This window comes from Zea mays, chromosome 10, assembly GCF_902167145.1.
Source record: "Zea mays cultivar B73 chromosome 10, Zm-B73-REFERENCE-NAM-5.0, whole genome shotgun sequence".
Classification (NCBI taxonomy): domain Eukaryota; kingdom Viridiplantae; phylum Streptophyta; class Magnoliopsida; order Poales; family Poaceae; genus Zea; species Zea mays.
In genome coordinates this window covers 123,527,919-123,599,478 of record NC_050105.1, presented here as the reverse complement: position 1 = coordinate 123,599,478, position 71,560 = coordinate 123,527,919, and the positions used below count along the sequence as shown (strand labels likewise).

At 50.8% G+C, this 71,560-nt stretch overlaps 2 protein-coding genes across 2 annotated transcripts; one reads left to right on the top strand and one right to left on the bottom strand.

The window, feature by feature from the left end:
• Positions 1–22,045: 22,045 nt before the first annotated feature.
• LOC100284282 (nucleic acid binding protein) lies at positions 22,046–28,663 on the bottom strand. The gene is given in 6 exon segments (NM_001157177.1): positions 22,046–22,484; positions 23,494–23,590; positions 23,681–23,808; positions 23,887–23,942; positions 26,762–27,215; positions 28,218–28,663. Coding segments are annotated over 6 exon segments (1,263 nt in total). The 5' UTR covers positions 28,590–28,663; the 3' UTR covers positions 22,046–22,328.
• Positions 28,664–29,024: 361 nt separating this feature from the next.
• LOC103641705 (homeobox-DDT domain protein RLT2) lies at positions 29,025–45,461 on the top strand. Its single transcript, XM_020545477.1, has 8 exons — positions 29,025–29,049; positions 30,267–30,641; positions 30,745–31,242; positions 41,081–41,151; positions 41,828–42,232; positions 42,357–42,431; positions 42,825–42,998; positions 45,336–45,461. Exons 1-8 carry the CDS (start codon positions 29,025–29,027, stop codon positions 45,459–45,461), a joined length of 1,749 nt encoding a protein of 582 aa, XP_020401066.1.
• Positions 45,462–71,560: the final 26,099 nt, after the last annotated feature.

Genomic DNA, 71,560 nt, shown 5'->3' with positions numbered 1-71,560 from the left:
TCGAAGCTGAATCTAAAAGGCACAGGATGGGAAACGAACGGTACCTCTTGATCGACGGATGGTGACGAAGTCGCGTCGGGGACGGACTGCACCGTTATCTCAGGTACGAGGCTGACGCCCAGCAAGTCCTTTGCGAGCGTGCTGGCGTCGTTCGTCTGCTTGGGGTTGGCGTGTTGCGAGGAGATGACGCTCGTCTTCGTCTCAGACGCGAGGTCAACGTCCGCCGTGTCCCCCGTTGGGGCGCCGACGTCGTCGACTCGCTCGACAGTCGACGAGGTGTCGCCTCCTGCTTGGCCATGGCTGCCCCGCCTCCTCCTCCGTCGGCGGGGAAGGTGACGAGATAGACCCGGATGTTGCTCTTCCGCCATGTGGGGAAGACGTCGTCGATTCCGCCGCCGGTGGGCGGGCTGACGGCCGCCATTGTCATTGTCGCGCGGCGGAGGAAGGAGTACCATGTCGTAGCTGCCGTCGAGGGACATGAACTCAAGACTCCCGAAACGGAGCATCGTCCCGGGTTGGAGAGGTTGCTGGAGACTACCCATCTGGAGCTTGACGGGAAGCTCTTCGTCAACACGCAGCAGGCCCCTACCTGGCGCGCCAACTGTCGGCGTTTCGACCCTGGGGGGTCCCTGGACCGACGAGTAAATTGTCGCTGCGTGTCTCAGCCCAGATGGGTCGGCGCGAGACGAAACACAAGGGGGGACGATAAGGGGAACCGTGGCCTCGTGTTTATCCTGCGCCCAGGGCGGATGCGCTTGCAGTAAGGGGTTACAAGCGTTCGCGAGGGAGAGAGAGAGAGAGAGAGAGCCTTGTTCGTCGGCCCGTCCTCTCGCGCGGCCACCTCCTTGTACGAGGGCCCTGGACCTTCCTTTTATAGACATAAGAAGAAGGCCCAGGTGTACAATGGGGAGCGTAGCAATGTGCTAACGTGTCTAGTAGAGAGGAGCCAGAGTCCTATGTACATGCCGACGTGGCTGTTGGAGAGGTGTTGGTGCCCTGTTCATGTGATGTCGTGGCCGTCGGAGGAGCGCTTGAGCCCTGTAGGAGCACAGCTGTCGGAGCTGTCGGGTCCTTGCTGACGTCTCTTTGCTTCCGTAGGGGGCTGAGAACCGCCATCATCATGGAGCACGCGGGGTGCCATCATTACTTGTTTACCGGGGCGAGCCAGATGGGACGCCGGTCTTGTTCCCCGTAGCTTGAGCTAGCTAGGGGTAGGGTAATGATGTACCCCCTTGCGGCGTGGTCGGTTCGAGCCCGAGGTCGGGCGAGGCGGTGACTCCTCCGAGGTCGAGGCTGAGTCCGAGCCCTGGGGTCGGGCGAGGTGGAGACCATCTTCCGAGGTCGAGGCTGAGTCCAAGCCCTAGGGTCGGGCGAGGCGGAGACCGTCTTCCGAGGTCGAGGTCGAGTCCAAGCCCTGGGGTCGAGCGAGGCGGAGACCGTCTTCCGAGGTCGAGGTCGAGTCCGAGCCCTGGGGTCGGGCAAGGCGGAGACCGTCTTCCGAGGTTGAGGTCGAGTCCGAGCCCTGGGGCCGGGCGAGGCGGAGACCGTCTTCTGAGGTCGAGGTTGAATCCGAGCCCTAAGGTCGGGCGAGGCGGAGTCCGTCTTCCGAGGTCGAGGCGGAGGCCGAGCCTTGGGGTCGGGCGAGGTGGAGCTTCCTATGGCGCCTGAGGCTGGACTTGGCTGCTGTCAGCCTCACCCTGGTGGGTGGCACAGCAGTCGGAGCAGGGCAGGCGGCGTTGTTTTCCTGTCAGGTCAGTCAGTGGAGGGGCGAAGTGACTGCGGTCACTTCGGCCCTGTCGACTGAGGAACGTGCGTTAGGATAAGGTGTCAGATGATCCTTGCATTGAATGCTCCTGCGATACGGTCGGTTGGCAAGGTGATCTGGCCAAGGTTGCTTCTCCGCGAAGCCTACCCGAGCTGGGCCTCGGGCGAGTCGAAGGTGCGCCCGTTGCTTGAGGAGACCCTCGGGCGAGACATGAATCCACTTGGGTCTGTTGTTCCTGCCCGAGGCTGGGCTCGGGCGAGGCGAGATCGTGTCCCTTGAGTGGGCGGAGCTTAGACCTGTATTGCGCCCATTAGGCCTTTCCAGCTTTGTGCTGATGGTGGTTACCAGCTGAGATTAGGAGTCTTGGGGGTACCCCTAATTATGGTCCCCGACACTAGTGTGGAGTGAGGTTAGATGATGCCTCATTTTATCACTCCACATATTATAATCTTCACCATCAAACATAGGTGGTTTGCCTAATGGGACGGAAAGTAATGGAGTACGTTTGGAAATGCGAGGGTAGCGTAGGGGATCTTACTAAACTTCTTGCGCTCACGGCGCTTAGAAGTTACGGACGGCGTGTCGGAGCCAGAGGTGGATGGCGACGAAGAGTCGATCTCGTAGTAGACCACCTTCTTCATCTTCTTCTTCTTGTCACCGCTCCGACGCGACTTGTTGTGTGAAGGGGATCCCTTCACCTTGTTGGCGGACTCCCCGTATGGAGCCTTCCCATGGCTTGTTGCGGGCTTCTCGCCGGTCTCGATCTCCCTCTTGGCGGATGCTCCCGACATCACTTCAAGCGGTTAGGCTCTAATGAAGCACCGAGCTCTGATACCAATTGAAAGTCGCCTAGAGGGGGGGTGAATAGGGTGATGGCGACGAAGAGGAAACGGTACCTGCCGACAGCCCTAGGGAATGGTCCCAGGATATCCACCCCCCATACGGCGAATGGCCAGGAGGGTGGAATCATTTGCAGAGCCTGAGCTGGTGTGTGTATCTGCTTTGCATGGAACTGACACGCCTTGCAGGACTTTACCATCTCAACTACATCCAGGAGAGTTGTTGGCCAGTAAAAGCCATGCCGGAAGCCCTTACCAACCAGTGTGCGGGATGCTGAATGACTTCCGCACTCTCCTCCATGGATCTCCGCGAGTAACTCACGGCCCTCCTCCTGGGTGATGCACCGCATGAGAATTTCGTTGGCGCCATGGTGGTAGAGATCCCCTTCCACCATCGTGTAGCGTTTAGCCAACCGCATTATACGCTCTGCGGACACATGATCTTTAGGAAGGATGTTTTCCTTCAGGTAGTCCCGGATCTCGGAGATCCATGCATCGGGACCACTCTGAGGTACTGGCTGTGGCACTAAGGGGCTGGCAGGACCCCCTGTAGCACATACAGTCTTCGGTGGGTTCTGTAGATGGTACGCCACTGGGACCGCTAGCTTCAAGGTGCTAGTCTCGCCCCCTTCGTCCAGTTCGGCAGGCTGGGCGGTGGGTTTCAGCAGCGGTCTTTCGAAGACGCCCTCGGGCATGGGTGCCCAAGTTGATGCCCTCACAGAGAGTTCATCTGTCGCCGAGTTGTCAGCCTGAGAAACATGTTGCGGTTCTAGGGCCGTGAAGTCTTTTTCCAGCTTCCTTATGTGGAGGAGGTAAGCTGCGAGCCTGGGCTTGTTGCAGCTACATTCCCCGCGGACTTGCTTGATGATCAGCTGGGAGTCCCCCTTTATGAGGAGCTGGCGGATCCCCAGGGATAGGGCGGCTGACAAGCCAAAGATCAATTTTTCGTACTCTGCCATATTGTTGGTGGCCTTGAACTCAAGGTGCACCATGTACTTCACTTGACCTCCGTTGGGGTCGATGAGGACCACCCCAGCTCCACCAACTTGTTGATGGGCGGATCCGTCGAAGAAGAGCGGCCAGTGGGGCTCGGTGAAGACCGGACCCCTGGGCTCCACAGGTGTGGGGTCCGAATCGGGATCCGGACCCCCAGGAGCACTCGGGGGAGGTGTCCACTCCACGATGAAGTCAGCCAGGACCTGGCTCTTGACAACGTGGCGAGGCTGGAAGTCCAGCTGAAACTCAGCGAGCTCTGCGGCCCACTTGGTGATGTTGCCTATGGCATTAGAGTTGTGGAGGATGGCCTTTAACGGAAAGGAGGTCACCACCACGACCCTGTGTGCCTGGAAATAGTGGCACAGTTTCCTGGACGCAACAAGCACAACATAGAGAAGTTTGTGCGTCTCAAGATACCTGGCCTTTGTCTCATGGAGGACCTCGCTGACGTAGTAGACCGGCTTCTGGATGGTTTGGACCCCTGTAGTCGGTCCCGAGCCCTCAGGTTCCTCGCCTTCTTGCGCCATCCTTTCGACGACCAGCATCATGCTCACCGCTTCCGCAGCCGCCACGATGTATAAATACAACGGCTCCCAGGTTCTGGAGCTACCAGTATTGGTAGGGACACTAAGTGCTGCTTCAACTCTTGAAAGGCTTGTTCCACCTCTTCGGTCCAAGAGAATGGGGCGGACTTCCGTAACAGCTTGAAGAAGGGCAGCGCCCTGTCACCCAGCCTTGAAATGAAGCGGCTAAGGGCGGCTAATGACCCCGCAAGCTTCTGGACGTCCTTGATATGGGTCGGAGGCCTCATCGCCTCAATCACTTTGATCTTCTCCGAGTTTGCCTCAATGCCCCGGTGCGAGACCAGGAACCCCAGCAACTTTCCTGCGGAGACACCAAAGACGCCCTTGTCCGGGTTCAGCTTCGTGCGTGTTGCCCGCAGCTTGTCGAAGACCAGGGCTAAGTCTTCCACTAGGGTCGACCATCTCTTAGTCTTGACCACGATGTCATCGACGTATACCTCTACTCTGTCCCTAATCAGATCCCCGAAAGTCTTATTCATCGCTCACACAAATGTCGGCAAGGCATTTTTCAGAATGTAAGGCATTACGACATAGCAGTAAAGCCCATCCACTGTTACAAAAGCGGTATGCTTCCTATCTTCCCTAGACATCAAGATTTGATGGAAACCAGAGTAAGCATCTAAGAAGGACAAGAGGTCGCACCCGGAGGTAGAATCCACGATTTGATCTATACGTGGAAGTGGATACGGGTCCTTGGGACAAGCTTTATTAAGGCTGGTGTAGTCGATGCACATCCAAAGCTTCCCATTCGCCTTGGGGATGATGACTGGGTTGGCCAGCCACACTGGGTGATGAACCTCTTCGATGAAGCTGACGTCCAGCAGCTTCCAGACCTCCTTTCAGATGAAGTCTTGCCGCTCAACAGACTGTCTCCGAGGCTTCTGACTCACCGGTTTGGCGTCAGGGTGGATCTTCAGATGGTGCTCGATCACCTCCTTGGGGATCCTAGGCATCTGCGATGGCTCCCATGCGAACACGTCGGCATTTGCCTGGAGGAAGGCGACGAGCGCGAGTTCCTATTTTTCCTCCAGATCACCCGCAATGCGAGTGGTCTGGGGGGAATCTGCGCAGAGCCGGACGGCCTTGACGGGGACGTCGCCCGCTCCGGATGGCCGCACCTTTGGCACCTTGGTAGGTGCCTTGGTACCGGAGGTCGAGGGATCCCTCCCTCAGTCGTCCGGGCGAGTAGCTTCTGCCGCCAGGGCGTGCAGCTTCTCCACAGCCGCAAGCGCAGCGGCGCGGTCGCCCCGCACGGTAAGGACCCCAGCTGGAGACGGCATCTTGAGGACCAAATACTCGTAATGGGCAATGGCCATGAATTGGTACAGGGTCGGCCTACCAATGATGGCATTGAACGGGAGGTTAATCTCCGCAACGTCAAACTGGACGTTCTCCGTGCGGAAGTTTTCCTCTGTCCCAGATGTAACCGGGAGCGTGATGCTCCCGAGGGGATAAACCGGTTGAGTGCCCACTCCGGAGAATGGACGGGAGGGTCCCAGTCGGGACCCTGGGATCTGCAGCTGCTTGAACGCAGCGTGGCTGATGACGTTGAGCCCAGCCCCACCGTCGATCAGAACATGATGTAGCTTGATGTTGGCAATGACAGGGGCGGTGATGAGCGACAGTATGCCGGCCTCTGCCATGTTCTTGGGGCAATCGGATGCCCCGAAGGAGATAGTGGTGCTTCGCCACCGCTGGTGTGGGGCTGCTTTCGAGATCCCTGGGGTCACCGACAGGACCTCACGGCATAGGGACTTCACGTTCCTACGGGAGGTGAGCTCCCAGCTTCCGCCGTACATCACGTACAGCTTCTTGCGGCGGTCGGTATCATCACCGGAGTCGGAGTCTCCAGTGAGGATGTCCTTGAGGACCTGCTCGGCGGACTGGTACCCGAGGTCCCATTCTCCCGCGGCCACCTCTCCGTCGTCGACCCTCTCCTTGCAAGGCCGGCGACGAGGTGGGGAGCCATCCTTGGAAGTCTGCTCGTGTCGCTCGCTGACACGCTTTGTGAGCATGATGATCTCGCGGCACTCCACGGCGCTATGGAGACTATTGGGGTGCACAGGGCATGAGCCGCTGTTGCCTCCCTGTGGCCGTGGGCGCTTGTTGCGCTCGTTCCAGCCCCCAGTCGCGGTTGCGACGACTGGAACAGCAGACGGCGGCCTCTCGTGGTTGTGGTTCTTCTTCTTCTTGCTGTCCTGGGCGACGGCACCCGAGCCACCCGTCTGGGCAATTCCGGTCTGTGGTGCCGAGTGCCATGCACGGCCCTCGGTAGCTCTGGCACACTTGTCGGCTAGAGTGAAGAGTGTGGTGATAGTTTCCACGTCATGCGTGGCCAACTTCTCCAGCATCTTCTCATCACGTACCCCCTGGCGGAAAGCGGTGATGATGGAAGCATCGGAGATATGGGGTATAGTCCCTCGTACCTTAGTGAAGCGGGAGATGAAAGCCCGAAGAGTTTCCCCGGATTCCTGCCTCACTGCATAGAGGTGAGCCTCCACGCCATGCTGCTGATAAGCGCTGGCGAAGTTTGCTGTGAACCACGCATAGAGCTCTTCCCAGGAGTAGATCGACCCTAGGGTGAGGTTCATGATCCAGGTTCGGGCCGGCCCAGACAAGGCTACATGGAAGTATGTTACCATTACAGCAGTGTCTCCACCTGCTGCCGTAATAGCGGTGATGTATACCTCCAAGAATTCCGACGGATTTGACGTACCGTCGTACTTCTCCGGCAGGTGTGGCCGGAACTTGGATGGCCAAGTCGCCGCGCGGAGATGATCCCCCAGTGCGGCGCAGCCCACGCCGGCCAACGGGACACCCGCCTGAATTCGGGCACCCCTTGGAGTTTGTGGCGCAACCGCGGAGAAGTCTAGGTCGAGGTTGCGACCCTCAACGTTCTACTAACGCTCACGCGCCCTCTCTAGAGAGACGCGGGCATCCTCGCCCGCACACCTGCGTTTGAGTTCTGCCCGCAGGTCATCAGGCCTCTCCAGAGAGACTGGAGCGTCTCCCGCACGCTTGCGGTTGAGCTCCGCCCGCAGGTCCTCAATCGGTGCGGCCCTCACCGAGGGTGAGCGCACTGACGCCGACGCCTGATGTTGACGCCGGGACGACTGAGGCCTAGGCCTGGCTGAGCCAGAATGCGCCATGCCAAGTAGACGGTCGACATTGTCACGTCACTGCTTCATGGCCCCCAGCGAGGCCGTGGAGCTAGGAGGGTGGCGCAGCAATTCCCTGGCTGCGGACACTCTGGATGTCTGTGTAGGAGTGTGCTGCCGCGTAGAGTGCAAGGAGCAGCACCAGGCGCAGGGCGGTTGAAGGCCCGTGGCGTGGAAGACGCAGCTTCTTCCTCCATAGGGAAGTCTTCGGGAATGAAGTCATGGTGCTCGACGATCTGGACCATGGTGTCGAGCAAGAAAACAAGCAAAAACCTAATGCCAAGCCCCTACCTGGCGTGCCAAATGTCAGAGATGAAATTCTCCGGCCGGGTGGCGGAACGCACCCACCCTAAATCCTAAGATGAGGAGGGGGCTTAAGCGTTTTGCCTGTCTATTGGAAGGTGGAAGAACACACGAGGACACGAGAGTTTAGAGTGGTTCAGGCCGCCGGAACGTAATACCCTACTCCACTGTGTGTTGTATTGAGTCTGTGAGCTTGAAAGCTTGTATGAACTTGTGAGTCTGAGAGTCTGTGTGAATCTGCCTTGTAACGTCGTGTGCCTTCCCTTTTATAGCTTAAGGGAGGCACATACAAGGATGCTGAGCCCCGACATATGGGCCCAGGAACATAACGAAAGGAATATATTATAGAAGTAACTAACGCCTGTGCAATCTCCTGTGCGCCTCGATGTCCGCAGTCCACGCAGTATTGGTATGCGGCAGCTGCTTCCTTGGTAACGCGCGAGTGATGATGAGCATAGTGCACGCAGCAGCATGGATGTACTGTCTGCCAATGGAATGGATAGGCACGCCGCCTGCGGAATGGACTGGTCGCCGACTGCCAGCGGAATGGATAGGGCTCAATAAATGCCGAGGCGGCACATCGCCTGCCAGTGAAATAGATAGAGCTCATTTGTCGGCGTTTCGAGACCGGGGGGTCCCTAAGCCGACGAGTGAGTGTGCCGCGTGCCCCAGCCCAGATGGGTCGAGCGCGTGGGCGAGCGCGAAGGGGGGAAAAGGCGAGGTGGCCGGAGACGGGCGTGAGAGAGGTGGAAATCCCGCGGCCTTCGTGTTCGTCCCGCGCCCAGGTCGGGTGCGCTTGCAGTAGGGGGGTTACAAGCGTCCACGCGGGTGAGGGAAGCGAGCGGCCCCAAGAGAGCGCCTGTCCCGTCCTCGGTCCCGCGCGGCCAACCTTCTCTAAGAAGGCCCTGGTCCTTCCTCTTATAGGCGTAAGGAGAGGATCCAGGTGTACAATGGGGGCGTAGCAGAGTGCTACGTGTCTAGCGGAGGGAGAGCTAGCGCCCTAAGTACATGCCAATGTGGCAGCCGGAGAGATCTTGGCGCCCTGCTGGTATGATGTCGTGGCTGTCGGAGGAGCAACGGAGCCTGGCGGAGGGACAGCTGTTGGTGCGGTCGAGTCCTTGCTGACGTCCCCCTGCTTCCGTAAGGGGGCTGAGAGCCGCCGTCGTCACAGGGCACGCGGGGCACCATCATTGCCTATCTGGCGGAGCTAGCCAGATGGGACGTCGGTCTTGTTCTCTGTGACCCGAGTCGGCTCGGGGTAGGGTGATGATGGCGCTCCCTGTTGATGTGGCAGGCCCGCGTCCGAGGCCGGGCGACGTGGGGGCTCCTCCGAAGCTGAGGTCGAGTCTGTCTTCTGTTGCCGAGGCCGAGCCCGAGCCCCCGGGGTCGGGCGAGGCGGAGGTCGTTCGGCAGAGGCCAGAGCGGAGTCCGAGCCCTGGGGTCGGGCGAGGCGGAGTTCGTCGTCTTCCGGGTCTTAGCCCGAGTCCGAGCCCTGGGGTCGGGCGGAGCGGAGTTCGTCGTCTTCCGGGTCTTAGCCCGAGTCCGAGCCCTGGGTCGGGCGGAGCGGAGTTCGCCGTCTTCCGGGTCTTAGCCCGAGTCCGAGCCCTGGGTCGGGCGGAGCGGAGTTCGCCGTCTTCCGGGGCTTAGCCCGAGTCCGAGCCCTAGGTCGGGCGGAGCGGAGCTTCCTATGGCGCCTTTGGCAAGGCCTGACTGCCTGTCAGACTCACTCTATCGAGTGGCACTGCAGTCGGAGTGGCGCAGGCGGCGCTGTCCTTCTGTCAGACCGGTCAGTGGAGGGGCGAAGTGATGGCGGTCACTTCGGCTCTGCCGGGGGGCGCGCGTCAGGATAGAGGTGTCAGGCCACCTTTGCGTTAAATGCTCCTGCAACTCGGTCAGTCGGTGCGGTGATTTAGTCAGGGTTGCTTCTTAGCGAAGCCAAGGCCTCGGGCAAGCCGGAGATGTGTCCGCCGTTAAAAAGGGGGCCTCTGGCGAGACGGAAGTCCCTCGAGGTCGGCTGCCCTTGTCCGAGGCTAGGCTCGGGCGAAGCGTGATCGAGTCACTCGTATGGACTGATCCCTGACTTAATCGCACCCATCAGGCCTCTGCAGCTTTATGCTGATGGGGGTTACCAGCTGAGAATTAGGCGTCTTGAGGGTACCCCTAATTATGGTCCCCGACAGTAGCCCCCGAGCCTCGAAGGGAGTGTTAGCACTCGCTTGGAGGCTTTCGTCGCACTTTTTTGCAAGGAGACCAGCCTTTCTCGGTTGTGTTTTGTTCCGGTGGGTGCGCGCGAGCGCACCCGCCGGGTGTAGCCCCCGAGGCCTCGGGGGAGTGGTTTTCACTCCTTCGAGGTCTTAATGCCTCACGTAATGCTTCGGCCAGTCTGGTTGTTCCCTCATGCGAACTGGCCGTAGCCCGGGTGCACGGTCGGGGCCCAAGCTCTCGGGCTGGTATGTTGACATTGTCAACGGTTTGGCCGGAGCCGGGTTTGCGAGAGCAGCCCCCGAGCCTCTGCACAGGGCGAGAGGGCGATCAGGGACAGACTCGGCTTTTTACATACGCCCCTACGTTGCCTTTCCGCAAGGAGGAGGGGGGGAGAGCGCCATGTTACCCTCGATGGGCACCGAACATGGTGTCTCCGGTGAGCTGCAAGCGGGTAATCCGAGTGGACGTCCGTGCCCCGTTCGTTGGGGGTCGGCTAGGGGCCCAGAGGCACGCCCAAAAGTACCTGCGGGTGATCTGCCGGACCCGGTCCCCTGGCGACGGGGTCCGAGGGCTCGATGCCTCCCTCCGATGGGATTCCGTTACAAGATCGCTGCCGCTGGTCTCGGAAATGTCCTAGGGTACCTCGGGAGCGCAGCCCGAGCCTCGGTTATGTATCGAACGTACCCCTGGTCATCCCTCGCTCGGCGTCTGAGGCGACTGTGAACCCTTCGGGGGCCAGCCTTCGAACCCCTGATCAGTAATGGGCGCGGAGCCCGAGTAGCCTGAGGCGGCCATGGAGCCCTTCGGGGGGTTGGCCTTCGAACCCCTGACCAGTAGTGGGTGTCGGGCCCACGCGATCTGAGGCGACTATTGAACCCTTCGGTGGGCCAGCCTTCGAACCTCTGATCAGTAGGGGGGCTCGAAGCCCGGTTCCTTCACAGAGAAGGATCCTTTTTGGGGTATCCCCCTTTCCCGGTCCCTGTTGCAAGAGATAGAGAAAGAGGAAAAAAGGAAAAGGATACGAAATCGAACGACGTGGCGTACCTTTTTTTTGACGCGGTTATTACGGCGAAGGCGAAGCGTCGCCCGCTTCTCCTGCCAGGAGCGCCGCCTGTCCCGCCGTGGAGTTAATGCGATGGGGTGAGTGGTTGGCGGGGCGGCCGCTGCGCGTGCGCGAGCCGTTCGAGGGACGGCTATTTCGCTTCGCACTTTTTGAATCACGCGTCCGGTCCGGGCGGAGCGCTGGAAACGGTCTCGCCCTGGTCTTTATATACCCGGGAGAGAGCCTGGTGACGGCTCTTCGCTCCGCTTTCTGCCTCTTTCTTTAGGTTTTCGCAACCCGAGAGGCTTTGACCAGAGAAGAGGAAACCGCCCTTCCTGCCCCTTGTGTCGCCATCCCTTCCGTCTTGGTGATGGCTGATCGGGTGACCATCATCTCCCCGCGCGATCCGTGGCCCTTTTCCACGGTGACGGCGAGCGATCTGGAGGAGCTGGTCGGCGAAGGTTTGCTTCGCCCCCTCACCGACGGGCAGCGACCTGAGTGGATTCCTCCCACGGGCGGAGTCGCTCCATCCCCGCCGCCGGGGTACGTCGTGAGCTTCGTCTCCTTCCACGAGCGGGGATTCGGCGTGCCGACGGGCCGCTTTATGCGGGCAATCCTGTTCCACTATGGGGTGGAGTTGCACAACCTCACCCCCAACTCCATCTCGCAAGCCGCTATCTTCGTGGCGGTGTGCGAAGGGTATTTAGGGATCGCCCCCCATTGGGATTTGTGGACCCATCTTTTCCTCGCCGAGCCTTTCGCCTTGCCGACGGGGGAGAGGAGGGTCCGTACAGCGGTGCAGGCCGGCGGCTGTACTCTCTTGCTGAGGCAGTCGCGGGCGTCGCAGTACATTCCTGCCATCCTCGCGTCCTCGAACAAGGGGTGGCAGCGCCGGTGGTTCTACCTCCGGAATGACGGCGAGTTGCTCCCACCGTTCTCCCAGCGAGTAGTCACCGCCGCCACCGACGCCTGGCGTCACGGGACCCCGCACGAGAGACAGAAGAATCTCGAACCCCTTCTCGAGGCCCTGAAGGCGTTGCGGGAGGGGGGACTCACCGCTGCGGGAGTGGTTGCCGCCATCCACCGTCGGAGGGTGCTTCCTCTGGCGGAGCGGCGGCTGCCGCTTTGGGAGATGACCCCGGAGGCCGACTGGGAGGGCTCGCGAATGTCCCCTGATCCTCTTCCCTTCGACGCCCTTCAATGGCGGGTGTCGGCTGTGATGGGGAAGCCGGACCCCCACGCCTACTCCCAGCTTCGGATGCGCCCCGACCAGGGGTGCGTAACTCTGGTGAGCGTTCACTCCTTCCTTCTTCATACATCGGATTGCTCCGGGTTCTTGTGATCGGATTTCTTTCTTCCCTTCTTTAGGAGGTGGGGTGGCACAAGCCCTCCCAGCCACGGGTCCCGGAGGACGCGGTAGACCGAGCAGCGCGGCGAGTCGCCGCGGAGGAGAAGAAGAAGAAGAAAGACGCGGAGAAGGCTCGGGCCCGCGAGCGGAGGCGGGCACGGGACGCCTTGGAGAAGCGTCGTCGCCAGCAGGAGAGGGAAGGACTCCCGAGGGAGCCGTCGCCGGAGACGCCCGACGACGACGATGACGACGATGATGAAGAGGAGGATGACATGGCCGCCCGTCTCGGCCTCGGCCCCGGCGTGGGGTGTGGCCAGGAGCCGTCGAGCCAGCCCCCGAGCGGCCCGACATCGTCAGCCCCCGGAGTTGGGGCGTCAGGGTCCCGGCCCGAGGCACGGGGGCGATCCGAGAGGTCACCTGACCCCCCAGCCGGAGGAGCTGAGGTGGCTCCGGAGGGCCAGGTCAGGGCGTCTGCTCCCCAGGGGCCGCCGCTCGTGCCGGCGGTGCATGGGGGCGACCCTCAAGTCATCGCGGCCGTGCCCGGGCAATCTGCTCCCTGGGCGTCCAAAGCAAGGGTGGCGCCTAAGGTGTCGGCGAAGTGGACCTCGGCGGCTGTTTCGGGAGCCGAGACCCAAGAAGGCTCCCCCCAAGCGCGGTGGATCATGGCCCGAAGTGGGTGAGTATCTCGGAATGTCTTCGTCTTGGCTTCCCATCCCTATGTCTCGGCTGTGATTTTCCCTTTCTCCTCTTTTTTTTTATCCAGCAAGCGAAGCCATGGCCAGACCGACCTGGCACCCCGGAAGGCCCTTAAGACGGCGCCGGACTGCGCGGCCAGCGTCGCCCCGGGTCTTGTTGTTCAGCCGACCCTTTCGCAGGGCGTTCCACCGCAGGGGGCTCGGGCGTCGCCTGTCTCTGGGGAGCGGGCTCCCGAGGCTGGCTCTTCTGCCGAGGCGGCCATCGTGATTGGGGAGGCGGCTGACGCCGACGTGGCCCCGAGCCCGCCTGTCGTGTTAGCCACGCCGGCGCCCGCCGCTACCGAAGTCGCCGCCGTCCCAGTCGGAGAGCGATCGGTTGTTGCAAGCGTCGGGATGGCTGATGTGTCGGCGCCCAGAGTCCCGGAAGAGGCGAGCGTGGACGCGGGATCCGTCCAGTCGGGGGGCAGCCTCATCGCTGTGCGGCGGAGCCCCGAGGCCCGGCGCCAGTTACTCCGATTCTGGACCCGCGGGGCCTCGGATCCCGTCTTCGTTCTCGACGATGAACAGGATGACCAGTCCTGGGATGAGCTCCGCGAGCGTGCTGAAGCAACGGTGGGGTCGCTCCGGTCGTCGCTGGAGGTTTTCTGCAGGGATGTCCCCAAAATCCTCCAGGTAGCGGTTTCAGGCATACCTTTTTTCTTTCCGTGAGCGAGACGTTCGTCGTGACGCCATGTTTCCTTCCTCCAGGATCTGACGGACCGGAGCGCCGCCAAGTCGTCGTTCATCCGCCGCGAGGTCGATGTCTGGGGCTCGCTGCGATCCCTGAGGACCTCGCTTGCCGGGGCTACTGTGCGCCTCTCTCAGCAGGATGCCAAGGTAGCGGACCTCCAGTTGCTTTGCGCTGACCTAAAAGCCGAGGCGGCAGCAGCGCGTGCGGAGGCGCAACGGCAGTGGTCGGAGTTCGTCCAGATCGTCGAGGAGCGGGACCAATCTCGGGGTCGGGCTGCCGAGGCCGAAAGCCAGGCTGAGACCCTCGCGGCCGACCTAGCCGCAGCCCGGGTCGCGGCCTCGGAGCAGCGTGCCCGAGCCGGAGGTACGCCTTGGCCGTCCCTGGTTCTTGTTCTTGTTCGCTTCCTCTGCTTGTACTTGAGGTCTTTCTTCTGGTTGTTCGCAGAGCTCGAGTCCGCCCTTGGCGAGTCCGCCAAGGCGCTCGCCGAGGCGCTTGCCGGAGCTGCCGAGCAGAGGGAAGCTGACCTTGCGGCCATGTCCGAGGCCGTCTCGGACGTTTATCGTATCCTCGGCTTCGGCGACGTCCCCTCAGGAAGCTCCCCTCAAAGCCGCCTTCAAGCCTTGGGTGATCACGCGCGCGGCAGAGTCCGCGCGGCGCTACACCACGGCGTCCGGCGGGCCTTCGCCGTGCTTGCTTCCCACTACGTTGTGGACCTGGAATGGGTTAGTGAGGGGTAATGTCTTCCTGACGAAGACGAAGCTGCCCTGGCAGAAGTCCAGCGGCTCGACGCGGTCGCCGCGGGTCCGAGCGCGGCGCTGGCGACCACCTTTGAGGCGGAGATCCTTCCCCCCGCGCCGTCACCGGAGACCGAGATGGACCCTACCGACGGCGGGGACAGAACTGAGGGCGCGGCTCCTTCCCAAGGCGGCGCCTGACTCTTGTTAGAACAATTTCTGTTGGATGTGCGTCCCACCGCGGCCGCTGAGGCCTGAACACTTTGTATTTTTTGCATGAAGTCGTACTTTCCTTTCTTTCAATTTGCGTATCCGGCCTAGCTTGCCAATGGTAGGGTGGCTTCCCGAGTCGGGTCATTTTTCGTGGCAGGTGATGAGTGAGGTGTCCCTAACCCGGAGGCATAGGAGTTCCTCGGCTCAGTCGGCCTCGCCACTTACACGCACCCACGTTCGCGCCTCGGGACCCTGCTTCTGGCATAGCCAGGAGAACGCAGAAAACCCCTTTTTGCTTTTTGATGTTGAGAAGTACACCCAATCTCGACGCAGAGGGGTTCCCCCTTTTTAGCCCCCGAGGGAGGGTCGGGCTCTGCCGAGGCGAGGCCGACCCTTCCTAGACGACTGAGGCGCAGAGTCTGCCTGACGGGTCGGGCTCCGGCCCGAATATCCAGCGAGTGCTCGGCGACATCCCTCGGTGTGCCGGGCATGTCCGAGGGACTCCACGCAAAGACGTCGGCGTTTGCGCGGAGAAAGTCGACGAGCACTGCTTCTTATTTGGGGTCGAGCCCGGAACCGATCCGGATCTGCTTGGAGGTGTCGCCACTGGGGTCGAGACGGACGGCCTTAACCGTCTCCGCTGGCTCGAAGTTGCCGGCATGACGCTTCACATCTGGCACCTCTTTGGAGAGGTTCTCCAGGTCGGCGATGAGGGCCTCGGCGTACTCCACGCACTCCACGTCGCATTCGAACGCGTGTTTGTACGTGGGGCCGACGGTGATGACCCCGTTGGGGCCCGGCATTTTGAGCTTCAGGTAGGTGTAGTTGGGGACGGCCATGAACTTCGCGTAGCATGGCCTCCCCAGTACCGCGTGGTAGGTTCCTCGGAACCCGACCACCTCGAACGTCAAGGTCTCCCTTCGGAAGTTGGAGGGCGTTCCGAAGCAGACGGGGAGGTCGAGCCGTCCGAGGGGCTGGACGCGCTTTCCAGGGATGATCCCGTGGAAGGGCGCAGCGCCTGCTCGAACGGAGGACAGATCGACACGCAGGAGCCTGAGGGTCTCGGCGTAGATGATGTTGAGGCAGCTGCCCCCATCCATCAGGACCTTGGTGAGCCTGACGTCGCCGATGATGGGGTCGACGACGAGCGGGTATTTCCCCGGGCTCGGCACGTGGTCGGGGTGGTCGGCCTGGTCGAAGGTGATGGGCTTGTCGGACCAGTCTAGGTAGACTGGCGCCGCCACCTTCACCGAGCAGACCTCCCGGCGCTCTTGCTTGCGATGCCGAGCCGAGGCATTCGCCGTATGCCCACCGTAGATCATGAAGCAGTCGCGGACCTCGGGGAACTCTCCTACTTGGCGATCTTCGTTCTTGTCGTCGTCGCGGGCCCTGCCACCCTCTGCGGGCACGGCTCCTTGAGCATCTTGTCGAAGAGGTTAGCACCTCCGGGGGGCTTCCGAGGGTTCTTGTACTCGGCGGCGGCGACAAGGTCCGCGTCGGCGGCGTCGCGTTTTGATTGCGACTTCTTCTTGCCTTTCTTCTTGGCGCCGCGCGGAGTAGACGCCTCAGGAGCCTCTTCCGATGGGCGGCCCTGGGGCTGCTTGTCCTTTCGGAAGATAGCTTCAACCGCCTCCTGGCCAGAGGCGAACTTGGTGGCGATGTCCATCAGCTCGCTCGCCCTGGTGGGGGTCTTGCGACCCAACTTGCTCACCAGGTCACGGCAGGTGGTGCCGGCAAGGAACGCGCCGATGACATCCGAGTCGGTGATGTTGGGCAGCTCGGTGCGCTGCTTCGAGAATCGCCGGATGTAGTCCCGGAGCGACTCTCCCGGCTGTTGCCGGCAGCTCCGAAGGTCCCAGGAATTCCCGGGGCGCACGTACGTGTCCTGGAAATTGCCGGCGAAGGCTTGGACCAAGTCGTCCCAGCTGGAGATCTGCCCCGGAGGCAGGTGCTCCAACCAGGCGCGAGCGGTGTCGGAGAGGAACAGGGGGAGGTTACGGATGATGAGGTTATCGTCGTCCGTTCCACCCAGTTGGCAGGCCAGGCGGTAGTCCGCGAGCCACAGTTCCGGCCTCGTTTCCCCCGAGTACTTTGCGATAGTAGTCGGGGGTCGGAACCGTGTCGAGAACGGCGCCCGTCGGATGGCCCAACTGAAGGCCTGCGGACCGGGTGGTTCGGGCGAGGGACTCCGATCCTCCCCGCTGTCGTAGCGCCCCCCACGCCTGGGGTGGTAGCCTCGGCGCACCCTATCATCAAGGTGGGCCCGACGGTCACGACGATGGTGCTCGTTGCCGAGGTGGCCCGAGTCCGCAGGCGCGGTGTTGCGCGTGCGCCCGGTGTAGACCGAGGCTTCCTGCATGAATCGGGAAGTCGCGGCATGAGGTTCCGAGGGGTATCCCTGCCTTCGGGAGGCAGTGCTCTCGGCCGGTCGGGCCGCAGCGCCTTCCAGGAGATTCTTGAGCTCTCCCTGGATTCGCCGACCCTCGGTGGTTGATGGCTCCGGCATCGCGCGGAGGAGCATCGCTGCGGCTACCAGGTTCTGACCAACCCCGCTGGATGCGGGCGGCGGCCTGACCCTGACATCGTTGGCGACGCGGTGCTGGAGACCCTGGGGCAGGTGACGTATTTCTCCGGCCGGGGGTTGGCCCGCCCATACCTGCCCGACGTCCCGACGGATCGGCTCAAGCGCTCCTGCTCCCTCGTCGAGCCTGGCCTGCCCCCCGCGGACTTGCTCGAGCTGTGGGTCGTGACCCCCCGCCGGAACGGGGACCACAGCTAGCTCCCGCGGGATGTCGGTGCGGGGCGCCGGCCTAGGAAGATCACCGTCCTCCGGCATGCCAAGATGGTTGCCTTCGGAGGGATCCCCTAGCTCGACGTGGAAACATTCGCGGCTTGGGCCGCAGTCCTCGTCGTCAAGCCTGCGGCTTCCGTCGGAACAGTCGGAGAGGCAGTAGTAACATGCGGTCATGAAGTCCCGCATGGTACTGGGGTTGCCAAATCTAGAGAAATCCCAACAGATGCTGGGATCGTCATCTTCCTCGGACCCAGAGGGCCCGTAGGTCGAGACGTCCGTCAATCGATCCCAGGGCGACCGCATACGAAACCCCAGTGGGGTTGCACTCACCTCAATGAGAGCGCCCGCCAAAGCGTGGTCGCTTGGCGGGTTGAGGCCGAGTCGAAAAGACGTAGGATGGGAATTAGTCAGTACCTTTTGGTCGACGCGGAGCGACGTAGTCACATCGGGGACTGGTTGCACCGTCATCTCAGGTACGAGGGCGACGTCCTGCAAGCTCTCCGCGAGTGCGCCGGCGTCGTCCACTTGCTCGGGATTGGCGTGTCGTGGGGGGACGGCGCTCGCCTTCGTCTCGAACGCGAGGTCGACGCCCGGCGTGCCTTCCGTCAGGGCGCTGGGGATGTCGATTCGCTCGACAGCCGACGAAGCGCGGCCTCCCGCTTGGCCTTGATTGCCCCGCCTCCTCCTCCGTTGGCGGGGGAGAGGACGGGGCGAGCTCGAATGTTGTTCTTCCACCGCGCGGGGAAGATGTCGTCAGTTCCGCCGCCGGCGGGCGGGATGTCGGCCGCCATTGTCGTTGTCGCGTGGCGGTGGAAGGAGTATCATGTCGTAGCTGTCGTCGAAGGACATGAACTCAAGACTCCCGAAACGGAGCACCGTCCCGGGCCGGAGAGGTTGCTGGAGACTGCCCATCTGGAGCTTGACGGGAAGCTGTTCGTCAGCACGCAGCAGGCCCCTACCTGGCGCGCCAACTGTCGGCGTTTCGAGACTGGGGGGTCCCTAAGCCGACGAGTGAGTGTGCCGCGTGCCCCAGCCCAGATGGGTCGAGCGCGTGGGCGAGCGCGAAGGGGGGAAAAGGCGAGGTGGCCGGAGACGGGCGTGAGAGAGGTGGAAATCCCGCGGCCTTCGTGTTCGTCCCGCGCCCAGGTCGGGTGCGCTTGCAGTAGGGGGGTTACAAGCGTCCACGCGGGTGAGGGAAGCGAGCGGCCCCAAGAGAGCGCCTGTCCCGTCCTCGGTCCCGCGCGGCCAACCTTCTCTAAGAAGGCCCTGGTCCTTCCTCTTATAGGCGTAAGGAGAGGATCCAGGTGTACAATGGGGGCGTAGCAGAGTGCTACGTGTCTAGCGGAGGGAGAGCTAGCGCCCTAAGTACATGTCAATGTGGCAGCCGGAGAGATCTTGGCGCCCTGCTGGTATGATGTCGTGGCTGTCGGAGGAGCAACGGAGCCTGGCGGAGGGACAGCTGTTGGTGCGGTCGAGTCCTTGCTGACGTCCCCCTGCTTCCGTAAGGGGGCTGAGAGCCGCCGTCGTCACAGGGCACGCGGGGCACCATCATTGCCTATCTGGCGGAGCTAGCCAGATGGGACGTCGGTCTTGTTCTCTGTGACCCGAGTCGGCTCGGGGTAGGGTGATGATGGCGCTCCCTGTTGACGTGGCAGGCCCGCGTCCGAGGCCGGGCGACGTGGGGGCTCCTCCGAAGCTGAGGTCGAGTCTGTCTTCTGTTGCCGAGGCCGAGCCCGAGCCCCCGGGGTCGGGCGAGGCGGAGGTCGTTCGGCAGAGGCCAGAGCGGAGTCCGAGCCCTGGGGTCGGGCGAGGCGGAGTTCGTCGTCTTCCGGGTCTTAGCCCGAGTCCGAGCCCTGGGGTCGGGCGGAGCGGAGTTCGTCGTCTTCCGGGTCTTAGCCCGAGTCCGAGCCCTGGGTCGGGCGGAGCGGAGTTCGCCGTCTTCCGGGTCTTAGCCCGAGTCCGAGCCCTGGGTCGGGCGGAGCGGAGTTCGCCGTCTTCCGGGGCTTAGCCCGAGTCCGAGCCCTAGGTCGGGCGGAGCGGAGCTTCCTATGGCGCCTTTGGCAAGGCCTGACTGCCTGTCAGACTCACTCTGTCGAGTGGCACTGCAGTCGGAGTGGCACAGGCGGCGCTGTCCTTCTGTCAGACCGGTCAGTGGAGGGGCGAAGTGATGGCGGTCACTTCGGCTCTGCCGGGGGGCGCGCGTCAGGATAGAGGTGTCAGGCCACCTTTGCGTTAAATGCTCCTGCAACTCGGTCAGTCGGTGCGGCGATTTAGTCAGGGTTGCTTCTTAGCGAAGCCAAGGCCTCGGGCAAGCCGGAGATGTGTCCGCCGTTAAAAAGGGGGCCTCTGGCGAGACGGAAGTCCCTCGAGGTCGGCTGCCCTTGTCCGAGGCTAGGCTCGGGCGAAGCGTGATCGAGTCACTCGTATGGACTGATCCCTGACTTAATCGCACCCATCAGGCCTCTGCAGCTTTATGCTGATGGGGGTTACCAGCTGAGAATTAGGCGTCTTGAGGGTACCCCTAATTATGGTCCCCAACATCATTAAATGCGGAGGCGGCACATCCCCTGTCAATGGAATGGACAGGACTCATTAAATGCGGAGGCGGCACATCGCCTGTTAGTGGAATGGATAGGCGGCGCGCCTTATCCGCAATAAATGCAGAGGCCGCCCAGTCCTGAGGCCTTACGTCAGGCTCCGCCCGTTGGCTTACGTCACGTGTAGTAGGCCACGCGGCAGCATCGGGTCTCCGCCTGGGCGGGGAGCAGAAGCGTATACGATAAGGTCCGGACACGTGTCGGCTCCGGACCCCCGCCTGGCCTTTGATTAAGGCCTGGGTATTCTCTGTCCCAGAACCTCGGGACCCTGCTGTTAGTGGCCCGGACCCCACACAGAGGGGTCCAGAACCCATCCTAGGGGTCCGGTTTGTGCCCGTGGAGGTCCTGGACCTTACCCGGAGGCCTGGTCTGTATATACAGGGGTCCGGCACTTTCCCATGGGGGTCCGAACTTACTGTTGATACCTTGGAGTATATCATCTTCTCTGGCCACATGGCGGCCCCGGAATCCGTCCACGTGGTGGGGTCGGGCGCTGTCACTGGCCTAGAGTAGTCGCCCGAGGCTGGGGCGAGCCATGGTCTGGTCCCACGTACAGCTCCTTTACCACGCGACTACAGATAGCCGTGTGGGTACTGCGTATTCATACGGTAATAAGGGGTACCCCTGTTTTAGTGTACTGACAGCATCTAAGGGATATTTGAATACACTAGATATAATAGTTAGTTATAGTTAGTTGGCTAAAAATTGCTAGTGAAATTAGCTAGCTAACTATTAGCTAATTTGCTAAAAATATTTAATAGTTTAGCTATTAGCTAGACTTTTTGGATGTCATCAGCTAATTTTAGCAGCTAACTATTATCTCTATTGTATTCAAACACCCTTTAAATTGATTATTTATTGCATAGATTTTGACTAGACAAAAATTAGAGGAAAGCATTTTTTACAGTTACCTAATTCACAGCTATAGACGTCATGGTCCCTCCAGCCTTGAAAAATATACTGCCTTCATTCTACATCGTTACCGATAGTTTAGTTTATATGGTAATATAATTTGTATCCAAGGTCTTCTATCATGCATTAAGATATATGTATTACAAAAATACAAATTACCGGAGCGGTTCGATAGAGGCTATCTCGGAGACCCACTTGTGTGATTCGGAAGCTATTCACAGAGTTACCGAAAGCTTAGTCCTCCTAAGGGCATCTTTGCAAGGGGCTTCAACAAGAGCTAGAAAAAAGTGAGATTTTCGATATCTCGGTAAGATTATCGGAGTTATCGATGAGAGTTTGCAATCTCTCTTTAATGTCCACACTTGTTTTATATACCTTGGTTGTGTACTTATTTTCCTAGCTTAGTTTGATATGGTAGTTATAGGATTAGAACCTAAGCCTATCTCCAACAGATCCCATATCTCGTTCCCTATCACATTCTATATTTCAAACTTCTCTCTATAAACATTGTTAAACAGTATCATCACAGTGTCATCTACAGTTCCGTATCGCCTATTTTCCACACTCTATTGGAGATAGTCTAAGTTGCATAGCTTATAACTTTTTTACAGTATAAATAACAACACACATAGCAAAATCTTAGTTGGCATCTAAGGGATATTTGAATGCACTAGATATGATAGTTAGTTATAGTTAGTTGGCTAAAAATTGCTAGTGAAATTAGCTAGCTACTATTAGCTAATTTGCTAAAAAATATTTAATAGTTTAGCTATTAGCTAGACTTTTTGGATGTCATCAGCTAATTTTAGCAGCTAACTATTATCTCTATTGTATTCAAACACCCTCTAAATTGATTATTTATTGTATAGATTTTGACTAGACAAAAATTAGAGGAAAGCATTTTTTACAGTTACCTAATTCACACCTATAGACGTCACGGTCCCTCGAGCCTTGAAAAATATACTGCCTTCATTCTACATCGTTACCGATAGTTTAGTTTATATGGTAATATAATTTGTACCCAAGGTCTTCTATCATGCATTAAGATATATGTATTACAAAAATACAAATTACATGTAACCAATAGCATGAAAATGATTGGCAACCACAATCAAAAGGGGAAAATGGACGCACAAACAATAGTTTAATTTATTACCAAGTCAAAATTTCTTGAAAGAATAACATGACTCTCTGATGTACTACAACAAGCCACGAGTTCCATTCCATCCAATTCTTCCGGACGCACACGGCACACACAACAGTTACAGGCACCATAACGATAACGATGCAACAACATATCTCGCCCACTTCTTAGGACAGCCTTATAAAGGCACCTTCTCACCTGACGCTACTATGCTCACCGGACCAAAACCTTTGTTTCCCGTCAGAGGGGACACGTCGGAGGGGAGCTCTCTAGCTCACTAGCTGCTGGTTGCCATATAGCGGGTACGTGCCATACGCTGCAGCGTACATGTTTGGGTGTGGCACCGGGGAGGCATAGCCATATCCGCCGTAGAATGGTGTGCCATAGTACATGTTGTTCCTCCTGTTGACGGAGTCACCCCTAGACTGGAAACAGAAAAGGAAATTGGTGTAAGGGGAGGAAGGAAGCAAATGATTTCACAAAAACATATACTACCTTTCACCGTTGAGGAATTATAAATGTGCCAAAAATATGCAATGCTAAACAGAAAAAAAAACACCAACTCATGCTTTGGTAGATATATGATGGATGGTATTAAATATAAATACACCTGTTGCTTAAAATGCACTAAAATGCACTGCAAGATGCAGCCATATTTTACCTTTTCTTTCCATTAGGATTGTAGGAACAAATTGTCAGTACTCGGTAGTTCCTTACAACTGCGGTAAGCTAGTTGCAATCAAGGTTACAATTTTCAGGTAACTGGTTTTTAGTCTAAAGGTAAAAAGAGAATTATGCAGCAGATTGATCAAGTTAGTGTATTCGGGAAGATAATAAGTGGAGAGTTGAACAACAACCAACAAACTCGGTTTGGGGATTCCTCCCCTATGGATCCCCTCCATTTCCCTAGTCACCAAATCAGCCTGAGCGTTAGCTTATTCCTCCACCAACCCAATGAATGAAACTGACGATGGTGAGTGCAGTAGCAAGGCTAACGAACACAATCTTATATGTGAAAAGGTTAGTTTTGACGCACATCCAAAGTTAGGGTGCTCAATAATTTACTGAATTGCTGTTAAGTTAGCAATCCGAGCTATTGCAACGCTACAATTTAACAAAATCTGCTTGGATCAGTGGAAACTGATGCTATAACAAGCAACTAGAGGACGGGTGGATAACCCGGGTTGGTAGCAACGATAGAGTTGGAGCTAGCGCCATGGGTTCTGATCTCGTTGGCCACAAACTCGTTAGAGTTGTGGGCAGGACAGATGTGCAGTTTAGACCTTGGTTCCCATATTTCACGATAGGGGCGGGAGTGGGGGCAATCTAGCTTATAGCCCCTATAACAAATGATTATTGAAGAAAAAATAACGCTCACCGAATGTAACATATTAAAACAGAGGAAGGTGAAGTCAATTGTCAAACACGACAAACCTGCTTATGCGATGGGCTGCGGACCCATGAAAGGCGAACTGCCTGCTTTCCAATGAGTGATCCATTTAATCCTTGTAGTGCTTCTTCAGCATCAGTTCTACAAGAACAGTCGCACGACTTAAACATACTTCAGCAAAGTTATGGACAAAAATAAATAGGAAATCATGTAAATGCTTGAGGTACATACCTGCTAACAAATTGAACAAAGCCACATTGCTTTCCTAGAGGAATTTTCACAGAGGCAAGATCATATTTGGCAAAGGCTTTTCTCAGTTCATCTTCACTGACATTGGGGTCAAGCCCACCAACATATACCTAAGAAGGGTGACAACTACATATTAAAAACTATCAACTTAAAGGTCACAAACATGACAGGTAAAGAGTACCACAAACCGTTCTGTTAGAAGAATCACCATCTGAATGACCAGGAGTCGAGGAGCCAGAATCACCTGAGTACAGTAGTCATCAAGTTCAGTGAACAGATCATAGAAACTAGAGAGGTTACACAAAACATGAGCAACATCATGGTACATAACACATAACATGCTCTGGAAACATTAAATTGGTTTAGATTGACTATCCGTGGAATAACATATAGCAAGTTTGAATCAAGGAACCTAGCTATAAAGTTACTCAAGGAGTAAATGTAGAGAGGTTTATGCCAGTTCAGTACATGCAGTGCTAGCTATACACTGATTTTTTTTCAAGCACTAGGTTGTTTTCCTGATACTATTCAGGAATTTCAACAGGCTACACATATTTGGTCCTGAAAAACAGAGTACACATAGATAGATCGCAGAGCGGTAAATCGGAGAAAACATGGCTCTGTGGTCAGAGGTGAACAGAATCCAGGATATCTAGCCTTGCGGGCTTGTGACAACCACAGGATTCATGGTCCAAATGTATCTAGATGCATCAACTACATGAAATCCCTGAGCTAAAAAGAGCATCAGACAAGTAGCAACCGTATCAGCAGGTCAAGGGAATGAGTCCTTAGTAGACTGGTGCTAGAGTTGAGAATCAGATTTTTTTTTCCAGAACACTGTAGCCATATAAATCAGGCTTACATTCCACTAGTCAATTACAAGAAGTGTTTTATAGTTACAACCATAAAACATGTGTTTCAGTAATTCAGTTTTAAATATCATCAGAACTTGAGAAGTACTAAAAAAACTAGTTAGGACCCAGGAGGATGAAACAGATGATTTGGCAACTTAGTCCCCTAGGAAGTGAAAAGGAAAAAAACAAAGTGAATTTCGAATGTGTCAGCAGTGGTTTTTGCCAAAATGCAGTCATGAATTCAGTCATCAATAAAATAAAAACCAGACCATCAGCCTACCCAGAATTTAAGATGGATAGACACCTCCTCTGGTCAGGTACATGCTGTTGAGTCGCTTGGGCAATCTGTTTGGCCCAGACGCTTGCAGACATTAATTAACAAAAAAATACATGACTGCTAGCGTTCAGCTTGCCTATGCAGCCTTGCATAAAGGGACCGAGCATTCTAGACAGCTGGACGGATGAGGGTAAAGAGGTGTCTATACTTAAAAAAGAAACACTTAATAATGGTTAGAACCTACTAATCAGAAAAGGTTGGTATATAATATAAATAGAATTATTCAAATGGTTTTCTATAAAATACTGTTCAAAAGATAACACGAGAACTTGACTGAATTGGTGACCATGAAAATCTGAATCGTTGCATTCCAAAAAATAAAGTCATATTGAATAATACTCCTGCAGGTCCAGCTTCTAAGGTGCGAGTGCGACGGATAAAAAACAAATACCAAGATGGGACCATCAATCTTTGCACTTGTGGATATGAGTAACTCCCTGACGGGTGCCGTGTTCAGGTGCCACATTGTGATCCACAGCGGTTAGCATCCAGCAATTTCGCATGGATACATGCAGGCTAAATGCTTTAGTTTGCTTTTAATAGCAACTCCACAGTAATCACCAAGTAAACAATCATTTAATCACAACTCCATCTCAATTGCCATGCAACCGCATGTTCGGTTTCGTTCCCACAAATTAACCACGCCTCGGTATCCAAGTAACCCTTAATATTACATACTTTAGCAAAAACTAAAGGACACCTTAGAAACAGGACAACAATCACAAAGTTCCTAGATCAAGGGGCCAAGGGGGTCAAAAAACGGGTTGAGGAATATCTCTATCTCTACTCCTTTAAAACATGAGTTTCGTGTGTCACGCATCACACGCGAAGCGAAGCCCGTAGAGTACATTTGTTTTTCTCCACACGTCTCACCTAACAACCAGGCAGTTACTTTCCAGATGGACCCTTTAGTTCCCACAAATTAACCACACTAGTTCAAGCATAAATGGAAACAGTAGCAATGTACGAGCATTTTGCCAGGGTACTTGTGAGCATTAAATTTTAGTCCTATACGAATTGTATGTTTGCGAGTATCCACACATGCTCTTTAAGAGCATTGTATGTTTGTGGAGGCCCGTTTGGATCCACCTGACTAAATTTTAGTCTTGTCACATCAGATATTTGAATACTAGTTAGAAGTATTAAATAGTCTAATTATAAAACTAATTACACATATAAGGACTAAACGGTAAGACCAGTCTATTAAGCCTAATTGATCTATAATTCGCTCATGTGGTGCTACAGTAAACATTTGCTAATCATGGATTAATTGGACTTAATAATTTTGGCATGTTGTTTAGTCTACGTTCATGTAATTATTTTTTTTGTAATTAGACTATATTTATTAATCGTAATTGACATTCAAATATCCGATATGACAAGGACTATACTTAAGTCAAGGGAACCAAAGACCCCCTAAAATCGCTAAGGCGGACAGCCATATGCGGCTAGGTGGTCCAAACGGCCAGAAACTTTTTTCTCTTGCGTGACTAGGAGACACCTTTAAAACCATGGTTGTTGGAGGTTTTTACATGCTACATTGCTAGGGTCGAATATGGAACCCCCCCTCCCAATTCCCAGGTTGAGGGTTGAATAAACCATTCATAGCATAAAATATTTGGTAATCTACAGCATGGTTTTTAAAGCGGTAAGGCGCTCCAAGGCGTTGGACCACCGCCTAGACGCCTAGGCGGCGCCTAGGCGACGCCTAGGCGAGGTAGGCGGGCAAGGCGCCTAGGCGTCAGACCACCGCCCGGACGCCTAGGCGTCGCCTAGGCGACGCCTTAAAAACAGTGATCTACAGTTCAACGAAAAAAACGAAAAAGTGATATACCTTATCAGATTGTGGAACAACAACAGAAATAGGGATACCTGAAGATCTTCTGGGAGTCGCAGGTCCTATACGAATTGGCCTCGTAGAGCAATATACACCATTCATTTCAGACATGGCATGAGATTTGTCGTTGTCGTCTCCAAACCTGACAAATCCATAGCCCCTGGAACGGCCTGTGTTTGCATCAATAATAACTTTAGCTCCTTTCACCGAGCGGTACTTGCTGGAGAAAAGCTCCAGCAGCATTTCATCAGTGACATCAGCAGCTAGATCGCCAACAAATATCGAGTGATCAGAAGCCACTTCAGATCGCTTTTCACCCATGCTATACGATGCCCAGTTCAATTTAAATGGCCGGTCAGTGTTTGGCATCACATGACCAGTAAAATTCTGAAGAGCTTTCTCTGCTGATGCATGAGAAAAGAACTCAACAAATCCATACCCCTCTGACTGTCCTGTTTGCCTATTGCGGATAACTTTTATTGTAACCACCTGCAAAAAATGTAAGGCAGCAAAAGACAGTAAGATTACTATAATTAAAAGGTTCCGGAAGCATAAACACACATAAACAGAAAGAAGAAACAGTAAGTGATGGCTGATTGGCAGTTAACCTCATCTGTATTTCAAGTATGTTTGAAGACAGGTTCCGATTAGCTACTACTCCTAGCTAGTCCAAAAAAAAAGAATACATACAAGTCACTTTGTCCATTTATCTCTGCTCTTAAAGAGGCATTGTATCAGTACCCACATAAGGATCCTATAATCAGGCATCTTTTCTCTTCCTGTCAACATCAGTGAGCATACCCCGAAAAGGATAATTGGCCCAGGGCTGAACTTATTGCTTCCTTTTGCTCCTCAAAAAGTTATTCTACTCATACAGGATCGATCAAAGTGAAGCAGCTAACTTGGCCTGTTCAAAATGTTTATTACTTATCAAGAATCAAGACCATTTCCGCAAAGTTATACGCATATATCCTACCAGAGGTCGGCCCGTTTGTCACCTCGCATACCTCAATCACAGAGAATAAGATGAACCCTTCTTCTATAGGAAAAAACAATACAAAAAAACAATTTGAAGCTAGTACACGGCTCTAAACCAAACAGGAGATACTAAGGCCCTGTTTGAAACTAATAGTTAGCCAGCTAAATCGTTAGCTGGATTGTGCTTGTTAGCTGTGAGTTAACTAACAACTAGCTGGGGACGTTTAGAAACTCTACAGCTAATTTTAGCAGCTAACCTCTAGGTTCTAAGAGCCAAACAGCAACAGTATTTCTTCCGTACGGCATTGAATGGCCTTGAACTTGGCGACTTAAGCAACTTTGCAACGGCTAATTCTAGAAATGTTATTCCGACCAAGCAAAAAATAAGCGTAGTTTGAGCTTACATATCAACTTGCGGAGAAAACACGCAGTTCAACGCGCGGAAACGATACAAATCTAGCTGTATTCATGAGATCCAGTACAGAGGAGTCCGAATCCGGGGAGAAAGCAAACCTCGCCGCTGGGCCCGAAGCAGTTATGTAGGTAGTTTTCATCCATCCAGTACTGGAGGTCACCGACCCAAATGGTTTTATTTTCTTCGCACCCGTTCCCGCCGGATCCAGACGAGGGCGGGGTCGGCGTGCGGCGCCCAGCACCAGCTTGGGGCGGCGGGGGCGGCCCAGCAGCGAAGTGCTTGGCAAACTGCGGCGGCGGTGGTGGCGCGGCCACCATGGGCGGCGGCGGCGGGTACGGGATGACGACCCACCGTGGCTGCGGCATGTGGTGGTGCGGGTGAGCATGCTGCGGGGGCGCGTGGGGGTGGGCGTGAGGGTGTTGAGGCGGCACGGCCGCCTGGGACTCGGTGGTGGTCGCCGCCATCTGCATCGCCGCCGCCGCCGCCGAGGAGGGTCGTGTGGAGGGGTGGAGAGCTCGCGAGGGGTGGAGGGCGGAAAAGAGAGGGAGCTCGTGGCTGGGGTGTGGCTGAATATATACGGGTTTAGAAACGGATCTGCGCCGTCAGATCTTGGAGCTCGTTATGGCCATGGCCGTCTGATCGCGAGGGTGGGTGGCTGACGCGTCGGCCGGCGACATCTGGTTTCTAGTTTCGGGTTGCGTGCGTGAGGGAGGGATAGGTATGCTTTTTTGCGTGTCTGCCTATTTAGTACCATCACTAGTCTTAAATATAGTAGGAAAATATAATCTTAGAATTATGTTAAGCCATTTTTTTATAAATTTAAATAAATTTACAAAATATGTTAATGTTTAAGTGACCAACTGAAGGATAGCTATAGACATGATTGTTCATGCTCGTGAGGAAGGATGGATAAATTAGACAAGACGCAAGGTTCCAACTAGGGTTAGAAAACAAGTTCGAAGCTAACCAAACCGAGTTGGCTCATTCAGGTCGCGAGTCGGTTCGTGAGTTGCGCCAAATTAACTAATCCACAAACAATAATACATGTTGGATAATTCATAAATAATATGTTTGTTTTTTAGTCTTTGATAATGAATATATGATAATTCATAATTTAGATTACTGAATGGTGATTTTATATTTTACATTCACGTATTTTGAATATAATGAGTAATATTTATCAGTATGCGGCTCGCGAGCCGAGCCGAGCTGAGCCAGCTTAAGAGCCAACATCGAGTCAAGTCGAGTCTTAATCTTGAGCTAGTGCATTGGAGGCGGTTCGTTTACTAGTTCCAAGCAAGAAGGGGTACCAGATAAAGAAAGTAAGAAAAGGTGGTTGGTTTCAAAATATTTTGAAGTTTATAGTATACAATCTTTTCAAAAGTTGGGATATAAAACAAGTGGAGATGAAGAAAAAATGAAGGTTGCTATTTGTTTTGTTAACTTGCTAAATTCAATGGTTTATGGAGTGCTCCAAAGCATGGGTTGTTCGCTTCGGATTAAAGTAAGTTGTTTGCAATGATGCAACTGCAATCTATAGAGACAAAAAAACACCGTAGAAGCAGTAGAAGCCGGTACGGATTAAAGCCAAGCGAACATGCTAACGTGAGGAGTAAAGTATAGGCAACACTCAGAGATGTTAACACTCTTTTCCTGTGTATGTAAGGTTGTCCGCAGCAGATTGCATAAAATAGAGGTTTGCACGGTTTACAGACAAAAATTTGCGTAAGCATGAACAACCTTGGAGGGGCTGGACGCTGAATTGCTTATCGGAGTTATTAAAACTCCACCCGGTTTGGGCGCCTCCCCGCACCCGGCGGGATCTCGACCACTCGCGTGCACACGCGTGGTCTGTTCACGGACCCGAAATTTTTATCCAATTCGACTGAGTCGTTCGCGTCTCGTCCGCTCCTCCCTCACTGATCCACTACCAAGTTCCTCTTCCTGTCCGACTCCGACCCACCGCCCCTCCGACTCCGATCCCGGGTGCTGCCTCCACCGCCTCTGCCTCGGCGGCACGCGTACGCCACTCTTCCTCCTCTCATCTCCTCTCCTGCCCTCCCTCCCCCAGTCTCTCTCTCTCCGCCGTCTGGTGAGCAATGAAATCCATCATCCACGCCCTAGCGAAACCGGAACCCCACCAACAGGTACCCTGTCGTTCGTTGCATCCGTGGCCTCCCGTGTTGCTCCTCCTCGCGCCCGCGTCCCTATTATTTCTCCGCGTCCGTGCTGGGGCGCGGCGCGCCCACCGATCCTGTTCTACCTCGCGTCTGCGCTGCGACGTTACCTGCTGCTGTCGCCCGTTGGTGGTGGGATCGAGCCGCGGGCTCGATTCGGGCTTGGCGCCTCCGACGACGGGGGCTCCGGGCCGGCGGCAGGGAGTCCCGGCCCTCAGTCGGCCCCCGCGGCCGTTGGCGGTGCGAGTAGCGCTCCTGGCGCGTCTGGATCCGACGGGAAGCCGCCGGTGAAGCGCGTCATGAAGACGCCCTACCAGCTGGAGGTCCTCGAGAGGACGTACGCAGGCTCGTCGGCTATTGATGATTCTGAAACGTTTTGATGGTTTGTTTTTGCGAGCTTTTGATCGAAATGTGCGTGTGGTTTTCATGGGGATTCTGTTTTGCGCAGAGGACTCGTATCCCAATGAGAAGAAGTGGGCGGAGCTGTCGGTGCAGTTGAACCTCACAGACAGGCAGCTTCAGATGTGGTTCTGCCACCGCCGGCTCAAGGACCGGAAACCACCGGCCAAGAGGCAGCTAAGGGACGAGGAGGTTAGCGTCCCAGTCATAGGGCCGCCGCCACATGTGCTTCCGCCTCCATTGCCTCCCAGCGAGATGATGGTGGGGACTGTCGGAACCTATGGTGAGCAGCTGCTGCCCTATTCCAGGAGAGGGTCTGGCCGGTTATCGGCTGCACCTAGGTTATCTGTGCCGAAGATTGGGAGGAGATACTATGAACCGCCACAAGTCATGCTGCCTCATATGGCACCAGTGCACCTTACGCAAGCAGAGCACCGGGTGATCGATTCTGTGGAAGCACTTATAGGGGAACCTTTGAGGGACGATGGACCAGTGCTTGGTATTGAATTTGATTCACTTCCTCCTGGTGCATTTGGAGCACCTATCGGTGAGAACCTTGTGTGCTCTTGATTTGTTGTATTTGATGCCTTAATATTTATTTTAAAATAAATTTACAGTAGATACACAGATGGTTTCAAAGGCGTTGCCTAGGCGTCCAGGCGCCCAAAAGTTCTAGGCGTCCCTGTCGCCTAGCTAAGAATCAGCAATAAAGGTAAGAGGGGAAGGGAAAGAAGCCTAGCAGAGATTTGGTGGAGCGGGAGCGGCGGCATAAAGCTCGGGAGAGCGACTGCACAGAGCTCGGGAGAGCGGCAGTCGGCGGCACAGAACACGGGGGAGTGGCGGCTGGTGGCGCAGAGCTCAGGGGCAGCAGCGGGACTGAGCTCGGGAGAGCAGGAGAGGCGGCACTGAGACAGAGCAGCCTCACTGAGAGTCTTAGACTGGGGTAACCCTAACACCAGCAGGGGAGGTTATAAGGGCTAGCTGATGGTCTGGACCATCTCTTATACATCTCCTAGCCCTTCTTCTTTTTCCTTTTCTTTTTTCTTCCTCATCTATGCTGTTGTTGTGCTATTTTCTGATTGGTAAGGCGTCGCCTTGCTTGCCTTAGTAAGCGCCTAGGCATCTAGGCGGTGGTCCAATGCCTTGCCTCGCCTTACCGCCTTAAGAACCATGGATACATATCACCGATTTATAAGCCTAGTGAGAGCACCTAGAGGGGGGGTGAATAGGTGATCCTGTAAAACTTCAAAACTTAAGCCACAAAAACTTGTTAAGTGTTAGCACAATTATGGCCAAGTGGCTAGAGAGAACTCAAAACACGATAACCACAAGAAAGCAATCACAGAGTTGACACGGTGGTTATCCCGTGGTTCGGCCAAGTACAAAACTTGCCTACTCCACGTTGTGGCGTCCCAACGGACGAGAGTTGCACTCAACTCCTCTCAAGTGATCCAATGATCAACTTGAATACCACGGTGTTTTTCTTTCCTTTGATCTTTTCCCGTTTGCGAGGAATCTCCACAACTTGGAGTCTCTCGCCCTTACAATTGAGTTCACAAAGAAATACGGAGTAAGGTGGGAATTAGCAACGCACACAAGACTCAAAAATCAGAGCAACACCACGCACACAAGTCGCAACAAGAGCTCGCAATGCAACACAAAGAGTTCACAACTCCACAAGAGCTCTATATGCTATCACAATGAAACGAATGCGTGAGATTGATGTCTTGGTGCTTAGAAGAGTTGTAGGAATGCTTGGTGTTCTTCTCCATGCGCCTAGGGGTCCCTTTTATAGCCCCAAGGCAGCTAGGAGCCGTTGAGAACACATCTGGAAGGCTATCTTTGCCTTCTGTCGTCGGGCGCACCGGACAGTCCGGTGCACACCGGACACTGTCCGGTGCCCGATTTGTTTCCATAAACAGCGCATCCGACCGTTGCTGTCTGAGTCAGATCTGCGCACCGTTGGCGCACCGGACATGTCCGGTGCACACCGGACAGTCCGGTGCTTCCTTCCGACCGTTGGCTCGGCCACGTGTCGCGCGCCGATCGCGCGGCCGACCGTTGGCCCGGCCGACCGTTGGCTCACCGGACAGTCCGGTGCACACCGGACAGTCCGGTGAATTTTAGCCGAAGTCGCCGGAGAAAAACCCGAGAGCGGCCTCTTCGGCCGAGGCAGCCTGGCGCACCGGACACTGTCCGGTGCACCACCGGACAGTCCGGTGCCCCAGACCGAAACAGCCCCTTGGCTGTACACAGCCAAGTCTTCTCTTCTCTTCTTCTTTCTGTTTCTAACACTTAGACAAGATATTAGTACACAAAACCAATGTACTAAGGCTTAGAAACATACCTTTACTTGTGATTTGCACTTTGTTCAACCATGGGCACATTTTCACATTTAAGCACTTGTGTTTGCACTCAATCACCAAAATACTTAGAAATGGCCCAAGGGCACATTTCCCTTTCAATCTCCCCCTTTTTGGTGATTTATGCCAACACAACATAAAGCAACTAGAACAAGTGCAAAATCACTTCAAATAAAAACTCAAATTGGTTTTGATTCAATTTTGGCATATATGGATCATCCTTTGCCACCGCTTGGTTTGTTTTTGCAAATCAAACTCAAATCTCTATCTCTAAGTCAAACACACATGTTGAAGCGTAAAGAGAGTCATTCCAAACGAGATTGATCAAAGATTTCAAAAACTCCCCCTAAATCCCATAATCAATACTTCTCCCCACAAGAAGCCAACTTTTCACAAAAGAGACAATAAGAGACGAAAGCTTTTGACAAAACAAAAACTCTATTCTACTATTTTCAAAATCTCTCAAGTGGTAGCTGATCCATTTATCACTTTGGCCTTTATTTTCTCCCCCTTTGGCATCAAGCACCAAAACGGGATCAATCTTGGCCTATAACCCCATTGCCTCACCAAAATCTTCAATTAAGAGCAAATGGCAATAAGAGTTCATGAGATGAACTTGGAATTAGTTACCCTCTCATCGGAGTGCAGTGGAAGTCTTTCATGGTCCAAGTCCACCTTTTCCCTTTCAATCCTCCTTCGAGACTAAATCATCAAACTCAAGCACATGGTTAGTCTCAAAGGGTCAAGTTGTAACACATCTCCCCCTAAACATGTGCATTACTTTGCAACGGACTTGTGAGGTCCAGGGAGTGTTTGTACAACTTGAGCACCATAATACGCAACAAAATGCAAAAAGGAACATGATCAAAAGCATAAGTACATGTATGCTACAATTCAATCCAGGTTCTGCGAATCTATGACATTTAGCTCACTACGCAACCTGCAAAAGGTCTTCTCATCTAGAGGCTTAGTGAAGATATCGGCTAGCTGGTTCTCGGTGCTAACATGAAACACTTCGATATCTCCCTTTTGCTGGTGGTCTCTCAAAAAGTGATGCCGGATGTCTATGTGCTTTGTGCGGCTGTGCTCAACAGGATTCTCCGCCATGCGGATAGCACTCTCATTGTCACATAGGAGTGAGACTTTGCTCAGATTGTAGCCAAAGTCCCTGAGGGTTTGCCTCATCCAAAGTAGTTGCGCGCAACACTGTCCTGCGGCAACATACTCGGCCTCAGCGGTGGATAGGGCAACGGAAGTTTGTTTCTTAGAATTCCATGACACCAGGGACCTTCCTAAGAATTGGCACGTCCCCGATGTACTCTTCCTATCGACCTTACATCCAGCATAGTCGGAGTCTGAGTATCCAACTAAGTCAAAGGTAGACCCCTTTGGATACCAGAGCCCGAAGCAAGGCGTAGCAACTAAATATCTAAGAATCCGCTTTACCGCCACTAAGTGACACTCCTTAGGATCGGATTGAAATCTAGCACACATGCATACGCTAAGCATAATATCCGGTCTACTAGCACATAAGTAAAGCAAAGAACCTATCATTGACCGGTATGCTTTTTGATCAACGGACTTACCTCCTTTGTTGAGGTCGGTGTGTCCGTCGGTCCCCATCGGAGTCTTTGCGGGCTTGGCGTCCTTCATCCCAAACCGCTTTAGCAGATCTTGCGTGTACTTCGTTTGGGAGATGAAGGTGCCGTCCTTGAGTTGCTTCACTTGGAACCCAAGGAAGTAGTTCAACTCGCCCATCATCGACATCTCGAATTTTTGCGTCATCACCCTGCTAAACTCTTCACAAGACTTTTGGTTAGTAGAACCAAATATTATGTCATCGACATAAATTTGGCACACAAACAAATCACCATCACATGTCTTAGTGAAAAGAGTTGGATCGGCTTTCCCAACCTTGAAAGCATTAGCAATTAAGAAATCTCTAAGGCATTCATACCATGCTCTTGGGGCTTGCTTAAGTCCATAGAGCGCCTTGGAGAGCTTACACACGTGGTTGGGGTACCGTTCATCCTCGAAGCCAGGGGGTTGCTCTACGTACACCTCCTCCTTGATTGGCCCGTTGAGGAAAGCGCTCTTCACATCCATTTGGTACAACCTGAAAGAATGGTGAGCGGCATATGCTAGCAAGATTCGAATTGACTCTAGCCTAGCCACAGGAGCAAAAGTCTCCTCAAAATCCAAACCTGCGACTTGGGCATAACCTTTTGCCACAAGTCGAGCCTTGTTTCTCGTCACCACCCCGTGCTCGTCCTGTTTGTTGCGGAACACCCACTTGGTTCCCACAACATTTTGCTTCGGACGAGGCACCAGCGTCCAAACTTCATTTCTCTTGAAGTTGTTGAGCTCCTCCTGCATGGCCAACACCCAGTCCGGATCTAGCAAGGCCTCCTCTACCCTGAAAGGCTCAATAGAAGAGACAAAAGAGTAATGCTCACAAAAATTAACTAATCGAGACCGAGTAGTTACTCCCTTGCTAATGTCACCCAGAATTTGGTCGACGGGATGATCCCTTTGAATCATCGCTCGAACTTGGGTTGGAGGTGCCGGTTGCACTTCTTCCTCCATCACATGATCATCTTGTGCTCCCCCTTGATCACACGCCTCCTGTTGATGAACCTGTTCATCGTCTTGAGTTGGAGGTAGCACCATGGTTGAGGAAGAAGGTTGATCTCGTTCATCTTGTTCCTGTGGTCGTACTCCTCCAATCGCCATGGTTCGTATAGCGGCCGTCGGAACATCTTCTTCATCTACATCATCACAATCAACAACTTGCTCTCTTGGAGAGCCATTAGTCTCATCAAATACAACGTCGCTAGAGACTTCAACCAACCCCGATGATTTGTTGAAGACTCTATACGCCTTTGTATTTGAGTCATAACCTAATAAAAACCCTTCTACAGCTTTGGGAGCAAACTTAGAATTTCTACCCTTCTTCACTAGAATGTAGCATTTACTCCCAAATACACGAAAGTACGATACATTGGGTTTGTTACCGGTTAGTAGCTCATACGACGTCTTCTTGAGGAGGCGATGAAGGTAGACCCTGTTGATGGCGTGGCAAGCCGTGTTCACGGCTTCCGTCCAAAAGCACTCGGGGGTCTTGAACTCTCCTAGCATCGTCCTCGCCATATCGATGAGCGTCCTGTTCTTCCTCTCTACCACACCATTTTGCTGTGGTGTGTAGGGAGCGGAGAACTCATGCTTGATCCCTTCTTCTTCAAGGAATTCCTCCACTTGAAGATTCTTGAACTCGGACCCGTTGTCGCTCCTTATCTTCTTCACTTTGAGCTCAAACTCATTTTGAGCTCTCCTGAGGAAGCGCTTGAGGGTCCCTTGGGTTTCAGACTTATCCTGCAGAAAGAACACCCAAGTGAAGCGGGAAAAGTCATCAACAATAACCAGACCATACTTACTTCCTCCTATGCTCAGATAGGCGACGGGTCCGAAGAGATCCATATGCAACAACTCCAGAGGTCTTGAAGTGGTCATCACATTCTTGCTGTGATGCGTTCCTCCCACCTGTTTACCTGCTTGACAAGCTGCACAAGGTCTATCTTTTTCGAATTGAACATTAGTTAGACCTATTACATGTTCTCCCTTTAGAAGCTTGTGAAGGTTCTTCATCCCCACATGTGCTAAGCGGCGGTGCCACAGCCAGCCCATGCTAGTCTTAGCAATTAAGCATGCATCTAGACCGGCCTCCTCTTTTGCAAAATCAACTAAGTAAAGTTTGCCGTCTAATACACCCTTAAAAGCTAGTGAACCATCACTTCTTCTAAAGACAGACACATCTACATTTGTGAATAGACAGTTATACCCCATGTTGCATAATTGACTGACAGATAGCAAATTATAACCAAGAGACTCTACTAAAAACACATTAGATATAGAGTGCTCATTAGAAATTGCAATTTTACCTAGCCCTTTTACCTTGCCTTGATTCCCATCACCGAATATAATTGAATCTTGGGAATCCTTATTCTTGACGTAGGAGGTGAACATCTTCTTCTCCCCCGTCATATGGTTTGTGCATCCGCTGTCTATAATCCAGCTTGAACCCCCGGATGCATAAACCTGCAAGGCAATTTTAGGCTTGGGTTTTAGGTACCCAACTCATGTTGGGTCCTGCAAGGTTAGCACAAATATTCTTAGGGACCCAAATGCAAGTTTTATCTCCCTTGCATCTTGCCCCTAACTTCCTAGCAATTACCTTTTTACCCTTTCTACAAATAGTAAAGGGAGCATTGCAGGCATAATAAATGGTAGAAGGTTCATTTGCTACTTTCTTAGGAGCATGAATAACATTCTTTTTAGGAACAACATTTTTCCTAGTAACATTTCTATCATACACATATGAAGAACTAGGAGCAAACATGGCATGAGAATCATAAACATGTGAATCATTACAAGTATTTCTAGCATGTCTCCTATCATGGTACATGAAAGCATGATTCTTCTTAACACTATTAGCCATAGGAGCCTTCCCTTTCTCCTTGGTGGAGATAGGAGTCTTATGGCTTGTTAAGTTCTTGGCTTCCCTCTTGAAGCCAAGCCCATCCTTAATTGAGGGGTGTCTACCAACCGTGTAGGCATCCCTAGCAAATTTTAGTTTATCAAAATTACTCTTGCTAGTCTTAAGTTGAGCATTAAGACTAGCTAATTCATCATTCAATTTTGAAATTGAAACTAAGTGTTCGCTACAAGCATTAATATCAATATCCTTACACCTAGTGCAAACTTCAACATATTCAACACAAGAGTTGGATTTATTTGCTTCTACTAGTTTAGCATTTAAATCATCATTTATGCTCTTTAAGTTAGAAATAGAATCATGGCATGTTGACACTTCACAAGCAAGCATTTCATTCCTCTTAATTTCTAATGCAAGGGATTTTTGAGCCTCTACAAACTTATCATGTTCTTCATACAACAAATCCTCTTGCTTTTCTAAAAGTATATTCTTTTCATTCAAGGCATCAATTAATTCATTAATTTTGTCTATCTTAGATCTATCTAAGCCCTTGAATAAACATGAATAATCTACTTCATCCTCACTAGATTCATCATCACTAGAAGAATCATAAGTATTAGCATTACGAGTGGTTACCTTCTTTTCCCTTGCCATGAGGCAAGTGTGATGCTCGTTGGGGAAGAGGGATGACTTGTTGAAGGCGGTGGCGGCGAGTCCTTCGTTGTCGGAGTCGGACGAGGAGCAATCCGAATCCCACTCCTTTCCAATATGAGCCTCGCCCTTTGCCTTCTTGTAATTCTTCTTCTTTTCCCATTTTCCACTCTTCTTTTCCTGGTCACTATCATTATCGGGACAATTAGCGATAAAGTGACCAATCTTACCACACTTGAAGCATGAGCGCTTCCCCTTCGTCTTGGTCTTGTTGGGATGCTCCTTGCGACCTCTTAACGCCGTCTTGAAGCGCTTAATGATGAGAGCCATTTCTTCATCATTAAGCCCGGCCGCCTCAATTTGCGCCACCTTGCTTGGTAGTGCCTCCTTGCTTCTCGATGCCTTGAGAGCAATAGGTTGAGGCTCGTGGAGTGGACCGTTCAACGCATCGTCGACGTATCTTGCTTCCTTGATCATCATCCGCCCGCTCACGAATTTTCCAAGTACTTCCTCGGGCGTCATCATCGTGTACCTGGGATTCTCACGAACATTGTTCACGAGATGAGGATCAAGAATGGTAAAGGACCTGAGTAGTAGGCGGACGACGTCGTGGTCTGTCCAACGCGTGCTTCCGTAGCTCCTTATTTTGTTGATAAGGGTCTTGAGCCGGTTGTAAGTTTGAGTTGGCTCCTCTCCCCTTATCATGGCGAATCGTCCAAGCTCGCCCTCCACCAACTCCATCTTGGTGAGCATGGTGATGTCGTTTCCCTCGTGAGAGATCTTGAGGGTGTCCCATATCTGCTTGGCATTGTCCAAGCCGCTCACCTTATTGTACTCTTCCCTGCACAAGGATGCTAAGAGAACAGTAGTAGCTTGTGCATTTCTGTGAATTTGTTCATTTATAAGCATAGGACTATCCGAGCTATCAAATTTCATTCCATTCTCCACAATCTCCCATATGCTTGGATGGAGAGAGAATAAGTGACTACGCATTTTGTGACTCCAAAATCCGTAGTCCTCCCCATCAAAGTGTGGGGGTTTGCCAAGAGGAATGGAAAGCAAATGCGAATTCGAACTATGTTGAATACGAGAATAATCAAATGAAAAGTTCGAATTGACCGTCTTTTTGTAGTCGTTGTCATCATCCTTTTGGGAAGAAGTAGACTCATCACTATCGTCGTAGTAGATGATCTCCTTGATGCGCCTTGTCTTCTTCTTCTTCCCTTCCTTCCGTCTATGCCCCGAGCCGGAGTCGGTAGGCTTGTCGTCCTTCGGCTCGTTGACGAAGGATTCCTTCTCTTTGTCGTTGATCACGATTCCCTTCCCCTTAGGATCCATCTCTTCGGGCGGTAAGTCCCTTTGTGAAGAGAACGGCTCTGATACCAATTGAGAGCACCTAGAGGGGGGGTGAATAGGTGATCCTGTAAAACTTCAAAACTTAAGCCACAAAAACTTGTTAAGTGTTAGCACAATTATGGCCAAGTGGCTAGAGAGAACTCAAAACACGATAACCACAAGAAAGCAATCACAGAGTTGACACGGTGGTTATCCCGTGGTTCGGCCAAGTACAAAACTTGCCTACTCCACGTTGTGGTGTCCCAACGGACGAGAGTTGCACTCAACTCCTCTCAAGTGATCCAATGATCAACTTGAATACCACGGTGTTTTTCTTTCCTTTGATCTTTTCCCGTTTGCGAGGAATCTCCACAACTTGGAGTCTCTCGCCCTTACAATTGAGTTCACAAAGAAATACGGAGTAAGGTGGGAATTAGCAACGCACACAAGACTCGAAAATCAGAGCAACACCACGCACACAAGTCGCAACAAGAGCTCGCAATGCAACACAAAGAGTTCACAACTCCACAAGAGCTCTATATGCTATCACAATGAAACGAATGCGTGAGATTGATGTCTTGGTGCTTAGAAGAGTTGTAGGAATGCTTGGTGTTCTTCTCCATGCGCCTAGGGGTCCCTTTTATAGCCCCAAGGCAGCTAGGAGCCGTTGAGAACACATCTGGAAGGCTATCTTTGCCTTCTGTCGTCGGGCGCACCGGACAGTCCGGTGCACACCGGACACTGTCCGGTGCCCGATTTGTTTCCATAAACAGCGCATCCGACCGTTGCTGTCTGAGTCAGATCTGCGCACCGTTGGCGCACCGGACATGTCCGGTGCACACCGGACAGTCCGGTGCTTCCTTCCGACCGTTGGCTCGGCCACGTGTCGCGCGCCGATCGCGCGGCCGACCGTTGGCCCGGCCGACCGTTGGCTCACCGGACAGTCCGGTGCACACCGGACAGTCCGGTGAATTTTAGCCGAAGTCGCCGGAGAAAAACCCGAGAGCGGCCTCTTCGGCCGAGGCAGCCTGGCGCACCGGACACTGTCCGGTGCACCACCGGACAGTCCGGTGCCCCAGACCGAAACAGCCCCTTGGCTGTACACAGCCAAGTCTTCTCTTCTCTTCTTCTTTCTGTTTCTAACACTTAGACAATATATTAGTACACAAAACCAATGTACTAAGGCTTAGAAACATACCTTTACTTGTGATTTGCACTTTGTTCAACCATGGGCACATTTTCACATTTAAGCACTTGTGTTTGCACTCAATCACCAAAATACTTAGAAATGGCCCAAGGGCACATTTCCCTTTCACCTAGCCTATTGACCTATCAGGCTTACCCAACTGGCATTCAAATATTTATTATTAAATGTAGTTGACATAGACTAAGATTTCTATTTACTATGTTTTTTATAGTGTTGCAAAGTTTCGACGTGGATTGTCTTGTAGAGTCTGAAATCTAAATTGATGCCACTGTATTCTTTCCATATTTACATTACGCTGATTTGCTTTCTACTATTTGTTTTCAATGTTTTGGAACAGTCCCTGAGCAACCGAGGCAGCCCTTTCGATCATATGAGACCAAGATGTTTTCTGGTCCCAAAACCATGAAGGTATGCCTTAGTTTGCTTGCAGACAAATGTTTTTTTACAACTTCATGCACCCCTTGTCTTCGAGTAGATGGAATAACTAGAGACTATCCAAATGTCCATTTATCTATGTGTTGTTTCCATTAATCTGCCTTTTAATAAGTTCACTGGAATAGTGACTGCAGTTTGTAGTTAATGATACTTTTGGCATTTTCCGTAAGCCAAGGTTGTGCGTTCGAATTTTGTTCTAACTATATCTGAACTGTAATAATATTCAAATCATGAGCTGCTGTGTTGCATGTTTATTCATTTCATGTATATTGTTGCATGTTTATTCATTTCATGCATATTGTTGCATTGAAGGGAACAGACACCATATGTGCATACTCTGTTTATAAAGCATATTCTTTTTGTTAGGTTTGTTACTGTAAATTTGTTTCATGATCATATTATACATTATCATTTCTCACGAAGTTGCATTGTTTGGAGTTTTTGAGTTCTATTATATTTCTCTTCTTGTCCACTGCCTTTTATTCTGGACGAGATTATTGTTTTCTTAAATCAATCAATCATTGATCGGTTTAAACTTTAAAATCTGTTTCCCCTTTAGGCTTCGGCAATCTTGCCTACCACAGACCCTTTACTTCAAAATACAGGGAAACGGAAATCCTTCATTGGCTCTTCTCATCTTGGCTCACAGGCAGTACATGAATACCAGTTTCTTCCTGAGCAGCCAAGTGATACATATGAGAGGGCAAGCCAGTCACACTTCTATGATTCTTCAGCAGAAGCGTCAAACTTGAGGGTAGCTCCGCTGTCTACAGGATCACGCTTTCTCCATGGAGTTGAGCAGGCACCTAGCTATACATTTCACAGTCAATCATCTGGTTCTAGCCATTTGACTCAACGTGGCAGTGGCAGGTCACCTATTGCATCGGCATTGACAGATCATGAGGGGGCTTTGTCAAATATTAATGCTAGCACAACTCCAATCCACGGCCAACTTGGCATCCCTCAAGTTGCCGGATTCGAAAGCCCCCTGGCATCCCCTGAAAGATTGGGTTATCATGATGAAGATACATATCACATGGACAGAAAGCGCAAGGTATGTTCTCACTGCATTTATGGATATATTATTTTTCTTCTTTTGTATTATTATATCCATATTCTTTTCCTTCTTTGTATTATTATTTTTTGATATATGTTGTCTTCGTCTAATGTTACTTCAGCATAATGAGGAAGCTAAGATTGCTAGGGAGGTTGAGGCTCATGAAAAGAGAATCAGAAAGGAGCTTGAGGCTCATGTTATTCTGTCTTCTTGCATATATTCAATTTTTTCTCCTAGAAAAAGGCTTTGTGAGGTAAAAAATGTTTTATGCAGTAGCTTTTAGTTCCTCCGATGTTTTTATGAAGAACCATTTATTAAAGTGTGTATGGTAGTTGTGTAGAAGGATTATATGTAGTACAAAGGACTCAGTCTTAGCTTCTTAGTACAACCTTAGTCATATCATAGGAGAAACTATGGATGTATATAATACATACTAACAAACTTTATTTGTTCTCTTCTGAAATCTGAGAAATTCTTAATGCCTAGAGCTTTCCATTTGTTTCAGTTGTTTAATTTCACACGTTCTTCTAAATCACTTTCTCCCTATGTTGTTCTGACATTTTTGTTTCGCCAAATGTTTATTTGATAGATTTGGAGCTTTACGATGAAATCATCCTTTTGCAAGCATGCAATTGTCACACAGACGGACCCCAAAGAATCCTCCTCGCTCTCCACCACGTGCGGCGTCGCCTCGCCCTCTTCCTCCCCACGCCGCCGCTACCCCGCCCCCCAACACCGCCATGTTCTTCCCCGTGCCCCGCAGGTTGTGCTCTGCTGCGCTCTGTCTCAGTTCGCAATTTTTTTTTTCTGTTGTCTGGTCACTGCATCGACATTGCTTTACTAGCCAAATCGAATCTAAAGTGATTATTTTTCTTGTGTTCTCAAGCCAGGTGCTGATGTTTGTATATGTCAAGCAGTTTACGGACGAGAAACAAAGGATTCTGTACGCCACTCTCTGGCACCTTCCAAATCTTTCATATCCTTCAAATTGTCATTTTTCGCTGAATCCATGTCATTTGACAGTATCATCTCACATCAGATTTGTTTCACCAAATCCTAAGTGGACCTTTTGTTTAGTTTCTCAGGCAGAGGTTAGCTTTCTAGGAAATCTGAAACATCCGAACCTGTTCAGACTAATTGGTTATTATTTTGAGGATAACCAAACACAGTTAGTATATGAATTTATGCCCCATGGAAATCTAGAGCACCATCTCTTCAGGAATAACCGTTTGACATCTGCTACAGCTTCGTTTTAGGCATATTTGTGAGCTTTCTAAGTAGATGAGTTATTTGATTTTTTGTCTATTTCAAAAGTCAATGTGTTATGGAAGAACTTATATTATAAATGGCTGCATTGTGCGAAGTGCCATCTAATTTATTTTTAGATATTTGTTGCTTTATAAAATTGGTATCTATTGACCTGGAGAGCAGTGCTCTATGGTGAATCTTAGATTCAGATTCGTTATTTTACTGGTGAAGCTGTCCCAAATAGCCCCAAATTATGGACCGAGACATTTTTAAACCAAATACCAAGGTTAATAATAGAGCTCATGACATTTCAGCATATATATGTTTTCTGCATCATTCCATACCTTTTATATTTGACTATTCATCTCGTTTGTTTCTAAAGATATATATGTTTTCTGCATCATTTTATATTGTTTTTGTTTAACTACTATTCATCCCCTTTGTTTAACTCTACGGTAATAGTTGCAACCTCAGTACGACCAACTTTCTGATTTGGTTTATAAAGTGTCAAATTTTGAATTCGTTTTACTCGCTCTACGTTCTGATGATGGCCACTATTACTAACTGCTTGACTGTTATTGGTTGATGTTATTGGTCGGATGCCAGATGCATTTTGAGCTTGGTTAATGGATAATGCTTGTTCATCGAGTTTACGTTTTCACATCTGAGATTCGACTATGCGTATAAAGGGCTCATGTTCTGAGTAACACTTGCTACTTTCTTGCTCTTAGTTAGTAAAATAGCAAGTGATAATGATAAAAAGATCACCGCCACCTGGATTGTTTGAAGTTTGAACAATATAACATGGAAATGTGGGTACATGAGGATTCATTCTTTGCACAGGTCCGCAACCTCTGGAGGTCATAGTGCAAGATGTCAAGGCCAAGAAGCGCAACCAGGCGCTATGAGTCCGGGTTGTTGGTCGCTGGACCTACGATACAGAGAATGGCAAAACCTACCATCAGGTGAGATAATCTGCATGTCCCTGATGTTCCCCTGCTTCTGATTACATGTTGAGTGACATCAAGTTTTAATGGTAATCTAACAACATTGAGCAGGTAGAAGAACCCCAGAAATTTCTGCAGATAGGAGGTAAACATGCAGCAATTAAAAGGAAGTTGTTCTAGGTTTGCCTATTCATATAGTTGCTTTTGTGTTTGTTTGACTGCATATATCATGCATGGCTATGTGACAAAACTATTGATGATGGACTTTAGAGGTTGTTTGAACTTGTTTGCCGTTTAGGCACGTTCATGATAAATGATGGTCACCTCTTTGGTGGGGGAGATAAATCACACTTTCACTAACAGCTGGTTCATGATATATACCTCCCGTTATGGTTTGTCCTTATGCGGTGCCTCACTCCTGTTTTTTTCCTTGTGCTGGATGGATGCCTTCCCAGTGCTGGATAGTGTGTTGGATAGGGCGCCCGAATGGGCGCCACCTGATCTAGTTATTGTTAATTAGAAGTGGATAAGGGGTTGGTTTGGATGCACGTGACGCGATGAGTTCTATGCTAGTACATCTCTGTATATGAGTGACTTTGTGTAGGCAATACTCACATATGCTACAACGTTTGGTATATAATCTCTCTCCACGATTTGGATTAGTTAAGATATTCTAATTCTAAAAAAATATTATAATTCGAGACGAAGGAGAGTACCAAGTAACATGAAAAAAATCAAGGGCCTGGTTAAACTCTGTCTAATCACCTCGTTAGTCCGTTCAAAGTTGGAGCCAAAAAAGTTCCTCCCCCCCCCCCCCCCCCCACCCCTACTACAAGACGTGGTCTGCCACTATACAAGCATAAGAAAGAAAAAATGTGTCGTTCGATTGATCGTGATCGTGACAGCCAGACCGCGGCCTTTGCCCTGGCGCCGGCCATGCAGGCACGCGGTCGGTCGTCTCGTCGTCGTCGATGGAATGGAACATGGAACAAGCAAACGCGCGCTTTGCTTCTGCCGTCCGTGTTGCTTGACTTTTATGCGAAGGCTTCTGTCGCTGCTCTTCTCGCCTGTTGGCCTGATGATGGTGTTGGAAACTTGCCCTGGTCCACGGCAACTTTTGCCGCTTCTCCCAGCGTCTTGGACCAGGCCCACAGCCAGAGACAGCATCCCTTGCATTGCCTTGCCTACCCGGCCGGCCGTTCCGCTGCGCCACCAACCGCGATCACGTCGTCGGCTGCGCAAGCGCAACCAACCACCCCTATCTCTGCCTGCGGCTCTTGGGATCCAGAACGATCCAGTCCCGCGCCCGTGAACCTGAACGGCTCGTGAACTTGAACCATGCCGCTGGAGCGGAGGCGTAAGGCGTTTCGCGACGGGACGGGACGGGACGGAACGGAACCGGGAGCGGTTTGACCCGGCCCAGCCGCTGCCCGCACCGCGATTCTCTGCCGGCGTGGCAGGATTCCGCGCGGGAGTCAAATCTAGCCATCTAGGGCATCCTTGTGGTGGTCCGAGGTTCGCGGCGCACCTCTAGTGCGAGGAGCGTAGCCTACGCAGATCCTCACCTCAGATTCTGCGTGGAGGCACGACGACGGTGCGTGTGCCCTAGGCGACGCAGCTTTTGTCTCGGGCCGGTCCAGTCCCACCCCGATGGCCGATGGGGTTGGATCGATGCCCCTTGCTAACTCCCGTCTCCACCCAGCTACCCGATAGCAGCACCACCACCACCAGCACCCCACACGGGATTCCTGTAGCAACAGCTATCTGCTCTCCATTGTTCAGAGAGAGATTTTTTTGTTATTTCCCTTCCTCTACTTCTATTGGAAGAAAATAGTTTTCTCCTCCTATTTATAGTTCAGACGATACGGCTAAACTGGGTCAAGGCCCAGTTAACGCTTCCTACCTTGCATATGCAATCATCGATTGGCGGCTTGGCGCTGCCAGTGAGCGGAGGAGGGGACCTTGGGAGGGAGGGGAGGAGGATGGGCCAAATGATAACCGGGCCGTCCTGTGTTTCTTTGTTTTTAATAGATTTCAGCCGTCGTGTTTTTTTTAATGGGAACATGTGGGTTTGATTTGAATGGCTAAAGTTTAGCACGTGTCACGTACAATGCTGTTTTTATGACTATTACGATTATTAAATATAGTCTAATTATTAAAAAAAACTAATTGCATAGGTGGAATCTAAAGGACGAGACAAATTTATTAAGCTTAGTTAATGCATGATTAACAAATGTTTATTGTAGCATCGTATGATTGAATCATGAGCTAACTAAGTTTAATAGATCCGTCTTAACCTTTAGTCCACACCCGGAGAAGTCAGTAGGCCACCCGTTCGAAACCGGTCGTTTCAAAGCTTGTCCGTTCTCACAGAGGAGTAATCACACACAGGGGCGGAGCCAGGATTAAAATATAAGGGAGCCGACTAATTCATCAATATTATATAGTGAAAAAATATTGTATGATGTTATTAATTTTAAGCACTAACATGAAATAAGAATTCTAGTTTTTTTATAAATTATCTTAGTCCATGATTCTATTTTCTAGCTAATTGTTATATTGAACTAAAGTTGTGTCACAGTAACAATACCAAAATAATAAAGTTAACCATATTTAGATCTAGTTTTGTAGTCTATGCGGACATTCCGGCTGCGACATGTGGTTCTGGTGATTGATGTTGTTGGGCTGTTGGCGCTCATTCTGTTGTTTCACGTGATCACCTTCTCTAGACTTTGGTTGTGGGGCTATGGCAGAGACAAGTCAAGTGGTCGGCGGCAATCGATAGCTGCCCACCCAGATGATAAGATGGATCATAAATGGATGAGATTTAGATTTCAACAAGAGAATTATGTTTGACGTCTCATATCATCGATTAGTCATTCAACGAGTATTTTATCTTATATTCCGTCTCTTTTAAACTTTGGTTGGCATACTACAACAAAGTTACGGATCACATATTACCATCCACTATATTAAACCCTTGATTAATTATGCTGCATAAAATCTAAATTATATATATTTAGACTACACAAAATCTAGAGTATATACATGTGTGTGTGCGCACACCGCAGCCTTGGGCGGGGCCATGGCCCCTGCTGCCCCCCCCCCTTGGCTCCGCCCCTGATCACACAGATAGCACTGAAAAGCAGCAGACTATGGAATTCAGGTCGCGGGATTCGTGACATGAATCATACGAGTACGACGCGAAATGTCGGAACAACGACCCCTGCCCTGTTATGGTTCACTGCCTGAAAGTCGTCTAAAATAGGGGTGAATAGACGAAACCTAAAAATTATAAACTCTGGACACGAACTTTACCCGAGGTTATGATTAGAAATACGTAGTAATAAATTCGGAGTCGGGAAGAGAGTTCTTCTTGCTATGAGTTGGTCAATCGATGCAGATGACTTTGGGAGCTAACTCAAAAAGATTGTAAGCAAGAGAACTCAGAGAGGGGAGAGGAAGAATCAAATCGTAAGGTAATGAACAACGCAAATGAACGCAACGATTTGTTTCCCGAGGTTTGGTTCCAATGAACCTACTCCCCGTTGAGGAGGCCACGAAGGCCGGGTCTTTTTTCAACCCTTTCCCTCTCTCAATCAATCACTTAGACTGTTTGAGTGCTTCTTCTTAATCTTAAGAATCACTCAGATCCCGCAAGGACCACCACACACTTAGGTGTCTCTTGCTAGCTTTACAAGTCACTGGAGAGTTTAGAAGAAGATGAAGAAAGCATGATTAAAAACCAAGCAACAAGAAAAGACACAAGATCACAATCTCTCAAGTTACTAGTCACTAATGATAACTAGTCATAATTATGGTACTTGGAGAGATTTGGAAACTTGAATGTGTCTTGAGATGAAGTGCTTGCTCTTGTATTGAATGGGAGTGAATGGAAGGTTTGGATGTTTTGAATGGAGGTGGTTGGGGTTGTATTTATAGCCACCAACCACTTTCTAGTTGTTGCCCTTGTTCTGCCAACCGCGGACGATCTGTGCCTCTGGTTCGGACGGTCCGCCCCGGCACATCAACGGCTGAAATCACAACGGTCAGCAGTAACGGCTATATCAACGGCTACAAGTGCATTATATGCGTCGTCAGATATCAAATAAAGCAGACGCGGACGGTCCGCAAGGACGCTAAAAATGCATTTTACCGAACCTGTCACCTTCGGGGTTTTCTGTTTTTTCAATGAGCAGACGGTCCACGCCTGAGGTCGGACAGTCCGAGCTTGGTCCTGGACGGTGCTCTTTTCTACTTCAGACAGTCTGCCGTATAAATGTGAGTTTTGCATAGTTCCTGTATGAGGCTCACTTTGGTGTCGCGGATGGTCCGCCAGAAGGGCCAGTACGGTCCGCGCACAGGTGAATTTTCCAAAAAGCTTCTGTCTGGAATGATCTACAGTATTCCGGAAGACAACTTAGATTTGATATAGATAAACTTATGTACCTGATAAATATTCAAGTAGGTAAACTAGTTAGTCCATTAGATTTATGATGGTCGTCAAGCACCAAAATTGATTTATAGAAATTGGTTGAGGCCATTTCCTTTTCACTGGCCCTCGCGCATGGGAAAAAAAGGTACCGGAGCACTGGCACACAGTCACATACATATTATACGTGACCGTCTTTATAATGTTACGTACATGCAATGTCGCATGGCGGGCTGGCGGCGGCTGCACGTGGCACTCCGGCAGGCAGACCAACACAATGTGCATACCATTGCCATGCATGCATCTTCATTCTCCTGCTCGCAGCTTGTCCTACCCCGATGGTCGATGGGGTCGGATCGATGCCCCTTGCTATGTGCTATGGGCCTGTTTGTTTCGGATTCTGGCAGCTTCTGGCCACCAAAAGCCACTGCGGACTGCCAAACGCTCAGCTTTTCAGCCAGCTTCTATAAAGTTTGTTCGAGCAAAAACCATCCAAAATCAACGTAAACACATAATTAGTTGAGTCGTTATAATAGTAGGAATCCGTTACTTTATAGATCCTGAGCCCTATGAACAACTTTATCTTCCTACACACGTAATCGTAATAATACTTAGATTCTCCCTACAACCAGATTCTCCTCAGAGCCAGATTTTCAGAAAAGTTGGTCAGAAAAAAGCTGAACCAAACAGGCCCTATCTCGCGTCTCCACGCTGTTGCCAGTGCGTGCCCAGCTACCCGATAGCAGCAACACCCCACACAGGATTCCTGTAGCGACAGCTATCTGCTCTCCATTGTTCAGAGACATATTTTTTTTGTTATTTCCCTTCCTCTACTTTTACTAGAAGAAAATAATTTTCTCCTCCTATTTATACTTCAGACGATACGGCTAAACTGGGCTCAAGGCCCAGTTAACGCTTCCTTGCATATGCAATCATCGGTTGGTGGCTTGGCGCTGCCAGTGAGCGGAGGAGGGGACCTTGGGAGGGAGGGGAGGAGGATGGGCCAAATGATAACTGAGCTGTCCTGTGTTTCTTTGTTTTTAATAGATTTCAGCCGTCGTGTTTTTTTAATGGGAACATGTGTGTTTGATTTGAATGGCTAAAGTTTAGCACGTGTCACGTACAATGCTGTTTTTATGACTATTACGATTATTAAATATAGTCTAATTATTAAAAAAACTAATTGCATAGGTGGAATCTAAAGGACGAGACAAATTTATTAAGCTTAGTTAATGCATGATTAACAAATGTTTATTGTAGCATCGTATGATTGAATCATGAGCTAACTAAGTTTAATAGATCCGTCTTAACCTTTAGTCCACACCCGGAGAAGTCAGTAGGCCACCCGTTCGAAACTTGTCGTTTCAAAGCTTGTCCGTTCTCACAGAGGAGTAATCACACACAGGGGCGGAGCCAGGATTAAAATATAAGGGAGCCGACTAATTAATCAATATTATATAGTGAAAAAATATTGTATGATGTTATTAATCTTAAGCACTAACATGAAATAAGAATTCTAGTTTTTTATAAATTATCTTAGTCCATGATTCTATTTTCTAGCTAATTGTTATATTGAACTAAAGTTGTGTCACAGTAACAATACCAAAATAATAAAGTTAACCATATTTAGATCTAGTTTTGTAGTCTATGCGGACATTCCGGCTGTGACATGTGGTTCTGGTGATTGATGTTGTTGGGCTGTTGGCGCTCATTCTGTTGTTTCACGTGATCACCTTCTCTAGACTTTGGTTGTGGGGCTATGGCAGAGACAAGTCAAGTGGTCGGCGGCAATCGATAGCTGCCCACCCAGATGATAAGATGGATCATAAATGGGTGAGATTTAGATTTCAACAAGAGAATTATGTTTGACGTCTCATATCATCGATTAGTCATTCAACGAGTATTTTATCTTATATTCCGTCTCTTTTAAACTTTGGTTGGCATACTACAACAGAGTTACGGATCACATATTACCATCCACTATATTAAACCCTTGATTAATTATGCTGCATAAAATCTAAATTATATATATTTAGACTACATAAAATCTAGAGTATATACATGTGTGTGTGCGCACACCGCAGCCTTGGGCGGGGCCATGGCCCCTGCTGCCCCCCCTTGGCTCCGCCCCTGATCACACAGATAGCACTGAAAAACAGCAGACCATGGAATTCAGGTCGCGGGATTCGTGACATGAATCATACGAGTACGACGCGAAATGTCGGAACAACGACCCCTGCCCTGTTATGGTTCACTGCCTGAAAGTCGTCTAGAATAGGAGTGAATAGACGAAACCTAAAAATTATAAACTCTGGACACGAACTTTACCCGAGGTTATGATAAGAAATACGTAGTAATAAATTCGGAGTCGGGAAGAGAGTTCTTCTTGCTATGAGTTGGTCAATCGATGCAGATGACTTTGGGAGCTAACTCAAAAAGATTGTAAGCAAGAGAACTCAAAGAGGGGAGAGGAAGAATCAAATCGTAAGGTAATGAACAACGCAAATGAACACAACGATTTGTTTCCCGAGGTTCGGTTCCAATGAACCTACTCCCCGTTGAGGAGGCCACGAAGGCCGGGTCTTTTTTCAACCCTTTCCCTCTCTCAATCGATCACTTAGACCGTTTGAGTGCTTCTTCTTAATCTTAAGAATCACTCAGATCCCGCAAGGACCACCACACACTTAGGTGTCTCTTGCTAGCTTTACAAGTCACTGGAGAGTTTAGAAGAAGATGAAGAAAGCATGATTAAAAACCAAGCAACAAGAAAAGACACAAGATCACAATCTCTCAAGTTACTAGTCACTAATGATAACTAGTCATAATTATGGTACTTGGAGAGATTTGGAAACTTGAATGTGTCTTGAGATGAAGTGCTTGCTCTTGTATTGAATGGGAGTGAATGGAAGGTTTGGATGTTTTGAATGGAGGTGGTTGGGGTTGTATTTATAGCCACCAACCACTTTCTAGTTGTTGCCCTTGTTCTGCCAACCGCGGACGATCTGTGCCTCTGGTTCGGACGGTCCGCCCCTGCACATCAACGGCTGAAATCACAACGGTCAGCAGTAACGGCTATATCAACGGCTACAAGTGCATTATATGCGTCATCAGATATCAGATAAAGCAGACGCGGACGGTCCGCGAGGACGCTAAAAATGCATTTTACCGAACCTGTCACCTTCGGGGTTTTCTGTTTTTTCAATGAGCAGACGGTCCACGCCTGAGGCCAGACAGTCCGAGCTTGGTCCTGGACGGTGCTCTCTTCTACTTCAGACAGTCTGCCGTATAAATGCGAGTTTTGCATAGTTCCTGTATGAGGCTCACTTTGGTGTCGCGGATGGTCCGCCAGAAGGGCCAGTACGGTCCGCGCACAGGTGAATTTTCCAAAAAGCTTCTGTCTGGAATGATCTACAGTATTCCGGAAGACAACTTAGATTTGATATAGATAAACTTATGTACCTGATAAATATTCAAGTAGGTAAACTAGTTAGTCCATTAAATTTATGATGGTCGTCAAGCACCAAAATTGATTTATAGAAATTGGTTGAGGCCATTTCCTTTTCACTGGCCCTCGCGCATGGGAAAAAAGGTACCGGAGCACTGGCACACAGTCACATACATATTATACGTGACCGTCTTTATAATGTTACGTACATGCAATGTTGCATGGCGGGCTGGCGGCGGCTGCACGTGGCACTCCGACAGGCAGACCAACACAATGTGCATACCATTGCCATGCATGCATCTTCATTCTCCTGCTCGCAGCTTGTCCTACCCCGATGGCCGATGGGGTCGGATCGATGCCCCTTGCTATGTGCTATGGGCCTGTTTGTTTCGGATTCTGGCAGCTTCTGGCCACCAAAAGCCACTGCGGACTGCCAAACGCTCAGCTTTTCAGCCAGCTTCTATAAAATTTGTTGGCAAAAACCATCCAAAATCAACGTAAACACATAATTAGTTGAGTCGTTATAATAGTAGGAATCCGTTACTTTATAGATCATGAGCCCTATGAACAACTTTATCTTCCTACACACGTAATCGTAATAATACTTAGATTCTCCCTACAACCAGATTCTCCTCAGAGCCAGATTTTTAGAAAAGCTGGTCAGAAAAAAGCTGAACCAAACAGGCCCTATCTCGCGTCTCCACGCTGTTGCCAGTGCGTGCCCAGCTACCCGATAGCAGCAGCACCCCACACAAGATTCCTGTAGCGACAGCTATCTGCTCTCCATTGTTCAGAGACATATTTTTTTGTTATTTCCCTTCCTCTACTTTTACTGGAAGAAAATAATTTTCTCCTCCTATTTATACTTCAGACGATACGGCTAAACTGGGCTCAAGGCCCAGTTAACGGTTCCTTGCATATGCAATCATCGGTTGGCGGCTTGGCGCTGCCAGTGAGCGGAGGAGGGGACCTTGGGAGGGAGGGGAGGAGGATGGGCCAAATGATAACCGAGTCGTCCTGTGTTTCTTTGTTTTTAATAGATTTCAGCCGTCGTGTTTTTTTAATGGGAACATGTGTGTTTGATTTGAATGGCTAAAGTTTAGCACGTGTCACGTACAATGCTGTTTTTATGACTATTACGATTATTAAATATAGTCTAATTATTAAAAAAACTAATTGCATAGGTGGAATCTAAAGGACGAGACAAATTTATTAAGCTTAGTTAATGCATGATTAACAAATGTTTATTGTAGCATCGTATGATTGAATCATGAGCTAACTAAGTTTAATAGATCCGTCTTAACCTTTAGTCCACACCCGGAGAAGTCAGTAGGCCACCCGTTCGAAACTTGTCGTTTCAAAGCTTGTCCGTTCTCACATAGGAGTAATCACACAGGGGCGGAGCCAGGATTAAAATATAAGGGAGTCGACTAATTCATCAATATTATATAGTGAAAAATATTGTATAATGTTATTAATCTTAAGCACTAACATGAAATAAGAATTCTAGTTTTTTATAAATTATCTTAGTCCATGATTCTATTTTCTAGCTAATTGTTATATTGAACTAAAGTTGTGTCACAGTAACAATACCAAAATAATAAAGTTAACCATATTTAGATCTAGTTTTGTAGTTTATGCGGACATTCCGGCTGCGACATGTGGTTCTGGTGATTGATGTTGTTGGGCTGTTGGCGCTCATTCTGTTGTTTCACGTGATCACCTTCTCTAGACTTTGGTTGTGGGGCTATGGCAGAGACAAGTCAAGTGGTCGGCGGCAATCGATAGCTGCCCACCCAGATGCTAAGATGGATCATAAATGGGTGAGATTTAGATTTCAACAAGAGAATTATGTTTGACGTCTCATATCATCGATTAGTCATTCAACGAGTATTTTATCTTATATTCCGTCTCTTTTAAACTTTGGTTGGCATACTACAACAAAGTTACGGATCACATATTACCATCCACTATATTAAACCCTTGATTAATTATGCCGCATAAAATCTAAATTATATATATTTAGACTACACAAAATCTAGAGTATATACATGTGTGTGTGCGCACACCGCAGCCTTGGGCGGGGCCATGGCCCCTGCTGCCCCCCCTTGGCTCCGCCCCTGATCACACAGATAGCACTGAAAAGCAGCAGACCATGGAATTCAGGTCGCAGGATTCGTGACATGAATCATACGAGTACGACGCGAAATGTCGGAACAACGACCCCTGCCCTGTTATGGTTCACTGCCTGAAAGTCGTCTAGAATAGGGGTGAATAGACGAAACCTAAAAATTATAAACTCTGGACACGAACTTTACCCGAGGTTATGATTAGAAATACGTAGTAATAAATTCGGAGTCAGGAAGAGAGTTCTTCTTGCTATGAGTTGGTCAATCGATGCAGATGACTTTGGGAGCTAACTCAAAAAGATTGTAAGCAAGAGAACTCAGAGAGGGGAGAGGAAGAATCAAATCGTAAGGTAATGAACAACACAAATGAACACAACGATTTGTTTCCCGAGGTTTGGTTCCAATGAACCTACTCCCCGTTGAGGAGGCCACGAAGGCCGGGTCTTTTTTCAACCCTTTCCCTCTCTCAATCGATCACTTAGACCGTTTGAGTGCTTCTTCTTAATCTTAAGAATCACTCAGATCCCGCAAGGACCACCACACACTTAGGTGTCTCTTGCTAGCTTTACAAGTCACTGGAGAGTTTAGAAGAAGATGAAGAAAGCATGATTAAAAACCAAGCAACAAGAAAAGACACAAGATCACAATCTCTCAAGTTACTAGTCACTAATGATAACTAGTCATAATTATGGTACTTGGAGAGATTCGGAAACTTGAATGTGTCTTGAGATGAAGTGCTTGCTCTTGTATTGAATGGGAGTAAATGGAAGGTTTGGATGTTTTGAATGGAGGTGGTTGGGGTTGTATTTATAGCCACCAACCACTTTCTAGTTGTTGCCCTTGTTCTGCCAACCGCGGACGATCTGTGCCTCTGGTTCGGACGGTCCACCCCTGCACATCAACGGCTGAAATCACAACGGTCAACAGTAACAGCTATATCAACGGCTACAAGTGCATTATATGCGTCGTCAGATATCAGATAAAGCAGACGGGGATGGTCCGCGAGGACGCTAAAAATGCATTTTACCGAACCTACCACCTTCGGGGTTTTCTGTTTTTTCAATGAGCAGACGGTCCACGCCTGAGGCCGGACAGTCCGAGCTTGGTCCTGGACGGTGCTCTCTTCTACTTCAGACAGTCTGCCGTATAAATGCGAGTTTTGCATAGTTCCTGTATGAGGCTCACTTTGGTGTCGCGGATGGTCCGCCAGAAGGGCCAGTACGGTCCGCGCACAGGTGAATTTTCCAAAAAGCTTCTGTCTGGAATGATCTACAGTATTCCGGAAGACAACTTAGATTTGATATAGATAAACTTATGTACCTGATAAATATTCAAGTAGGTAAACTAGTTAGTCCATTAGATTTATGATGGTCGTCAAGCACCAAAATTGATTTATATAAATTGGTTGAGGCCATTTCCTTTTCACTGGCCCTCGCGCATGGGAAAAAAGGTACCGGAGCACTGGCACACAGTCACATACATATTATACGTGACCGTCTTTATAATGTTACGTACATGCAATGTTGCATGGCGGGCTGGCGGCGGCTACACGTGGCACTCCGGCAGGCAGACCAACACAATGTGCATACCATTGCCATGCATGCATCTTCATTCTCCTGCTCGCAGCTTGTTCACTTCGACAAACGTCGTGATCCTACCGAGGAGCTCCTTGGCTGCCTCCATCTCAGGATCCAGCAGGAAGAAGACGTGGCCGACCACCGACCGTATCCGACTCCTCCATCTCCACCGCTAGCTGGCTGCCGCCCTTCATGCACGCCACCACCGCGTTGGTCAACTCCACATCTCAAGCCGCAGCCACCACCGCCGATAGCTCGGCACCCTTCACCCGCGCCACGGCCTCTGCAAGTCTGCATACACCTTACCGCACCACCACAGGTGGTCTCCCTCTGCCACACACACCATCACCTTCTCGCACACCAGGATCTCTAGCCCCGGCGCACTTGGCACCGTCGGGTTCATCCGGGTGTCCTCCACGCCATCAACGCGCCTGAGCACACGTATTGGTGTGTCTTCTACGGCTGGTCATCTTAACCCAACTAATTATCTCCTTATTGGGCTCTTGATTAGGAGGGTCCACGCTAACCTTGGTTGAAGCCCCAATCACACGATGCTATATAAAGGATTAAAGAGTCACAGAAAAGCCAATGATAGTACCTCGCCCTAAACCCTAATCCACACAAAAGCCCCATCGCCTGGACGTCGGAGTGACTGGAAGAGCGACAACCAACAAAGGCTCGAATCTCGATGTGTGTTGTTTCTTTATAGGGGCAATGGGCGACGACATCGACAACTCTCTGCCACCACTTCACCGGACACGTCAACACAACAACAACGGAAGTATGTTTCCCTATTTCTCTCAGTAGAACAGATCTACTCGTAATCGAAGATTTTCCAGTTACGGATTGGTATTTTAGGGGCTTAAGAATCGATCCTAGGCACCATAGAATCTAACAATGGTATCAGAGCCACCCTAAGACTCTTAGATCTCCTAATCGGAACATGATTTTGAGATCACAAAAAGGTCTCAGGTCAAAGTGATTGAACTTAGTTCTGTTCGTCATCGTTCATCACCCCAAAAACAAAAATACATATCAGATCAAGAGAAAGAAAGAATAGATCTCACAAGTTAGGGTCTCGACCACACTCATGAACTGAGAGAGAGGAAACTCACCGTCTAGGGTTAGGGTTTCAATACATAACCCTAGTTCACAAATTGAGTCAATAGAGACTAAATATGGGCTCGGGACCAGTGGTCCATAACCAAAACAGATCATGAAAAGCCACACAGAAACAAGTTAGGGATAAAGCTCGAACCATATTTCCCCCAAAACCGACCAGATCGAAGTGTGCAATGCACTATCCATGCATCCAAATAACCGAAAACGCACGGGGAACCCGGAGCCACGCTAGAAAACCCTCCCAAACTCGATCCCATTTTACAACATATAAATTTCTTACAAGAATGCATCACTGAAAGGGAAATAAGGTTAACCTTTTCCCAATATTAATTTTGGTGGTTGAATGCCCAACACAAATATTGGACTAACTAGTTTGCTCTAGATTATATGTTCTACAGGTGCATAAAGGTTCAACACAAACCAATAAAAGATTAAAGTTAGGGATCAAATACAAAGGAGCAAGAAACCGAGTGTGCCCTGGTCTGGCGCACCGGACTGTCCGGTGCACCAGGACCGTACAAGTATGAATTGGCCACTCTCGGGTTTCTTCAGGCGCTCTCCGCCATAATTCACCGGACTGTCCGGTGTGCCACCGGAGTAATGGCTACCAGCGCAATGGTCGACTGCAACAGTGCCCTTGACAGCGCTACAGTGTGCGACAGAAGTCAGAACAGAGGTCAGAGGCGCACCAGACAGTGAACAGGACTTGTCCGGTGCGACATCGGAATGTCCGGTGCCACATGAGGACAAAGCCTCCAACGGTTGACCAGCTCCTAACCCTAACGGTTGGCTGACGTGGCGGCGCACCGGACAAGTAACAATGCATGTCCGGTGCGCCCATCGCCAGCAGCCTTCCCCAATGGCTACAAGATAGTTGGTGGCTATAAATACCACCCCAACCGGCCATTTCAAGGCGTGGGAGCCCAAGCAACATATCAAGGCATATTGTTGACATGTCCAAGCCCTCCCAACCACTTCCATTCATTGATCTATCTCATACACAAGATTTAGGCCACCACAAGCAACATAAGTGCCACAAAAGAGAGATAAAGCAAAAGAGAGCTACTCGTGTGAGTTTAGCAATAGTGCCTTGTGAGAATCATTGAGAGAAAGTGTGTGCTACATCTTGTGATCATTTGAGCGTGGAGTTTTGACTCCCATTCATCTTCCTCCAAATTTCTGGAGGCATGTAAAGCTAGCAAGAGACGCCTAAGAGTGTGGTGATCCTTGCGGGGTCTTAGTGATCCTTGAGATAAAGAAGAAGCGCTCGCCGGTCTTGGTGATCGGTGGAGAGAGGGAAAGGGTTGAAAAAGACTCGTCCTTAGTGGACTCCTCAACGGGGATTAGGTTCTTGGTGAACCAAACCTCGGTAAAACAAATCACCCGTGTCTCTTGTGTTTATTGCTTGTGATTTGTTTGTTTTCTTCCTCTCTAAGTTCTCTTGTACTATTCCTTGCTAATATTATTTTGTGTTGCTTCAAGTTAAATACTCATTTAGAGAATCAACACCTTGCAAGAAAGAACTTGTGTTATTGCTCTTCTTATCTAAGCCCTCTTGCTTCATTCTCCATAAACTTATTAGTTGTATTGATTTGTCAATTTCGCATTCTTTGAAAGCAACACTCTTTGCAAGCAAAGGACTTAGTTTTTCACTCCGATAATTGTGCATCTTGTTCTAACCATTAATCAAGGGATCAAGTCTGGGTTTAAAGTTATAATTTTCAGGTTTCACCTATTCACCCCCCTCTAGGCGACTTTCAATTGGTATCAGAGCTAGGCACTTCATATTGAGTCTAACAACTCGAAGTGATGGCTCGAAGAAGATCCCAAAAGAACAAGAAGACACCTCCAAAGAAAAACAATGAGGTAACTCTTGAGATATTACTTTCCAATTGTTCTAATTATGCTTCATGGTCTACTAGTGTGATAAATGCTTTTAGAACCATAGACTCACAATTAGAACAAGTTTTAGACAAGAGTATTATACCCTCTAATTATGATAAGGAAAATGCTTCCGAGGAAGATCAAAGATGTATACGCTTAAACTATCTTGCTTATGACATCTTAAGTAATTCTCTTAGCAAAGAAGATTATCGTGCCTTCATAATGATTTATAATGAACATATTCCTGATGCACATGATATTTGGACTAGAATTAAAAGTAAATTTAATGAGTCCAAACATGTTAGTTCATATGATGCTTCTACTTCCTTTAGTCCTTGTGAAACTAACCCTTTGAAGGAAGAAGAAGAAAATGAACGTTGGAGACCAAACAATGAATCCACCTCTCCAAAAGGTTTATCTTCCCATTTTGATTCCCACATATGTTGTGTGGCTAATGAAAATGATAGCGGAAGTACAAATGAGGATGAGGAGGATGAACTAAGCTTCATGCAACTCTATGCTCATCTAAGCCTAGAAGATAAGGCGGTCATGCTCAAACTTTTAAAAAGAGCGAGAGAGCAAAGCGAAGCTCTTCAAATGCTAGAAGATGCCCTCATCACTAAAATCCAAAGCTTTGAAGAGTTGACTAAAGAACATGAGGAGCTAAAGTGATCTCATGTTGATTTGGTCCAAAGGTATGAAACTATTTCAATTGAGTAAGATAACTCTTTATTTTGTGTCGCTCAATTAGTAAATAGGAATACCTTGCTTAAAGACCAAGTAAAAAGGCTAAAAATTGAAAATCTAGCTTATCAAGAAAAATATGATATGCTTCTATGTTCTCATAAAAATCTTATGGATGATCATATCATGTTAAACATTGCTCATGAGGTTGTGATAGAAAACTTAAAATCCCAACAACCTCACTCATGCACATGTATTCAAATTGAAACTATATTAACATGTGCTAATGCTTGTTGCTCGTCAACAAGCAAATCTTCCTTTGAGCTAGAATTTCCAAGAACAAAAGATGATACATGTCAAGAGCTCAAGGAAGAAAATGAGAGGCTAAGAACGAGCTTGACACAACTAAAAGGGAACTGCACCGCCCAACCTTCTCAAGATAATCGTGATTACATGGTGAAAAAGCTTGAGATGGGAACAACCACGGCATGCACAAAATCCCTTGAAGAAAAAGTCAAGGACTTGAGGATTTGAGAGCACCTAGAGGGGGGGTGAATAGGTGATCCTGTGAAACTTGAAACTTAATCCACAAAAACTTGATTAGGCGTTAGTTCAATAATGCCAAGTGGCTTAGGGAGGAGTCTCAACAAAACACAATAACCACAAGAGATCAATCACAGAGATGGCACAGTGGTTTATCCTGTGGTTCGGCCAAGACCAACGCTTGCCTACTCCACGTTGTGGCGTCCCAACGGACGAGGGTTGCAATCAACCCCTCTCAAGCGGTCCAAAGACCCACTTGAATACCATGATGTTTTGCTTGCTTTACTATATCCCGTTTGCGAGGAATCTCCACACTTTGGAGCCTCTCGCCCTTACACTTGAAGTTCACAAAGAAGCACGGAGTAAGGGAGGGATGAGCAACACACTCAAGACAAGAAATCACAGCAACACCACGCACACAAGTCGCAACAAGAGCTCACAACACAACTCAATGAGTTCACAACTCAACTAGAGCTCTAATTGCTATTGCAGGGAATCAAAAGCGCGGAATCGATGTCTTAGTGCTTAGGAATGCTTAGAGAATGCTTAGTGTCCTCCTCCATGCGCCTAGGGGTCCCTTTTATAGCCCCAAGGCAGCTAGGAGCCGTTGAGAGCATTCCTGGAAGGCAATTCTTGCCTTCTGTCGCCTGGCGCACCGGACAGTCCGGTGCACCACCGGACACTGTCCGGTGCGGATTTCCTTCCTTATTTGGCGAAGCCGACCGTTGGCAGCCTTGGAGCCGTTGGTGCACCGGACACTGTCCGGTGCACACCGGACAGTCCGGTGCCCCCTACTAGCCGTTGGCTCGGCCACGTGTCCCGCACGGATCACGCGGCCGACTGTTGGCCCGGCCGACCGTTGGCTCACCGGACAGTCCGGTGCACACCGGACAGTCCGGTGAATTATAGCCGTACGCTGTTAATTTCTTCTCGAGAGCAGCAAGTTCGCCTGAGCCAGTCTGGCGCACCAGACACTCTCCGGTGCACCACCGGACAGTCCGGTGCACCCAGACAGAGCTGGCTTTGGCTGAACAAGGTCATCTCTTCTCCAATTCGATTTCTCCTGTTTCCAGCACTTAGACACAATACATTAGTCTCTAATACAATGTACTAAGTCTGAGAAACATACCTTTATACTTGATTTGTACTTTGTCCACCATTTGGCACTTAGGCACTTGTGTTGGACACTAAATCACCAAAACACTTAGAAATGGCCCAAGGGCACATTTCCCTTTCAATCTCCCCCCTTTTTGGTGATATATGCCAACACAACATAAAGCAAGTAGAACAAGTACAAAATCAATTCAAATAAGAACTCAAAATTGTTTTGATTCAAATTTGACATATATGGATCATTCTTTGCCACCACTTTGTTTGTTTTTACAAATCAAACTCAATTTCCTATCTCTAAGTCAAACACACATGTTGAAACATAAAGAGAGATATTTCACGAGAAATTGATCAAGGATTCAAAAACTCCCCCTTTTTCCATAATTAAGCCTTCTCCCCACAAGAGACCAACTTTTGACAATAAGAGGCAAACAAGAGTATTTTGACAAACAAAAACTCTAACTCTACTATTTTCAAAATTCACAAGTGGTAGCTGATCCATTTATTGCTTTGGCCTTATTTTCTCCCCCTTTGGCATCAAGCACCAAAACGGGATCAATTTTGGCCCTTTAACCCCATTGCCTCACCAAAATCTTCAACTAAGAGTAAACAGGCAATAAGAGTATAGAGATGAACTTGGAATAAGTTACTCTTTCATCGGAGTGCAGTGGAAGTCTTGCATGGTCCAAGTCCACCGTTTCCCTTTCAGTTCACCTTTGAGACTAAATCAAGCAAACTCAAGCACATGGTTAGTCCCAAAGAGTCAGGTTGTAACACATCTTCCCCTAAATAAGTGCATCACTTGCAAAGGACTTGTGAGGTCCGGGGAGTGTTTGTACAACTTGAGCACCATAAATAAACAACAAAATGCATTAAGGAACATGATCAAAGGCATAAACACATGTATGCTATAAATCAATCCAAGTTCCGTGAATCTAAGACATTTAGCTCACTACGCAACTTGCAAAAGGTCTGCTCATCTAATGGCTTGGTAAAGATATTGGCTAGCTGGTTCTCGGAGCTAACATGAAACACTTCGATATCCCCCTTTTGCTGGTGGTCTCTCAAAAAGTGATGCCAGATGTCTATGTGCTTTGTGCGGCTGTGTTCAACAGGATTATCCGCCATGCGGATAGCACTCTCATTATCACATAGGAGTGGGACTTTGCTCAGATTGTAGCCAAAGTCCCTGAGGGTTTGCCTCATCCAAAGTAGTTGCGCGCAACACTGTCCTGCGACAACGTACTCGGCCTCAGCGGTGGATAGGGCAACGAAGGTTTCTTTCTTAGAACTCCAAGACACCAGGGACCTTCCTAAGAATTGGCACGTCCCCGATGTACTCTTCCTATCGACCTTACATCCAGCATAGTCGGAGTCTGAATATCCAATCAAGTCAAAGGTAGACCCCTTTGGATACCAGATCCCGAAGCAAGGCGTAGCGACTAAATATCTAAGAATTCGCTTCACCACCACTAAGTGACATTCCCTTGGATCAGGTTGAAATCTAGCACACATGCATACGCTAAGCATAATATCCGGTCTACTAGCACATAAATAAAGTAGAGACCCTATCATAGACCGATATGCCTTTTGATCAACGGACTTACCTCCTTTATTGAGGTCAGTGTGTCCGTTAGTTCCCATTGGAGTCTTTGCGGGCTTGGCGTCCTTTATCCCAAACCGCTTGATCAAGTCTTGCGTGTACTTTGTTTGGGAGATGAAGGTCCCATCCTTGAGTTGCCTCACTTGGAACCCAAGGAAATAGCTTAACTCGCCCATCATCGACATCTCAAACTTTTGAGTCATCACCCTGCTAAACTCTTCACAAGACTTTTGGTTAGTAGAACCAAATATTATGTCATCGACATAAATTTGGCACACAAAAAGATCACCATCACAAGTCTTAGTAAAAAGAGTTGGATCGGCTTTCCCAACCTTGAAAGCGTTAGCAATTAAAAAGTCTCTAAGGCATTCATACCATGCTCTTGGGGCTTGCTTAAGTCCATAGAGCGCCTTAGAGAGCTTACACACGTGGTCGGGGTACCGTTCATCCTCGAAGCCAGGGGGTTGCTCCACGTACACCTCCTCCTTGATTGGCCCATTGAGGAAAGCGCTCTTCACATCCATTTGGAACAGCCTGAAAGAATGGTGAGCGGCATATGCTAGCAAAATACGAATGGACTCTAGCCTAGCCACAGGAGCAAAAGTCTCCTCAAAGTCCAAACCTGCGACTTGGGCATAACCTTTTGCCACAAGTGGTGCCTTGTTCCTTGTCACCATTCCGTGCTCGTCTTGTTTGTTGCGGAACACCCACTTGGTTCCCACAACATTTTGCTTGGGACGAGGCACTAGTGTCCAAACTTCATTTCTTTTGAAGTTGTTGAGCTCCTCTTGCATAACCAACACCCAGTCCGGATCTAGCAAGGCCTCCTCTACCCTGAAAGGCTCAATAGAAGATACAAAGGAGTAATGCTCACAAAAATTAACTAATCGAGACCGAGTAGTTACTCCCTTGCTAATGTCACCCAAAATCTAGTCGACGGGATGATCCCTTTGAATCATTGCTCGGACTTGAGTTGGAGGTGCCGGTTGTGCTTCTTCCTCCATTACATGTTCATCTTGTGCTCCCCCTTGATCACACGCCTCCTCTTGATGAACCTGTTCATCTTCTTGAGTTGGAGGTGCCGGATGCGAGGTCATGTCACTCCTCGACTGCTTCTCCGGTTACCACCAGATATACATGAAGGAGGAAGACAAGGCTAGCACCAGCTTTATAACACCCTTCGGCACATATTGCTTCATTAGAATGCCGGAGGGACTCAAGAACGCCGGGTCCACCTTCTCCAGACTCACCAAAACAGTACTCGAAGGGCAGGTTGGCAGAAATATATTTACATATGTGGACGACATCGTCGTCGCCAGCAAGAACAAGGAGGACCATCTCGCCGACCTCGCCGAGACATTCGCGAACATGCGAGACGCACGACTCCGCCTAAACCCGGAAAAGTGCGTCTTCGGCGTTCGCCAGGGCAAAATATTAGGCTACCTGGTATCACACCGCGGCATCGAGGCCAACCCAACCAAGATCCAGGCCATCGTAGACATGTCGCCTCCGCAGTCCGCCAGGGACGTCCAGCGTCTGACAGGCAGATTGGCCGCCCTCAACAGATTCATCTCCAGGTCCGCCGAGCGAAGTCTCCCCTTCCTCAAAACACTCCGCGGTGCAAAGGACTTCGCCTGGGGACCGGAGCAGGCAGCGGCCTTCGCCTCACTAAAACAGTACCTGTCGGAGCTGGCCATCCTCACAAGCCCCGACTCCTCGCTCCCCCTATTGCTCTACGTCGCGGCTTCGCCGCACGCTGTCAGCGCGGCACTAGTGCAGGAGCAGACAGTTGAGGGCGTGGTCAGGCAGTGCCCTGTTTACTATGTCTCCGAAGTACTGACACCGTCCAAGTGCAACATGACAGAGCTGGAGAAGATTGCCTACGCGGTCGTTATGTCTTCGCGTAAACTGCGCCACTACTTCGAAGCATTCAAGGTCCGAGTCACCTCAGACAGGGGACTCGGCGAATTATTCAGAAACCCGGAGGCATCGGTGAGGATTGCCAAGTGGGCAGCCGAACTATCCGGCTACCACATCAGCTTCGAGCCCAGGACAGCCATCAAGTCACAAGTCCTGGCAGACTTCGTCGTCGACTGGACTGGGCCAATAACACAACCAGACCCGTCCACAGAGAAGGTTTGGACGATCCATTGCGACGGCGCATGGTGCCATGCGGGGGCAGGCGCCGCTGCAGTCGTCACCTCACCAGCCGGGGTCAAGCACAGATATGCAGCACGCCTCAGCTTCGCTCTGGAATCCGACAGATGCACAAACAATATAGCAGAATATGAAGCAGTCATCCTCGGCCTCCGCAAGCTAAGGGCCCTCGGAGTCACCACCTGTATCATCAAAACAGACTCCAAGATAGTTGTCGGCTAGGTCGAGAAAGACTATGCAGCAAAGGACCCCGCACTTATGCAATACCTCGCGGCCATCCGAAGCCTCGAGAGACAATTCAAGGGATTCACCTTGCAGCATGTGGATAGGGCCAAGAACGAGGAGGCCGACGCATTGGCCAAGGCCGCCGCCAGGGGCGAGTCCTTGCCCTCCGACGTGTTCTTTCATATCATCGGCACGCCAGCCGTCCGGAGCCCCGAAGGGCTCCAAATAACCAATGACAGCGAGGGCCACCGCATAGTCAACCTAATCATGACCGAGGACTGGCGGGCACCAATAACCCTGTTCCTACAGGGGTACTATCATCCAACCGACGTCAGCGAGGCCAAGCGCCTCAGACATCGAAGCCGGGACTTCGCACTGATTGAAGGCCAACTCTACAAGAAAGGGGTCAGTCAGCCAATGCTTAAGTGCGTCACCGAAACCGAAGGCATGCAGATCCTACGTGAAGTCCATAGTGGCACGTGCAGCTCACACGCAGGGCCAAGGGCCGTAGCTGCCAAGGTGATCCGCTAGGGTTTTTACTGGCCCGCAATGATCTGCGCCGCAAATCGGGTCACAAGGTCCTGCGAAGCCTGCCAGAAGTTTTCTCCTCGGTCAGGCAGCCCCTCGCAGTATACAAAGCTGATCGCCCATACATGGCCTCTCCAGCGCTGGGGCTTGGACATTGTCGGGCCCCTGCCCACCGCTCAGGGGAACCTTAAGTTCGCCTTCGTCACCGTCGAGTACTTCACCAAATGGATCGAGGCGAGGGCTGTTTCTACAATAACATAAAAGACTGCCCAAAAATTCTTCTGGCAGAACATTGTTTGCCGCTTCGGAGTACCGTCCGAACTAACAGTTGACAACGGCAAGCAGTTTGACAGCCAAGACTTCAAGGATTTTTGTTTCTCCATTGGCACCAAGCTCGCCTTCGCTTCAGTTTATCATCCGCAGTCCAACGGGGTCGTGGAACGCGCCAATGGGAAAATCTTCACAGCTGTCAAGAAGATGCTCCTTGATGAAAAGAAGGGCAGATGGACTGATTTGTTACCTGAGGCAGTCTGGGCACTAAACACGACTGAGTGCAGGGCGACTGGGTTTACTCCCTTCCGCCTTCTATACGGATCGGAGGCCATGACCCCGCAAGAAATAAAGCATGGGTCCCCGCGAACAGTTCCGTCAGCCGTCCCCGACGTGGACGAGCCAACTTCAAAGGATCTCATTGACGGAGACCGAGTCTTCGCCCTACAGGCCCTAAACAAATACCAAGCCCAGACCAAAGCATGGCGCGACCACACAGTTATCCCGAGGGAGTTCAGCGAAGGGGACCTCGTACTCGTCCGAACAGCTCGGACGGAGTCCAAGGGCAAGCTGGAGCCCAAGTGGGAGGGCCCCTTTATAGTCAAGACAAAAGCTTCCCCCAGCGCTTACAGGCTCACAACGCCAAACGGCGAGGACCTGGAGCACTCCTGGAACATCGACAACCTCCGCAAATTTTTTGTTTGACTCATCAGGGCTGATTTCGCCCTTGTAATTCGCCAAAAACAATCTTGTACCGGCCCGCACTCTTTTCCTCCCGGGGGGTGAGGTTTTTAACGAGGCGGAGCCATGTAATATATGTGTGAAAAATCCCCCGCAAAAACATGCGTCAAAAAAAGACCGCGACGACGGTCTTCGACATTCGACCAATACGAGGTCACCGCGAGGCTAAGCGCTAGCCACCCTCGCGTGCGACAAATCCGCGCAGAAGTCGCCTAAGGGTGCAGCCGGACTAGCACAACAAGTGCGAAAAAACCGAAGTCTACCGCGAATACTATCCGCGCAGAAGTCGCCTAAGGGTGCAGCCGGACTAGCACAACAAGTGCGAAAAAACCGAAGTCTACCGCGAAGACTATCCGCGCAGAAGTCGCCTAAGGGTGCAGCCGGACTAGCACAACAAGTGCGAAAAAACCGAAGTCTACCGCGAAGACTATCCGCGCAGAAGTCGCCTAAGGGTGCAGCCGAACTAGCACAACAAGTGCGAAAAAAACCGAAGACTTCCGTGCAGAAGACACCTAAGGGTGCAACCGGACTAGCACAACAAAAGCAGAAACGACAACATCAAACCGTCCGCGCCAAGACCGACTATAATCGCACTAGCACAGCATAACAAAACACACCAGACAAAGTACACAACGCCTTCGCAGGCACAGACAAGCGAGGGCACACAACTTCATCATACAAGCCTTTACACATATACAAGCGGGGGCGCTACACTCTACATCGGCTCAACCTTAGGAATAATTCCCATCTCCCTATAATTAAATAACATTATCCTAAGCTCCTCACCCTCAAAAAGACTTCGCAGTTCCCCTTCACCTGTACTCGCGGCGGCCGGCAAAGACAACAGTTCCTGCCGACCAGCCCTACTCACACGAAGCCGAGCCCCCTCCGCCCCACTAACCCTACGCTTCGCAACCGCCCTTCGTCGTCGGCGCCCGGTGCTAGGACCTGGCACATCTTGTGCGTCCGCGGCGTGTGGCGAAGCCTCCGCCACAGCCACATCCAAGGCCACAAAGTAGTCCAAGTCCTCCTCCGACGACTCCTCAGTCCACTCAACCGAGCTCCCAGAGTCAGCACAATCAAAAAACTCAGATGCAGATCCACCACATTCATTACCACCTTCCGCGGTCAAAGCCGCCAAAAATTTAGTAGTAGCGGTTGCGTGCGCAGGCCCAAAATCTTGAACCTGCGCAGCAACCAAAATTCAGCAACATATCCAAAATTCCTCAACCCTCTACACCCACTACGCCACCTGCGAAGGCCCTAACGTTGCGGGAGCCTCCGCCGTTGCTTCCGCTGTTGTTTCCGCCGCCACCACCGCGGGATCTTCAGCACTCGGCGCAGCAGCTGCGGGGGCATCAGGCGCGCCTTCGGCGACCTTTGGGGGTTCGTCTTCGCCGGCCGCAGCGGATGCGGGGGCATCCGGTGCGTCTTCCGCAGTCTCCAGGGTTGGCTCCAGGGCGACCCCAGACACAGCCTCCGCCGGGGTCGGCTCCGGGTCAGGCAGCGCGCTGTTCAACGCCCCGAAGTCGTCCACCCGCTCGCCACGCGCCGCCTAAGACAAAACACGCAAAATTCAGCAAACACACGCACAGCCCGCATCCAACAAACGCCAAACAAACGAAAACGTTACCTGAGCCCTCGCCGTCTCGGCCCGCTCCCTGACCACCTCGCGACCGTGCGGACCCCACATCCGGTCGTAGATGGCCCCGGCGGATTCCTTCACTACGGGGTCTTCAACCTTATAGATATCTCGCTCAAAATCTTCATCGGCCTGGTCGAAGACCTCGAAGTGCCGGCACCCTTCGCAGGAGAGCGCGTTCATCTCCCCCTCGCAGGTGACCAGGGAGGCGTACGACATAAACCCCTCCACGACAGTGGGGAGTGCGTGCAGCTCCTCCTGCAACCATTCCAGACAGCGAAGTCCGGGCTCTCGGTCCGGCACTTCGAAGTCACCGGTCCGCGCACCTAGCTCACGATATGTATCCATAAGCTGTGTGCGCGTCCGTTCGGCCTCCGCGCGCGTCGCGGCCTCGGCCCGCTCCACGCGGCTCTCCAGGGCAATGAGCCGCTCCTGCAGCTGCTTGGCACGCTCCCTGGCGAGATTGCCCTCCGCCCGTGCCAGATTGGCCTCCGCCTGCGCAGCCTGCGCCTTGACGAGGGCCTCGTTGGTCTCCCTCCTCTCCCCCGCCAATTGGCACCGGAGGTCAGTCTTCTCTCCCTCCAGCGCGGCCACCTTGTCCGCCAGCTTGCGGCACTTGCTGTCGGCGGCCGATTTCTCTCGGACGGCGTCAGCATGTTGTGTCCGAAGTCTCTCGACTTCGGCAGACACAACTGCCGTGAGGGCCCCCGACGCCGTGCGGTTGGCAAAGTCAGCCACCTGCACAACACACATAAGACTGCGGCCCCGACAAATAATAAAATAAAAAAACAAAAAAAACGAAGTCTGGCTCAGCGGACCTGACTTAGCGACTCCACCACCTCCTTCAGCCGGCGGGACGCAGCGCCCGCCTCATCCCTGACAGCCGCGAGGGCCGCCACCTCGCCTCCGGCGCTTAGAGCCCCGCCCTTCGCCTTCGGCGCTACGGCGGCCGTCGTTGTCGCCGCGGCAGGCGCAACTATAGCAAGTTGGCCTTCGTCCGACCCTGCAACGCATCAACGAATAAATAATAATATAAAAAAGGAGCCAGCGACTTACCACCAAGATAGTCCTCCACACTAATATCGGTGGCAAAGTCGACGACACGCTTGCCTGCCGACGGCAACGCTCGGGCCGTCTTCGCGACCTCCGGCACTCTGCTGGCCGGCGGCACTGCCTTCGTCGATTTTGAGCCCCTGGCGCCTGCCGTCGCCTCCGGCGCTTTGCTAGACGTAGGGGCGCCCGACTTCGCCGCCAGCGGCGGCTTGCCTCCGCCGGGGCCGCAGCCTTCGCAGACCCCCGCTGCCTCTTCGGCCTAGCTTCAACGAGCCTGGCAACCGCCTGGCGCTTTTGTGCTGCTCCCTGGCGATCCTTGTCCATCACTGCCGACACAACAGCAGCAATATTCCGCCCGTAAGGCAAAACTCTCCATTCACGAACCATGCGAGATGTAAAAAAGTCCTCGCCAACCACGCGGGGGATAGGAACACTCCTAGGCCAGCAACCCCCGGTAACCCTCAGCATCCGAGCCGAAGACTCCCGGAGCTCGCGCGAAGACATCCTTCCCCCCGGGGCCGCGCACGTCCTCATCAACTCTCTAGCAAAACTATCAGAAACCCCAAGTCCTCCCATAGCAGTACCTAATTTTCTCTTTTTAGAGGATGGGGCGGCCGCCGGCGCAGGGTCGTCTCCGGTCTCCACCACCGGCTTCTTCCCACGGCGGTCCGCATCGTCTTGACCAGGATAGCCGTCATACGGCAATTGATTTAATTCAAAAACCCTGTTCAAACGGTCATTCGACCCGCGGATATCAAAGCTGCGCTGGCCCTCTGTCCTCGGCACGTAATGCCCAACGAGCCGCACCGCCCCATCCTCCGCCTCACGCACAAAGGCGGCCGGGTCGCGGTTTTGCAGATTCAGCGCGAAGGCAGGACTTCGCACCACCCTTCCACCGTGAAAAGGCATCTGGCGAGGGCACACTTCGCCCAACGCCCAGCCATGCGCCAAGGGCCATACCCCGTACGCCACAAACTCTTCAACCAAATCGCGCCCACTGCTCAGGCCGGCGGCGCACCGAAGGGCCCCTTCGTCCACATCCTCCTCTGCCACTTCAAAGGGCTGGTACGCTGAGTAAAAATGAGAGCACATCTCGGACACGGGGAGTCCCTCATGGCCTTCGACGGTACCCTCAGCAACGTAAAACCAAAATTCATTCCAGTTGCCCCACTTGTTGCGGGGGCAAGGAACCAACTCGACTACCTGCATCATGGTCTTGCCGGTCTTCGGCGTGAATGTGCAGGACCCAAACTGAGCAACTTCGTCTCCAATCATCCTCTTCTGCCAGTGCAAACAATAATACTTCGCAAAAACTTCAACCGATGGCTGTCCGCCGTACGAAGTCGTCGCCCAGACATACTTCGACAGAGCCACCACGGCATTCGGTGTCAGCTGATGTATCTGAACGTTGAACCTGCGCAGGACTTCGCCAACAAATCGGTGCGCAGGCAAGCGGAGGCCGGCGGCGAAGAACGCCTCGAAAACAACCAACTCGCCCTCCGGCTCGGGGACTTCCTCCGTCCCCGGGACACGAGCAACTCCGCCGCTGAAGTAACCCAACCGCTGCATATCTTGCACGCGGACCGACGACATCCGCGACACGCCAAAATCAACAGAATCGCCGGCGCGCAACTCCTTCGCCATCAAACTACTCAGCGTCTCCGCAGACGAGGCGGCGGCCGGCGGCGAGGAATCGGCCAGCGGCGTAGCGGCAGCGGAAGAAGACGAGGTCGGCATCGCTACGTACCGTCGGCGGCGGCGGGCGGTCTGCTTCACTCGAGCCAGATCTCCGGCGAACAAGAGCACGGCGGGCAGACGAGCAGCAAGACGGCGGGCGGCTAGGGTTTTCATGGAGCGCGGAAAGTGAAGTTCAAATAGCGCCGACCCCCGCCCCCTTTTATAGGCAGGGCGCGGCTCTTCGGGAAACCCGCAATCCAACAGGGCGCGGCGCTTCGGGAAACCCGCAATCCAACAGTACGCCGTCA

Coding starts and splice junctions, on each gene's coding strand:
- LOC103641705 (XM_020545477.1), top strand. CDS start 29,025: ATGGATAAATTAGACAAGACGCAAG. Junction 31,243..41,080: donor TGCATTTGGAGCACCTATCG/GTGAGAACCTTG, acceptor GTTTTGGAACAG/TCCCTGAGCAACCGAGGCAG. Junction 42,233..42,356: donor ACATGGACAGAAAGCGCAAG/GTATGTTCTCAC, acceptor ATGTTACTTCAG/CATAATGAGGAAGCTAAGAT.